This window comes from Oncorhynchus kisutch, linkage group LG14, assembly GCF_002021735.2.
Source record: "Oncorhynchus kisutch isolate 150728-3 linkage group LG14, Okis_V2, whole genome shotgun sequence".
NCBI classification, from domain to species: domain Eukaryota; kingdom Metazoa; phylum Chordata; class Actinopteri; order Salmoniformes; family Salmonidae; genus Oncorhynchus; species Oncorhynchus kisutch.
The window spans coordinates 23,285,121-23,346,068 of record NC_034187.2 but is presented as its reverse complement, the minus strand read 5'-3'; the positions used below and the strand labels follow the sequence as shown (position 1 = coordinate 23,346,068).

Sequence of the window (60,948 nt, the reverse complement as noted above, 5' to 3'; positions counted from 1 at the left end):
GGGTCATAATAGCTTATAGCCCAAACGGTTCAAATGCTAGAGCCAAATTCATAGGAAGAAAATACATTCAACATACCACATTGGCTTCAGAAACTGCCAGAAACTTGTTTACCACAGAGAGCGTTCGATTGTATCTGTATCCTCAACCTTTCCTGGCTGGAAAAGTACCAGGATGTTGTCTCTGGTTAAGAACCTCAATTTGGAGAACTGAATTTGAAAACTGAATCTGAATGCATCTGAGAAGTTGAACATTTGAAACTTGGATAAACTTGAAATTATAGTTTGTAAACTTGATTCACAGACAATTGAATGCAATATCAACCATATTAAAACTGAATATTTAAATATTGAATTTTAATATTCAATTACATTTTAATTGTATTTTAAAACCGAATGCAATATTCATTGAATTTAGTTTCAAATAATTAAATACAAGTTAAATTTATGAATTCAATGATTCAATTTGTGCATTCAATTTCAAAAGTATTACATTTATATATATAATTCAAATTCTAAATTATGTAATTCAAATACAATTTCCGTTGGCACGGAAATCACTCCATATGTGACACCCATATGTGACACTGATGGTTTATCAGATGGTTTCTACAGTTGTGGATAGATGGAAAATTGCCTTGGCAGATTAGGACAATTAACGTAGTGTGTTAGGATAATTCAAGTAGCAGGTTAGGATATTTAACATAGCTGGTTAGGAGAATTAGGTTCGGAAAAGAGTTAGGGTTAGGGCTCCTAAGTGGCGCAGCGGTCTAAGGCTGCATCTCAGTGCAAGAGGTGTCACTTCAGTCCCTGGTTTGAATCCAGGCTGTGTCACATCTGGCCGTGATTGGGAGTCCCATAGGGTGGCGCACAATTGGCCCAGCGTTGTCCGGGTTTGGCCGTCATTGTAAAAAATAATTTGTTATTGAAAAAATATCATAATAATTTAATTATTGAATATTCTAAACATACAATATACTTGCAGTGAAGCCGCTCAACAACTACATCATACCAGTCATCCAACAGATTCCCATTCAGAGCGACACACAGAAGCATCCAGTGTCAATGCTCTGTTCAAGGGCGCGTTGACCGATCTACCACCAGGCCAAAAAACGTGAACCCGAACCCTCCAAGATCCCCCCACATTTCCCTAATAGCTGTCCCTCAACCATTCAAGACCCCACAGTCCCCCACCAAGAAGAAAAATAAAAAATACAATTAATTCCATTCCCCACCCCCAAGAACCCCCCAATGCACCAACAACCAAGAGAATGAACTAAAGAGAAAAAAGGAAAAGACAGAAGAAAACAGCAAACAACAATGCAAAAATAATAATAAAACAAAATAATAAATTTACAACAAAGGACATCAAGGACAACTAAAATCATAACTGCAATGTCAACTGTATATGTTTGTGTGCATGTCTGGCACTATCACATGTATGTGTGTGTTCTTGTATGTGTTTATTTGAATGAGAGTGTGTGTATATATACAGTGCCTTGCGAAAGTATTCGGCCCCCTTGAACTTTGCGACCTTTTGCCACATTTCAGGCTTCAAACATAAAGATATAAAACTGTATTTTTTTGTGAAGAATCAACAACAAGTGGGACACAATCATGAAGTGGAACGACATTTATTGGATATTTCAAACTTTTTTAACAAATCAAAAACTGAAAAATTGGGCGTGCAAAATTATTCAGCCCCCTTAAGTTAATACTTTGTAGCGCCACCTTTTGCTGTGATTACAGCTGTAAGTCGCTTGGGGTATGTCTCTATCAGTTTTGCACATCGAGAGACTGACATTTTTTCCCATTCCTCCTTGCAAAACAGCTCGAGCTCAGTGAGGTTGGATGGAGAGCATTTGTGAACAGCAGTTTTCAGTTCTTTCCACAGATTCTCGATTGGATTCAGGTCTGGACTTTGACTTGGCCATTCTAACACCTGGATATGTTTATTTTTGAACCATTCCATTGTAGATTTTGCTTTATGTGTTGGATCATTGTCTTGTTGGAAGACAAATCTCCGTCCCAGTCTCAGGTCTTTTGCAGACTCCATCAGGTTTTCTTCCAGAATGGTCCTGTATTTGGCTCCATCCATCTTCCCATCAATTTTAACCATCTTCCCTGTCCCTGCTGAAGAAAAGCAGGGACAGGGAAGGTGCTGCCACCACCATGTTTGACAGTGGGGATGGTGTATTCAGGGTGATGAGCTGTGTTGCTTTTACGCCAAACATAACATTTTGCATTGTTGCCAAAAAGTTCAATTTTGGTTTCATCTGACCAGAGCACCTTCTTCCACATGTTTGGTGTGTCTCCCAGGTGGCTTGTGGCAAACTTTAAACAACACTTTTTATGGATATCTTTAAGAAATGGCTTTCTTCTTGCCACTCTTCCATAAAGGACAGATTTGTGCAATATACGACTGATTGTTGTCCTATGGACAGAGTCTCCCACCTCAGCTGTAGATCTCTGCAGTTCATCCAGAGTGATCATGGGCCTCTTGGCTGCATCTCTGATCAGTCTTCTCCTTGTATGAGCTGAAAGTTTAGAGGGACGGCCAGGTCTTGGTAGATTTGCAGTGGTCTGATACTCCTTCCATTTCAATATTATCGCTTGCACAGTGCTCCTTGGGATGTTTAAAGCTTGGGAAATCTTTTTGTATCCAAATCCGGCTTTAAACTTCTTCACAACAGTATCTCGGACCTGCCTGGTGTGTTCCTTGTTCTTCATGATGCTCTCTGCGCTTTTAACGGACCTCTGAGACTATCACAGTGCAGGTGCATTTATACGGAGAATTGATTACACACAGGTGGATTGTATTTATCATCATTAGTCATTTAGGTCAACATTGGATCATTCAGAGATCCTCACTGAACTTCTGGAGAGAGTTTGCTGCACAGAACGAAAAGTTTGAAATATCCAATAAATGTCATCCACTTCATGATTGTGTCCCACTTGTTGTTGATTCTTCACAAAAAAATACAGTTTTATATCTTTATGTTTGAAGCCTGAAATGTGGCAAAAGGTCGCAAAGTTCAAGGGGGTCGAATACTTTCGCAAGGCACTGTATATGCATGTGTACAAACACCTGCACGGCATCAGCCTCAGGCAAACCGGCATTAGTCGTAAAAACACTGCCCCTCAGTGTCATTCAAATTTACTTTTTATTATGTTTTATTTTGACTTAAACATTAAAAAAAAAACTTTTATCTTTGACCATTATTCTATCTCCCACACGACGAACCATCAAACAGGCAAAGCGTCAAATCAGGGCTAAGATTGAATCATACTACACCGGCTCCGACGTTCATCTTATGTTTCAGGGCTTGCAAACTATTACAGACTACAAAGGGAAGCACAGCCGCGAGCTGCCCAGTGACACGAGCCTACCAGATGAGCTCAATCACTTCTATGATCGCTTCGAGGCAAGCAACACTGAGGCATGCATGAGAGCATAGTGCTGTTCCGGACGACAGTGTGATCACGCTCTCCGTAGCCGACGTGAGTAAAACCTTTAAACAGGTCAACATACACAAGGCTGCGGGGCCAGACAGATTACCAGGACGTGTGCTGACCAACTGGCAGGTGTCTTCACTGACATTTTCAACATGTCCCTGATTGAGTCTGTAATACCAACATGTTTCAAGCAGACCACCAAAGTCCCTGTGCCCAAGAACAAAAAGGCAACCTGCCTAAATGACTACAGACCCGTAGCACTCACATCTGTAGCCATGAAGTGCTTTGAAAGGCTGGTAATGGCTCACATCAACACCATTATCCCAGAAACCCTAGACTCACTCTATTTGCATACCGCCCAAACAGATCCACAGATGATGCAATCTCTATTGCACTTTCCCACCTGGACAGAAGGAACACTTATGTGAGAATGCTATTCATTGACTACAGCTCAGCGTTCAACACCATAGAACCCTCAAAGCTCATTACTAAGCTAAGGATCCTGGGACTAAACACCTCCCTCTGTAACTGGATCCTGGACTTCCTGACGGGCCGCCCCCAGGTGGTGAGGTTAAGTAACAACACATCTGCCACGCTGATCCTCAACACTGGAGCTCCCCAGGGGTGTGTGCTCAGTCCCCTCCTGTACTCCCTGTTCACCCACGACTGCATGGCCAGGCACGACTCCAACACCATCATTAAGTTTGCAGATGACACAACAGTGTAGGCCTGATCACCAACAACGACGAGACAGCCTATAGGGAGAAGGTCAGAGACCTGGCCGGGTGGTGCCAGAATAACAACCTATCCCTCAACGTAACCAAGACTAAGGAGATGATTGTGGACTACAGGAAAAAGAGGACCGAGCACACCCCCATTCTCATCGACGGGGCTGCAGTGGAGCAGGTTGAGAGCTTCAAGTTTCTTGGTGTCCACATCAACAACTAACTAGAATGGTCCAAACACACCAAGGCAGTCGTGAAGAGGGCACGACAAAGCCTATTCCTCCTCAGGAAACTAAAAAGATTTGGTATGGGTCCTGAGATCCTCAAGAGGTTCTACAGCTGCATCATCGAGAGCATTCTGACTGGTGGCGTCACTGCCTGGTACGGCAATTGCTCGGCCTCTGACCACAAGGCACTACAGAGGGTAGTGCGTACGGCCAAGTACATCGCTGGGGCTAAGCTGCCTGCCATCCAGAACCTCTACACCAGGCGGTGTCAGAGGAAGGCCCTAAAAATTGTCAAAGACCCCAGCCACCCCAGTCATAGACTGTTCTCTCTACTACCGCATGACAAGCGGTACCGGAGTGCCAAGTCCAGGACAAAAAGGCTTCTCAACAGTTTTTCCCCCAAGCCATAAGACTCCTGAACAGGTAATCAAATGGCTACCCGGACTATTTGCATTGTGTGCCTCCCCCAACCCCCCTTTTTTACGCTGCTGCTACTCTCTATTTATCATATATGCATAGTCACTTTAACTATACATTCATGTACATTTTACCTCAATTGGGCCGACCAACCAGTGCTCCTGCACATTGGCTAACCGGGCTATCTGCATTGTGTCCCACCCACCACCCGCCAACCCCTCTTTTACTCTACTGCTACTCTCTGTTCATCATATATGCATAGTCACGTAACCATATCTACATGTATATACTACCTCAATCAGCCTGACTAACCGGTGTCTGTATGTAGCCTCGCTACTTTTATAGCCTCACTACTGTATATAGCCTGTCTTTTTACTGTTGTTTTATTTCTTTACCTACCTATTGTTCACCTAATACATTTTTTGCACTATTGGTTAGAGCCTGTAAGTAAGCATTTCACTGTAAGGTCTACACCTGTTGTATTCGGCGCACGTGACAAATAAACTTTGATTTGATGTCAATGATGCTACTTGAGAAGTACAATTCAATCCAAAATCGAAAGAAAATACAAAAATGCATCTTTTTCTTTTCATTTTTGTCATTATTTCACTATTAATGTTGAATCCTTCACAGTTAATCAAAATTAAACAATGTTTTGTCCATTTTAAATCCACAGGCAACCCAAATCTTTATAACTAATTTTATAAGATACATGCACATCTAATCTTGTTGGTGATACTAACCACAAGACAGCGTTCACTTGTAGCCTATTTGAAAACTGATTCCAAATGCTGATAAATGGGGCAGAAACATGGAAATAGAATCCATTGATTCTATTTCTATGGGTATAAGGTACTGTTGTAAACGTTTTGCGACATACCGTAGGGCGTTTCGTCAAGATGGTGGCCTCCTGTGTCAATGCTTAACTTTTTAGGTCCTGTGTTGCGGAATATTTACAATACTTTATAGGATATCTCAAAGGGAATAAGTAACAAATTAAGTAGGGTGATAACCCAGCATTATACTCAGGACATACGTGGCGCCGTAATGTAAAGTACTTAAACGAATATGACTGTCGCCAGCGAGGATGACACCCATCATAACGTTACAGGTGTTGCTAACATGATATATTGTCGATATGGATAACTAACTAGCTAGCTAGATATCTAATTTAGTAAGTTAATGTCCTGCCATCGTTTAGTTTATTTGTTTAGTCGACTTATTCTAGCTTGTGCTAAGCTTTGATCGAAAACTCAAGGGTTTGCTTTACCCTTGTTTCAAATTAAATTAGTAAAAAACATTCAGCTGTAAAGATGACAGTAATTTGGTTTCGACTCTCGTGCATCAGTTTGTTAAATCGTGGACAGAGGAACATAAGTATTTTCTCCAACGCAACGCCTTCTAATTTGAATAAAGTGGTCTCGGATGCAGAGAAAATCGTGGGTTATCCGACCTCCTTCGTGAGCCTGCGCTGCTTGCTGAGTGATGAACTTAGTAATGTAGCAATGCACGTGAGGAAACTGGTTGGAACAAAACACCCGTTACTCAGCACTGCGAGGTATGGTTGACACACAAACATGTAGTATTGCAAATGATATTACCTCATGTTTGTAATGCAAGTATTTACATACACAATTGTATCATACACAAACAATCTAACTCTATGTTGGCTATTTGTGGTTTTAGAATACTTGATTCTGTCAGTTATGACAGTGATGTCAATCACCATCTTCCCAACCATAACTTCTGATCAAGCTGATCCAACCAACTTCTGCCTCCTCAACTGACCAGGTCACCCCCACAACAACGCCCCAAAATGTAGGAACAGTAAAGGGCCTGTTTTCTTTTCACATATGCTTATAGCAGCTGGCACCATATGCCATCAGGCCAGTTCAGTTCCCTTTAAGTGACTCAAGCCATGCTGCAGTTAACCAGGGTATCAGTCTGTTTGTGCCATCATGACACTCCATGCCATGGGAGTTGACATGATGGCACAAACAGATCTGGTACCAGGCTATGCCTCAGTTTGCAATGTGAGAAGAAAATAGACCCATCCACATTGGGTGCACCTACTGTAGGTCAAATTAGGTTGTATTTTGAGTGCACAATCCTATTAATTGATTTACTGAGGAATTACCCTGGGTTTCTGGCCCCTCAGTACAGGCTACACTATAGGCTATGTGCAAGGGTTAAAGTTCTCCGTCATGGATTCTGGAGAGGTAATTTTTAAGATCAGTGTAGAGGGGGGCTGGCTTGAAGATGACAGCTTTATACAGTTACAAATACATTTATTCTCAAATATTTATTTTCTCCTTTACGCTGTGTGCACTGAACTAAGATGCATGATTGTTGATGACACCCCATTGTTCAGATGAAGGGAATGATATAGTCTATAATGCACACCACAGTAGCGCTCAACCCAGACAGTGGTGTGTAGGCTCTTGTAGCTGTTGGCAAAGTAATTCAAAGCCTATAATTTATCACTCAGGATGATACTTTCCAGTGCTACTATTTTTGCCATGGAATGTTGTTATTAAAATAGACCCATAGTAGAGTAGTTTACCTATTTACCTAGTCGGCTTGTTGTTGTGTGTTCTATGTGAAATAAACATTCAGAGTGCCATAGGAGGGAAATGTATTCTGACAAGCAGTCAATGCACAACAATTCTTAAAGCGCTACTGCCTTTAAAAAGCAACGAATCCCTTTGAAAATGGCCTATGTGGCATCGATATGAGTCAGAAACAGTTATTCTAGTGTCAAAATGTACTACGAAGTGTAAATAGGATAATGTTGGTCATAAAGTCAGTCTCGTCTAAAAGGGAGTTTGGAACATCCGTGCATCACAACGGGTAAATGAAGGTTGGGTTTTGATTTGAAGATATACATTAGCCCACTAACATGGAAGTGATTTAGAAGTGATTTAAGAAGTGATTTAGCTCATCTGGTAGGCTCGTGTCACTGGGCAGCTCGCGGCTGTGCTTCCCTTTGTAGGCTGCGGTAATTGCTCTCTATCCAATAGACCATGAGACCGACCTGCCCAGTAGACTTTGTTTACATAAGACGTCACACATTTTTTTACTTGAGAAATACTGCTCTAAACACCTTAGTTAGATGTAAAATTGCCAAACTAAACATCCTTGGCAAAAACATAACTCATGAAATCTGTAATAAATTAAGTTTTATCGTAGATTCATTCTGGAGATTTTGTGAAGTGAAATAGGATTCCGCATCAACAGTGTTTCATGGGGGACAAACATCATTAAAAATATGTGGAATCAGTCAGGAAACACACCCCCGATATTGAATTCTAGAAAAACACACGTGCCAATTGGAGTGTTCAGTGGCTCTTTAATGCAATTGCAGGAAAATACATTTCGGCAAATATATTTTGAAAGCAGTTTGGGCCTTTTGTTTAAAAAAGAGCAGGATCCTGGTTTTATGTTGTTACCATGTTTATTTCTCTACTCCTTCAATTGTGTGGAATCATTTTACAAATGCAGTTTTACAACCTGAATTTCAAGCAGGGTTTAGGAGCAGCTGCACAACAGTTTGTCATGGGATTGTTGTTGTTGTTTTGACCGCTGGTGTGTTAAAGATGCTGTTACTGAGAGCAAGTGTGATGACTGGATGGTAGTCACAGCTTAAGCCCCATAATTAACCGTCCTTATGTCTCAGACAAGTTTTAATTTGTTGTTATTTTGTAAGCTGCTTCATGATTTGTACCGCTCCCTGAGAAAGATGCTGGTGTCTTCTCTTGGGGTTTTTTAGCTGTAGAGGACGGAGCTGGGTAGAGTGTCTACCCTCTTGTGGCTTGTATTGGCAATTCAATTGTCTCCTCTCCTTGAGCAGTGCCTACTTGTATTGTCAACAAAGTTCTGTGTAGACTAGTGACCTCAGACAAATAGTCATCCAGTAAATGTAAGCAAAAGAAAAGCCTGGGAAGAAAACAGCCTACACTAAATCAAATGGAGGATTGACATAAGAAAATAAGAGTGTCTCAGATGATGCAATGGAAACCAAAATAATACAATTAGTGTGATTTTCTTTCAGAGAGTTCTAGCCTACTAAAAGGTTGAAGCAAAATAAACACACTCAAAATGTGTCTAATTTCAATGATAAGTTCCATGGAATCTGTGCTGTGTAGATTGTTAGGGCCAAGTGCTGTCAAACTTGATTTTCCTGTGTTTGATACAATGAGTGTACAAAACATTAGGAACACCTGCTCTTTCCGTGATTTCGACTGACCAGGTGAAAGCTATGATCCCTTATTGATGTCACCTGTTAAATCCACTTCAATTGGAGGAGAAGACAGGTTAAAGAAGGATTTTTAAGCCATTTCATTGAGATGTGAATTGTGTGCGTACCATTTAGAGGGTGAATGGGAAGACAAAAGGTTTAAGTGCCTTAGAATGGGGTATGGTAGTAGGTGCCAGGCGCACCGGTTTGAGTGTGTCAAGAACCTCAACGCTGCTGGGTTTTTCCACACTCAACATTTTCCTGTGTGTATTAAGAATGGTCCACCACCCAAAGGACATCCAGCCGACTTGACACATTCCCCTGTGGAATGCTTTTGACACCTTGTAGAGTCCATGCCCTGACGAATTAAGGCTGTTCTGTGGGGTAAAGGGGGTGCAGCTCAAAATTAGAAAGGTGTTTCTAAAGTTTTGTATACTCTGTGTATATATTTCCAAACTGAGGTTGGAGTAATACTGTGAAATTGTACAAATTATGATAATGCCCTTTTATTGTAAGAGCTTTTTGAAAAGACAGGTTTTAAATCACCAGGCGGTAAATTTGTTATTAGACCAATAAGAAAGACTTCCAAACCTGTCTGCCAATAACAGATCATTTTCGTTTTTTCCACTCCCCACTCAGACCACTCCCAGACAGTCCTAGCAAATTCTTGCTTGAGAAATTTCTTTATTTTTGTCCTTTTTAATTGAAGACAATCAAAGCTATTTAATTGTTACCCAGATATGATTTGATATTGAGATAAAAAAACAGCTGCTTTGTTCATTTAAATGCTCAACCCCAAATGAGTGTGTAACATGAGTAGGCAGCGTGACATGAACTCATCTAAACATTTGACTTTGGTTTTTCCTTTCATTCTAAAAAATTCAGTTCAGCTAAGTCTGGAGTTACAGAGTGTGGCAATGCAGAACAGAGGAACTTTCACTTTGTTGCAGTAAAAGACCTTGACCCAGTTGGACTTTTCTCTGCAAGTGGCTTCCATTGTTTTCAACTGAGTTTTTGTCATCACATGTAGGAGTTCAGGAAATATTTAGAGGTAGATGCCAAATCCTATTTTGTACACTAAGGAGTTTATCCAATTGCTACCCTCAAGTGATTGTGTTCTCAATTAAGAAAATGGGTATTGATGCTTTGCTCCAAAAATTGTCGTACTACATGTGATACATTTTAAGAGCTGTGCAGTACTAGGCCATGTACTAGACCAACAAATACGATTCAGAGAGCGCTGTAGTAGTGCTACCCATTAAAATGACATTGACCCATCTCTCTTTCTGTCTCCCTCTTTCCCAGCACTCATTCTGTTACATTTTTGAATAAACTTAGCACTTAGTTCAAATGGATTGATTATAAAGCCTCAAAGCTGAATTTTTCTTAATTAGCCCTTTAAGCATCTACCCTCCCACCACCACAACAAAGGTATGGCAGGTGAAGAAATCTAATTTTCTACCTCTCTAAACTATCAGCCAGATAGTTAGTTACCCTTCAGTGCCATCTCTCTTCAGCTGGGATGAATGGGTCCTCACTATAAGAAAGACAGGGATGGACAGGGAATGATAAAAAGAGTGCAGGAATCCAATCCTGCCATGCACACAATCCTGCCATGTGTTGGAAACCATATAGCCCAAGGATGTAATAACCTATACACCTACATCTGATATGACAATACATTTCAGTGTTGTAGCGCAGGGACAAAGTGGACCTCTGACAGGCTGACTCCTCACCGTCATCTTTGGTTGGCTGGTTTGTATTTCCTACTGTCTCCGTCCAAGACGCTGCACAGATCAAAATATCCTCAATAGCAGACAGGCAGACCCTTGTGGAGTTGTGTTTCGGTTTTCCCTTTCCTTTCATTCTTAAAAAAATCGGCTCAGTTAACTTTGCCCAAAGTCTGGAGTTACAGAGTGTGGCAATGCAGGACAGAGGAACTTTCACTTTGTAGCAGGGAAAGACCTTGACCCCGTTTGACTTTTCTCTTCCATTGTTTTCCACAGAGATTTTGTCGTCACATGTAGGAGTTCAGGAAATAGTTAGAGGTTGATGCCAAATCATATTTTGTACACTGAGGATTTCATCCAAATGTTAACCTTGAGTGATTGGGTTCTCACAGAAAAATGGTTATTGATGCTTTGCCCCAAAAATTGTCTAACTACATGTGATACATTTTAAGAGCTGTGCAGTACTAGGCCATGTACTAGACCAACAAATAAGATTCAGAGAGCGCTGTAGTAGTGCTACCCATTAAAATGACATTGACCCATCTCTCTTTCTCTCCCCTCTTTCCCAGCACTCATCCCAGCCCCACCCCTTTGCAGGAAGGGGGTTATGATTGATTGATGTGCCATGGTGTGGCGACTGGCATAAATATTAATCAACTGCCATCTTCAGGCTGCAGACTTGGCCAGTCTTGCCACAGGCAGAGAACATTTTTAGTGTGGTTGCTGTTCTTTCAATTGAAAGCTATAGGAATTTCAGTGTAATTTCACGCCTCATAATGTCAGTTTTTACCTCTCAATAAATATGTTTTGTTTACCTAGGGCTTGATGCAGGATACATTTTTGAAACCTGGCAAAAGTGTACTGAATTTGGTTGAGGTTAACTAGGCTAAATGCTGTTATTTTTGTTACAATTATGAAGACAGGAAAGAATCAGATGACAACTTGTTTCATGTGATGGTTTTCCTTAGGTTCCACTGAGATAGGGATTTAACAGATAAAATTAGACCTGTCAGTTTCCGAACGTATCTGTTGCACTTACCGTATCTCCCATCTTCCCTTTTTAAATCTCTCTATTCCCCTCTCCCTGCCCATCTCTCCCTCTCTCTCCCCATCCTTTTCTCTTGTTCTGTTCCTCCGCCTCTCTTTCTCCTACTCTTTCTTCCTCTGCCTCTCGCACTTTCCCTTCATTCTCTGTCTGTCTCTTTCGTCCTCTCCTTTGCCTCTTTCTCTCCCCGGTTGGTGTCTGGGCGCAGGCGGAGTGGGTGGTTCTCGGTGTCTACTCAGGGCTTTAACGAGAGTGTGATTCATGGCACAGGGGGCTCCCTGGGGACAGGATTAGATGTTCTCTGTCTAACCGCTCCCTCGGGACCACAGTTATTTTATCTTCACAGTGGCCAGCCCACCACTAGAGCCTTGCAGCTCTGCTTGAATTGTGTTTGGGGCTCCGTTCTGCTGGCAAACAATGTGTTGTGCCACAGCTGATCAATATGGTTCGGTCTTTAATTAATCATTAGTCTCTTGTCTAAGCTTGCTTGTTTAAAGCTACACTCTGAGATGTATTTATTATTCTACTATAAAAAGGTGGGTTCCACCAACAAAAATGCAAGCAATGGAGAAATATTGCAAGGTGCATTTCATGACATGAATTTTGACAAACAGAACATTTTTAGTTTTTCCCTCACCTTCCTTCATAGCTTTGCTCTCAGGTTGACACTTCCCCGAGCAATTAAAATAAGGTTGTCTGGCAATCCAGCTACTGAAAATGTTTATCAAACTCTCAACTCTTGAGTTGATGTCTTGAAGGTATGCTCATTGAATATAAAGCCCTCCACCACTTCTTTGACAATGCAGTTGAATTAATTATGATTTTGAAAGGCAGTTGTCTCCATGAGTGTGTTGACCTTTCTCTATGTGTCACCCCCATGAAGCAGCAATTAGCCATTTTCTTTGCTTAGCATTGATGCGAGGGAATAAAGGGATTTTTGGGGCGCCCCTGGAGAGAGACGTTGAAAGCTACACACAACCTCATTAATATAGTGTCGCACCACCTCTCATTTCCATACAATTACTGGGAATTTTCTTTGTCATTGTTAAGAGGCTGCTTACTTAGCCCTCAATTCCACGCCAATTCCCTGCTTGCCATAATAGATTTTGGGATGATGAAAATACGTATGTTTTGTTAGTTTTTTTACTCCTGAAGGACATTTTATTTAAATGTGTGGGAAAGATGAAATATCATACATGAAATGGAACATTTTGGCAAATTCAAGATGTGGCCCAAGGCATGCCTGATTTGTGTCGATCTCACCTACAATTCATTTTTCTGTCTTCATTCAAATGTCTTTTCTGTGTATGAAAAGAGCATATCTCCACAAATGTATAAACCCTTACCCAACAATAAATGCCTGATTGATGCCTGGCCCTCTTCTCAGGGGCCTCATCTATGACAGCAGAAACAACCTTCAGATGAGGGGTCTGGTGGTCCTGTTGATGTCCAAGGCAGCTGGTCCCAGCCAGCCCAGCCAGCACACAGCCTCAGACCACCTGCCCCAGGACATGGTCAGCGGCATCTACCCCAGGTAAACACGCCTCATGTTCCTCCATAGCTTTCTTTCCTTGTCTCCTTTCCTTCATTACCACTGACTTGATGAAAAGACAGGAACATACTTTTCATTGCTCCTGATCTGACAGCACCCACACACACACCAGCTCCAATTTGTCATTTTTTCCGATGACAACATTCACTTACTCACTCACACGCAAGCACACCGCACACATACAGAATGTTGCCCAGAACATGGAATTTTGTGTGGAGATTACTCTACAACCATGCCAAGTGGTTACCAGAAGTCGCTGTTGTGTTTGGCAGGTGGTACACTGGGTGTCTGAATGGCCTTTTTCTTGCTCCTAGCTGGCAAGCAGCACTGCCTCAACTATAGCTTCAGTGGAGAAGTCTGTCAAGCAGGACGGGAGGGGGCTAGTGTGGAGTGGCTGTAATGAATATGCTTACAGTCTGACTTATCAAGTTATCGACCATCCATACGATTAGGACTCCAGCTATTGAAATGAGCAACAATTCAAAGTAAACAAAAGCAATAAATCAGCTACTTCAGGATCCCCATACTGCAAAATGTTGCATCCAGATTCATGAGGATTGTGTCTTCTACTCAAATAACATTTTATTTGTCAAATGCGTAGACTTTACTGTGAAATGCTTACTTACGATCCCTTTCCCAACAATGCAGAGTTAAAAAAGTATGAAAAATGAGCAGAAATGGTAACACAATAAAATAACAGTAACGAAACTATATACAAGGATTCCCAGTACCGAGTCAATGTGCAGGGGTACGGGGTAGTTGAGGTAATATGTACATGTAGGTAGGGGTAAACGTGACTAGGCAATCAGGATAGATAATAAACAGAGTTTCATTAGCGTATGTGAAGAGTGTATGTGTGTTTTGCATCAAAATGCATGCATGCGTGTGTGTGTGAGCGTATGCAGTCTGTTGGAATGTCAGTGTAGTATGTGGGGGGGGGGGGGGTAGGGGGGGTAAATTCCAGTGAGTGTGCATAGAGCCGGTGCAACGGAGTCAGTGATGTGTCATGATGATTAACTATATTACATCATACTCCCTATCCTTAGTATTTCTGTCTGACTCTCTCTCTCTCTCTGACCTCCTCTCACTCTGACACTTTCTCTCACCCTTCTCCTTTCTCTCTTCCCTCTGCCCCTCTCGCTCTCACTTTGTCTCGCCCCCTCTCCTCTGTTGAAGGAATGTGGGCTCATTAGCACATGGGCCAGAGCACTGATGGGGGGATTGATTTATACCTCCAGGGGAATTTTCTCCTCCCTCCTGACAGACAGCATTTGTAAAATGTCTCCCACTCCAGTGCCCAGTACTGATGGCTCACCAGGGATCTCAGCATAGAGAGAGGGCCAGAGCTGTATGGAATCAGAGAGATGGACAGACAGAAAGGGAGACAGACTTAAACAGACACACAGAAGACAAAACAGCCAGATACCCAGAGACAAAACAGACAGATGCACAGCTGTATTGCAGGGTATTACAGACCCTGTAGAGGGAGGAAAATGGAACAGAACACTCAGGACAAGGGGCGTGTTAGGGGCGGGAACGCCTCAGCAAGATGGCATGAGTTGCTATGCAACCGGCTGCCGAAGCTATTTATACACAAGTCCCCTTCTCCCCTTTTTCCTCCCCTGGCTCCAACGCTGTTTATCATGAGTTGAAGATCTGAGGCAGAGACTGCAAGGCTTCTTTAGGGGTCCTAGTGTAGGGTGGGAAGGGTGTCTGTTGGAGGAGTGGTGGTGGGAAGTGTGTCTGTTGGAGGAGTGGTGGTGGGAAGTGTGTCTGTTGGAGGAGTGGTGGTGGGAAGTGTGTCTGTTGGAGGAGTGGTGGTGGGAAGGGTGTCTGTTGGAGGAGTGGTGGTGGGAAGGGTGTCTGTTGGAGGAGTGGTGGTGGGAAGGGTGTCTGTTGGAGGAGGAGTGGTGGTGGTGGGAAGGGTGTCTGTTGGAGGAGGAGTGGTGGTGGTGGGAAGGGTGTCTGTTGGAGGAGGAGTGGTGGTGGTGGGAAGGGTGTCTGTTGGAGGAGTGGTGGTGGTGGGAAGGGTGTCTGTTGGAGGAGTGGTGGTGGTGGGAAGGGTGTCTGTTGGAGGAGTGGTGGTGGTGGGAATGGTGTCTGTTGGAGGAGTGGTGGTGGTGGGAATGGTGTCTGTTGGAGGAGTGGTGGTGGTGGGAAGGGTGTCTGTTGGAGGAGTGGTGGTGGTGGGAAGGGTGTATGTTGGAGGAGTGGTGGTGGTGGTGGTGGGAAGGGTGTCTGTTGGAGGAGTGGTGGTGGTGGTGGTGGGAAGGGTGTCTGTTGGAGGAGTGGTGGTGGGAAGGGTGTCTGTCGGAGGAGTGGTGGTGGTGGGAAGGGTGTCTGTTGGAGGAGTGGTGGTGGTGGGAAGGGTGTCTGTTGGAGGAGTGGTGGTGGTGGGAAGGGTGTCTGTTGGAGGAGTGGTGGTGGTGGGAAGGGTGTCTGTTGGAGGAGTGGTGGTGGTGGGAAGGGTGTATGTTGGAGGAGTGGTGGTGGGAAGGGTGTCTGTTGGAGGAGTGGTGGTGGTGGGAAGGGTGTCTGTCGGAGGAGTGGTGGTGGTGGGAAGGGTGTCTGTTGGAGTGGTGGTGGTGGTGGGAAGGGTGTATGTTGGAGGAGTGGTGGTGGGAAGGGTGTCTGTTGGAGGAGTGGTGGTGGTGGGAAGGGTGTCTGTCGGAGGAGTGGTGGTGGTGGGAAGGGTGTCTGTTGGAGTGGTGGTGGTGGTGGGAAGGGTGTCTGTTGGAGGAGTGGTGGTGGTGGTGGTGGTGGTGTGTGTTGGAGGAGTGGTGGTGGTGGTGTCTGTTGGAGGAGTGGTGGTGGTGGGAAGGGTGTATGTTGGAGGAGTGGTGGTGGTGGGAAGGGTGTATGTTGGAGGAGTGGTGGTGGTGGTGGTGGGAAGGGTGTCTGTTGGAGGAGTGGTGGTGGTGGTGGGAAGGGTGTCTGTTGGAGGAGTGGTGGTGGTGGGAAGGGTGTCTGTTGGAGGAGTGGTGGTGGTGGTGGTGGTGGTGGTGGGGGGGGGGGTCTGTTGGAGGAGTGGTGGTGGTGGGAAGGGTGTCTGTTGGAGGAGGAGGTGTGGTGGTGGTGGGAAGTGTGTCTGTTGGAGGAGTGGTGGTGGGAAGGGTATCTGTTGGAGGAGTGGTGGTGGGAAGGGTGTCTGTTGGAGGAGTGGTGGTGGTGGGAAGGGTGTCTGTTGGAGGAGTGGTGGTGGTGGTGGGAAGGGTGTCTGTTGGAGGAGTGGTGGTGGTGGGAAGGGTGTCTGTTGGAGGAGTGGTGGTGGTGGTGGTGGGAAGGGTGTCTGTTGGAGGAGTGGTGGTGGTGGTGGGAAGGGTGTCTGTTGGAGGAGGAGTGGTGGTGGTGGGAAGGGTGTCTGTTGGAGGAGTGGTGGTGGGAAGGGCATCTGTTGGAGGAGTGGTGGTGGGAAGGGTGTCTGTTGGAGGAGGAGGAGTGGTGGTGGTGGTGGGAAGTGTGTCTGTTGGAGGAGTGGTGGTGGGAAGGGTATCTGTTGGAGGAGTGGTGGTGGGAAGGGTGTCTGTTGGAGGAGTGGTGGTGGTGGGAAGGGTGTCTGTCGGAATAGCTACCAGTGCCAACATTATTATTATTGTTTAGCTGCATTTGTACAGGATGTACTCAATAGCCTGCTTTATACTTTTGCTGCAGTAGCAATACGCTCGGTATTTGTCTAAGATTTGTACCCAGGTTAAGATTTGATGTAAGTAGTGGGACCAGATATATTAATCAACTGCCTTGCATGTTGAATCCATGAATCAAATGTTAAATCAGCCTAAATGTTGAGAACAATTTATCTATGTAATTTTCATCCCTAACTTGTAGTCTGTTAAAACGTCTACACCGACACATTTTAATCCTGTGTGTTAATAACATCAATGCAGTGGCAGGGATTGAAATGAAAGACATTGTCAAGGAGAGGCCAAATGTACTACTCTTCACAGAAGGGGGACAATGGGTATGATTGAGCAGCGAAATAAATGACATTATAGCATTTTACTAACAACTATCTCTGAGCAACTGTAGAACATGCAATTACCTGCTGCCAGACAAGGCATGCATGTGTACGGTGTATTATGGGCAGGAACAACTAGAATTGAAAGATGACTGGATTTGAAATGTCTTATCAGGACTGTTTCACACCATCTGAAAGATGGCCCTAAAGTGTCCATCAGCGCACCCATCCCTGGCTCCCTCCACAGACTGATCCTCCCGGTCGGTATGTCTGTCTTGCCCTGGCAGGCTCAGCCCATATGGAGGGGGGATCTAATTATCCCCCAGCAAAGACTGAATCAACGTTTGATTATAGCCTCCCTCAGACTATGTACAAAGGCTCCATTCAAAAACAATTTGCATGTCTTTTCTCTGGTAATCAAGAATAGCTGTTATTTCTAATGACTATAATGGAATTTAGTAAAGGCTTATTTATTTTTCCTCAATAATGGAGAACTTTTTATTTTTTAAATGTATTTTAAAGATGCGTTCAGGAAGATTGAACATTACCTCGTTGTTTTTTTAAACCTGCCGTTTTGGACTCGACTTGTCAATGCATGGCTCATACATGCATAATGAACCATCTGCAGTCCTATCCCAGTACATTCTTATTTCCTGGCATCATTTAGTGCACGAGATACGCGCTCGTTCATGTCCTGTAGTGAGCGCGCGCTCTGAATCGAGATTACCTGGATACGTGACTTTACCATTAGTTATTTAGAGAACAACGAAAATACATAGAATATATCGATCAAATCTTGCAACTTAAGTTTGAAAATTTGAAGTTAGATCTGTTAGACCTCGGTTGTAGTTTAATTTCTCTCTTTCAAAAGACTCCATTTCTCTGGAATAGTGTTGAGCGATTAACCGAATTGTATGTGTTTTTTCGGTTATTAAACAACTAAATGACCGATTTTGAATTCCATTTAGTTCGTTTTAGTGAGCCCAACGCACCGTTTTTCTAGAGATAAATCAAATCATTGCAGTTGATTGCCAGTGATCATCATTAATCAGGTAGACACTAGGGCTATATATTATCACAACATGACTTTGAAGTAGTAAGTCATTCGAAGCAAACATATTGTAAGTAGGTTATTAACTTTTCCAATGTATAAAGTACATTATCACAATAGATTGCTTACCATACTAGTCTGTACAGCAATGGGAATTAGCCACAACCATGCTTAAGGGCGGGTTTGGGTAGGTTACTTTCTAAATGTAATCCGTTATTAGTTACCTGTCAAATTCTAATCAGTAATGTAACTTTTACATTGCTGAGTTTGGGCAATCTAATCTGATTACATTCAGTTACTTTTAGATTACATTCCCCTTAACGGGCATTAGAATAAGACCAATGTATTTTACCAATTGAAAAACATCTATTGCAGGATAAATCAATGTAAAAGTTTACATAGCTGGCATATATGGATTTTACATTTTACTTTATGGGTTGGTTATGTAGGTGTCTTCTAACCCATCGCTTTCTACTACATATAATAATATGATTAAATTATATCTTTACATTGAAAACCAAAGTCTATTAGAATTCCAGTAATTCCAATAAATGTTATGCCCCTTGATCTTCAAGAATAGGACTTGGAAATATGGAAGTATAGATTAGCCAAATTGTTTTACCTGAGCATAACCCCAAAACTAAGGACTTATTAGCCAGCCCTACTCTGTTTGATTTTGTTGTGAGGACTGATTGGGCTCATTGATTCGAGTTGAAAAATAAATGCTGTGCTCATGGAATGGCATGCTTTGGAGCACTACTGAAAAGTGCTTTTTACATGTGAAAAATTAATGCCAAATACTGCATTTGCTATAGGCCTATTGTTTACCTTTTTGTTGGTGACACTTTGATATCTTGATAATATGCAGCTGTTTAAAGGGCAAATCCACAGCTGAGAGATGTGCCTGGAGAAATGTAACCACTCTCAGATTAATAGACAGAGCTATGGATGCAAGGACTGACCATCCACAATATCAAAATTATTGTTTTAACCATGTTATGAATCTATGAAGTGTTTATTTACAATGTTTACAAACATTGCAGAAAAACAATCGTATATTTTGGCACGTTGTGTTAGCCTTTTAAAATTATCAACTTGGATGAGCTAATTGATCGCTAGAAAACCCTTTTGCAATTATGTTAGCACAGCTGTAAACTGTTGTTCTGATTAAAGAAGCAATACAACTGTCCATCTTTAGACTAGTTGAGTATCTGGAGCATCAGCATTTGTGGGTTCGATTACAGGCTCAAAATGGCCAGAAACAAATAACTTTCTTCTGAAACTCATCAGTCTATTCTTGCTCTGAGAAATGAAGGCTATTCCATGCGAGAATTTTCCAATAAACTGAAGATCTTGTACAACGCTGTGCACACTGCCTTCAGAGAACAGAGCAAACTGGCTCTAACCAGAATAGAAAGAGGAGTGGGAGGCCCCGGTGTACAACTGAGCAAGAGGACAAGTACATTAGTGTCTAGTTTGAGAAACAGACACCTCACAAGTCCTCAACTGGCAGATTCATTAAATAATACCCGCAAAACACCAATCTCAACGTCAACAGTGAAGAGGCGATGCTGGCCTTCTAGGCAGAGTTCCTCTGTCCAGTGTCTGTGTTCTTTTGCCCATCTTAATATATATTTTTTGGCCAGTCTGAGATATGGCTTTTTCTTTGCAACACTGCCTAGAAGGCCAGCATCCTGGAGACGCCTTTTCACTGTTACCGTTGAGACTGGTGTTTTGTGGGTACTGTTTAATGACGCTGCCAGTTGAACAAATGAAAATATATTTGACATTCTTCAAAGTAGCCACCCTTTGCCTTGATGACAGCTTTGCACACTCTTGGCATTCTCTCAACCAGCTTCATGAGGTAGTCACATGGAATGCATTTCAATTATTCAATCAACAGCCTTGTTAAAAGTTAATTTGTGGAATTTCTTTCCTTCTCAATGCGTTTGAGCCAATCAGTTGTATTTTGACAAGATAGGGGTGGTAAACAGAAGATAGCCCTATTTGGTAAAAGACAAGTCCATCTTATGGCAAGAACAGCTCAAATAAGCAAAGCGAAATGACAGTCCATCATTACTTTAAGACCTGAAGGTCAGTCAATCTGGAAAATTTAAAGGACTTTTAAAGTGTCTTCAAGTGCAGTCGCAAAAACCATCAAGCGCTATGATGAAACTAGCTCTCATGAGGACATCCACAGGAAAGGAAGACCCAGAGTTACCTCTGCTGCAGAGGATAAGTTCATTAGAGTTACCATCCTCGGAAATTGCAGCCCAAATAAATGCTTCACAGAGTTCAAGTATCCGACACATCTCAAAATCAACTGTTCAGAGGAGACTGTGTGAATCAGGCCTACATGGTTGAATTGCTGCAAAGAAACAACTACTAAAGGACACCAATAAGAAGAACAGACTTGCTTGGGCCAAGAAACACGAGCAATGGACATTAGACTGGTGGAAATATGTCCTTTGATCTGATGAGTCCAAATGTGAGATTTTGGGTTCCAATCGCTATGTCTTTGTGAGACGCAGAGTAGGGGAACAGATCATCTCTGCATGTGTGGTTCCCACCGTGAAGCATGGAGGGGAGGTGTGATGGTGTTGGGAGGTGCTTTGCTGGTGACACTCTCAGTGATTTATTTAGAATTCAAGGCACACTTTACCAGGTTACCACAGCATTCTGCATCGATACGCCATCACATCTGGTTTCAACAGGACAATGACCCAACACACCTCCAGGCTGTATAAGGGCTATTTGACCAAGGAGAGTGATGGAGGGCTGCATCAGATGACCTGGCCTCCACAATCACCCGGCCTCAACCCAATTGAGATGGCTTGGGATGAGTTGGACCACAGAGTGAAGGAAAAGCAACCAACAAGTGCTCAGCATATGCGGGAACTCCTTCAAGACTTTTGGAAAAGCATTCCAGGTGAAGCTGGATGAGAGAATGCCAAGAGCTGTCATCAAGGCAAAGCATGGCTACTTTGAAGAATTTAAAATATATTTAAAATATACACTTTTTTGTTGTTGGTTACTACATGATTGCATATGTGTTATTTCATAGTTTTGATGTCTTCACTATTCTACAATGTAGAAAATAGTAAAAAGGTGTGTCCAAACCTTTGAAAAAATGGTTGTAGCAACTACAGATTGTCCCTGTAAGTCTTATCAAAAGTGTGCGAGTTTGAGCATGTGTCCATTAGGCCAAATGGATGCACTTCGCAGCATTTGCAAGAGCACATTTTTCAATGGCTGTCCACTGGTTTCAAAAACAATGATTGATAGGCAGCTTAAACTTCTTGAATTCAACCATTATTGGGTTCAAATACACATTTAGATTTGTGAACAGCCATCCAAAACAACCCATTCCGCAAAGCACAAATAGCTAAATGAGAGAGCAGCAGTGTGATTCACATCAATGCGCTGTGTAGATATCAATAATAAGTGATATTTATCCGCCGCAATCACCTCATGTTTCAGCATAATCCATAGATTTGGCCCTAATTTATTTATTTAAATTGACTGATTTCCTAATGAACTGTAACTCAATAAAATCTTTGGAATTGTTGCATTTTATATTTTTGTTCAGTGTATGCTTTACTGATGACAATGTATATATTTCCTCTGTAGTCAGAGGAACCTGGCTGAAGTCACAGAGCTCATCTACACGGCCTTCCTGGTGCATCGTGGGATCATCAACCTAAAGGAGTGGACCAACTCTGACGGTCCCCTGAAGGACATGCAGTTTGGAAACAAGATGTCCGTTCTCAGTGGGGACTTCTTGCTTGCCAATGCTTGCACTGGACTGGCCCAGCTAAACAATACTAAGGTATGAAATAGTCATCATATAACATTCTGTTGGAGATGGACACATTTCTTGCCCTGTAGCTTTTTCGTTCTGCCTTTAAATGTCTCCCAAAATGCAATCTGATTTCAGCCTTTTACCTGTGAGGTTTCAAAAGATTGTCAGTGAGATGAAGATGATACTTGACAATGTTGAGATAACTGCAATACAGATAAGGAAATTGATGAGAATACAAACTGTATAAGCAGAGGAGTTTAAACATCACTTACATCAGCTTGCTGTGTCAAGTTTTCCTGGCCGTTGTGGATTGATCGAATCAACAAATCTATTCTCTCACTTAGGCCACTGGCAGGCAGACTGATACACACACAAACAAAATATGCTTGGGTGGGAATAATGCACCCCCATTTACACAGGTTACATTCTCTTATGCTCTTCTACTCATTCTTACTAAGCACTTCTGCAGTGTGCATGTGTGGGCATGGGGGTCACAGTTCACTTCCAGTTCACTTCCAGTGCATACACTGGCAATCCTTTGCTGACAGAATGTGTCACCAACCTCAACTGTCAGAATGTGTCACCAACCTCAACTGTCAGAATGTGTCACCAACTGTCAGAATGTGTCACCAACTGTCAGAATGTGTCACCAACGGTCAGAATGTGTCACCAACGGTCAGAATGTGTCACCAACCTCTACGGTCAGAATGTGTCACCAAACTCTACGGTCAGAATGTGGCTGCACAAGAGGATCATAATAACCTATTTTCTCTCTGCTTTGCAATCTTCCAAATTCTCCCCCCGGCTCAGATTGTTCATGCTCAGACAGACAAACAGGCATTTAAAATGCCACCTAAAGACACTGTGATCATCACAATTCTGATAACAGAAGTACCCCTGTTTCTTTACATTTGGGCATTGTCAAATTGATATACATAGGCATTTTTAACACCTTACAGGAACATCATGACACTCATTTGTTTTGCAGTATAATTCGTATTGTCGTCTTTTCAATAATGTAATGACATTCTAGAGCTCCCCCTGTTGGACATACATACATGTGCCCCCCACTCTCCCCCTAACAGTAAAATGTTCACAAGAGTTGTAAAACATAGCCTACTTGAAATTAGTACTCACATGTGTCTAAACTATGATCATGACACTGTCTCTTAAATAAACGGACAGTCACAAATAGAGACCCCTATTAAATACTTGATAGAGAATAAAATGTTAACACTCACCAATTGCTTGATATATTACATTTTTCAAGGATTGTTGTGGGTTACCGAGACAGACATGACTGTAGTAGCAGTCGTAGCATAAGCGCTTAGAGGTGTATAAGCATTTCACATAAACCAGGGAATTTTTTTAGGGGAGCAATTGATCTGGATTATGTGTTCCGGCCTTGAGAGGAATCCTAGGCCGGTATAAATGGTAAAGTGATCGCGGAGCCCAGCTCCGGTTTCTCTCCCTCACAGACCTGTCGGCAAAACACGATCTGCCTGGATTTGGGAGTAGAGTAAGGGGGAGGCCGTGGCTTATCTGATACTTTCCAAAAAAAGACTCCCCCCTCCCTTCATTTTCCTCATTCACAGCCTAGCAAAGACAGCACATCTGGGAACACTGTAGGGGTATTGTCCTTTTGGGCCTTTTGTGAGGCTTGAGTTTCTTTAATATTTCCTAAAGGATCTGGTTACCCCGAGCGCACTATGAAGACTCTGATAGAGACACGCTCTCAAATCATGAAAAAACCTCTTGACTGTAAGAGAGTACAACATATGGATTGTCTTATCTACCTAGAACTGTAAATCTTTGTGCCCATACGCTGTTCTTTAGGAGCAAATGATTGTGAAAGAAGACAAACCTGATAAACATCGTGTTTGTGATTATTTAAACTCGGTCACTGATTTGGACAAGCATATAAAATAAGGTGCCTGACTGAATTTACTTTGTAGGATTAGTATCATGCGTGTGAGTGAGGGTGCAATTTAAAATGTAGTCCTGGATTCCCACTGCAAGAGGGTCTGGGCAACTGCAGACAGATGACAGAGTTTTTTTTTTACATTCATTCCACTACATGCCCACACACTTGGACCTAGTAGACTTGTGAGAATTCCTCAAAGGCGCGGGAGGGAGCTAGTGTAAAACATAACAATAAAAATGATGAATATACAATACTGCCCAGCCACACCCTGTTGAGCAGAGTGAAGTTATATCTAAGACAAGAAGGTATCAAATTGATAATCAATTCTGAGTTGGGTTGTTGATGACAAGAGCCCCAGCACCAGATGCCAGACCACTGCTCCAGAGCCTCATCAACCCCTCAGCCCTCATGACATTTCCTGATTTCTGCCTTGCCATCTGCCTTTCAGCTTCTCAGACTGGATACCTGATAAAGCCTCATAATACAGTTTAAACTGGGGGTCGCTATAAATAAGATTCAAATTGATAAAGCTCAGTCTGGGTGTGCTTAATAAAAACAGCAGGCAGTCCTCAGTCAGTCCACACTGGTCTGATAATGAGCTGGCAATGTGAGGAGTTAGAGCTGGTCAATTTACAACCCAGACACCCTCTTAGTCTAAACCCCATCCCCATCTCTCTTTAGAGCAATTTCAATACTACGTAAAGTACTTTCAATGGTGGTTAAGCAAAGCTTTTTTTCTTTTGCGTTTGACAGGTTGTGGAGTTGATATCGAGTGCCATTGGTGACTTGGTGCAGGGAATCTACCATGAGATCCACAACAGTTTGGAGGTAAGACAATTACAATACCACTACCAGGGTCCCCCTAGCCAGCTGAAGTTACAGGTAACTGCCAAAATAAAGGAAACGCCAACATAAAGTGTCTTAATAGGGAACAACCTCAATGCACCGTGGCACAGATTCTACAGGTGTCTTGAACTCCACAGGAGTGATGTGACACCCTTCTTTCCATAAAATATTCAGTTGATTTAGTGTTTTGTTGATGGTGCTAGAAAACACTGTCTCAGACGCTGCTCCAGAATCTCCCATAAGCGTTCAATTGGGTTGAGATCTGGTGACTGAGACACACACACCCTTTTAAACCACCTGTGCTCCTTTTGAGACCCCCCTTTCAAAGCCACTGAGATCTCTTCTAGCCATGGTAGCCAAAATAATGGGCAACTAGGCATGGTGGAATACATGACCCATGATGGGATGTTAATTGCTTAAATAACTCAGAAAACCATACCTGTGTGGAAGCACCTGCGTTCAATATATTTTGTATCCCTTATTTACTCGTGTTTCCTTTATTTTGGCAGTTACCTGTAGTTACATGACATCATACAAACGGAGAACAAAATCTGTCAAGGCATCCCCTAATACAGTTATGGTACTTTTTTTTTTTTTTACAAAAAACTAAAACATGCATTTGACTAAATTATTAATTTGGACAAACTATTTAGTGGGCTTAAATGAATAACACTGTTCTATCAGGTATCTGCTATTATTATGTACTGGATGCTACTGGACGTACCTGATTATTTGTGCGGGTAGAGAGATACGGTTTACACCTCACCCTTTGAAGAAGAGCTTTCCCAGCAGAACTCAGTGTTGTGTTCTACCTCAGAGGAGGTTCCAGTTTCAACCTGGGCTCGTCTCTCCTTGGAGCTTTATACTGTGTTTATAAATCACAATTTTTAACAAAATAAATAGTTTTAGTCTACAGTTTATATTTTTCCAGTGAAATGCTCTTATGTACTGTATATTGTATGGTTGGAGCTGTTATTGGAAATATAGATATTTGGATAAAATGTACTTCTACATAATGGAAACAGTCATAACTGAATACATAACATTTTATGTAAACTGCTCTTCTCAGGACAATAGCCTGACTGATGAAATCAACATGGTCACGTGGGAGGAGCAGACATTCTTGTCCCATGGTGCCTTGCTGGCAAAAAGCTGTCAGGCGGCGATGGAGCTCGCCAAACATGACAAAGATGCACAAGGACTAGCTTACAAATATGGCAAGCATCTATCATTGGGCCACAAGGCAAGTATTGCACGAAACCTGAAAGATTGGCTTTGCTGAAAAGTGTAGATTCATGCTGCTTCCCTTGTCTTTCCTAAAAATGTGAAAATGCGAGTGAAAAGGACAGCGTGTATTGGCAATATACTGAGAGATGGTGAAATGTAACATGTAAGGATCATGATTAGGCTGTCATGATTATAGACTAATGCTGTCATTCCCCCCTCTTTAGTTGAATTCTGACCTGCAGCTATTTGTAAAGAGCAGCTGCTCAGCAGACCCAGTAACCTTCAGTTTTAACTCGGCCCCTGTGGTTTTCCACCGTCAGATTGTGGGGCAGGAGAGATGGTGTCATCAGCTGCAACAGGTACTGAACCACTTATCCTGTGCTATTACTTTTTCTGACATTTTAATTGTTTATATAGCTACAAGGTAAATATGAATACTTCTTGCATTTTCTTTCCCATCATCTTTCTCTGTGAACAGGCAAAAACTATTGGAAGACAAATGGACTATACAAAGGTCAGCAGGGTGAATGTACATACAGTTAATGAATTTTAATGTGGTATGGTAGCAAGGTGGGTTGCAAGACTGTCAAAGATGCTTAGATAGTGTTGATATCCACTGTAACCAATCTCAAGTTTGACATTTCCTTCCCAAAGTCAGTTAGAGAGGAAAGGAGGGGACAGATGGGGTGCAGGAAGAGACAAGGGGGGGGGGGGATCTCTGGTCACGTCTGAAACCAGATCGTGGGGGATTAGGTACCCAAGACTATTTGTGGAGGAGACAGAGAGACCGAGACAGTTGCATTGTCAGAGAATCTCCTTCATGAGGACACGGGGGGGATATGGGGAGAATGTATCCTCCTAACTGCACCACAGTCATTGTAGCTATGATCATTTTCATATAGATTAGTATTTACAATATAATACATGTGTCCTGCTTGCCTGGGCTTTTACGCTGAAATACATATTGTGTCAAACACTAGGTGTGCGCTGCTCCTGAAGTCTTAAATATAATGCAGTCTGAACAACCATGGAAATGGTCTCGGTCAGACCATATTTTGGATATCTTGGCCACCTGTTGTTCAACATAAGAAGAGAAAGTGATGGACAGGACTTTCTGGGGACTAATGGAGTGTGGAGGAGACTTGGAGTTTGCTGTGTCCCCGTTACCAAACTGAGGAGCGTGCACCCACATTAGTGCAGTGGAGCAATGCTCCCTGCCTGCTGTTTTTTAAGCGAAAGCCCACAGGGTCTTTTCAGTCCCAGAATTCATTAGGTAGAACGCCCTAAGCAAAAAGATCTCCTGACTGAGCCAGAGCAGAAGGGGGGGAAAGACACCCAAGACTACTCAGTGTGTCTGGGGGAGGGGGAGTCTCATTTCCAATGTAGTTTTATATAGACCACTGCACATTCCCATCCTCAGTGTTCACAATAGGATGCTCATTTCAACATTTGCTTACATAAAAAAATGCTGAAGTCATGTCCTATGGTCTCTTCCTGTAACAGCTGCGGTCCACGATCAAATTGGAGAAAGGTGTCACCTCGACAATAGATCTGTGCCGTTACCACGGCAACAAAGCTCTGGAGTCCATCCAGTGTTTCCCTTCCTCTGAGGCACGGTCAGCCTTGGAGAACATCGCTCGCGCTGTCACAAAGTTCTGACCCCCCTACTCTCCTGTGGCCTCAGGACAACGTGCACAATCAATCGATGCTAGAAAAACAATCTTGGTTCCATTTAAGCCAATCAGAGAGTAGAATACTCACGACCCCCTAAGTCCGATCGGCGTTTACCGGAAATTAAACTACAGATCACACCTTTAAAACTCCATTTAACTGTTTGCTATTAAAACCATTCACATCCAGTCTTCTGTTGAGTTATTTTGTGTTTACTACTTTACTGCTATTATGACTTTGCTCAGTCACTGTGCAACAGAAAACTAAAATCTAGGATGGGAAAATGTCAACTTTCGTTGGCCGTGCCACGAGGAGCATACTTGAAGCTCCGCCAGCAGTAATTATTAATGAGTCCCATTCCCGTGACCTGCAGCAAATGGACAGGAAATGCAAGGGTATTGATTGGGGCGATGTGCGCTGTGAGTTGGCGCCAGGGTGGTGGCCTGTGGTTTCCCTGGCACTCTCGGCAGGGGATAGCCAAGGTGTGAAACTGGGTAGAGAACAATGTTCCCTCTAAGCATGAGATTGAACTTCACTCAACTTTCTAGAGTTTTCCCCGTTAGTTAACACTATCAACATTTCCCTTTACTGTGGGAATTGTGATCGAATCAACACAATATTAACCACTTTCAATGCAACTTCCCGAAACAAAACAAACTATGCAAGACTTCGTATGCAAAACAAACTTTGAAAGAGATTTTGTTGTAGGCAGAACGCATTGGAGTATGATTCTATTGCATTGACAGGCATGACTCAGGCCTGTACTCTACACAGACCGGTAAGCCTTAACCAGTCAGCTGCAGTATTGCAAAGCAGACCATTTATCATATGGATTTGTGCCATTCACTTTGAACTGGAGTTTTACAGCATGAGCGGTCAGGATTATTATGCGCTTGTTTTGAGATCAAAGCAAGAGCTGCATGTAGCCACGTGTGCACATTTGTTCATATTCTTTGCTAGTTAGTGAGTTATTGGCCCAGTTTTACTTAATTTGTAGTCAGCAATGTGGTAGTGATTGCATCGTACAAGAGCACAAAACCTGTACATTTCTAGACATCTTTGAAAAGCAAGTCGGGTAAAGAGCTTTTTTTGTCCTAAAGGGGCAGTATTGTATTTTGAGACAGACTTGAATAAGCTAAGTAACCAATAGGCAGAGGGTAGCATCATTTGTCTGATTCTCTGTAATAATGGTAGAGAGAATACAAAATAAACTGCATTATTTTTACAAAGTGGTTTTTGCATCAAACACCTAATTTTCAGTCACCTTGTCTGAAGGACAAGTGGATGAACAGGTTAATGTCAAGCCCTGCATGTTTATGTCAAAAGTCTCATGGAGTGTAAGCCTTCATTGAACACCACACATTGGCTGCTACTGTAGGCTGAATGATAGAACAGCTATTTCCATGTTAAAATGTTATGTGATGCATTTTCTCCATAGTTATTTTCATAATAGGCCACTGGTAGGCGTACATTAAATAGCCACAGTATCAAATAGCCACAGTAGCCTAAAACAGTAAATTAAAGCGGGTACAATAAACGCGCACCGGAAGTTGCACAGACATTTCACAAGATTCAAGTTTGCACTCAACAGATCTGAAATTTGCTCAGTGCCAAAAAATAGAGGGAACATTGGTGGAGAAGAGTCACCACTCCCATCAGTGTCTGTCTGTTACATGCGGCCTGGGCTGAAGGGCATGTGGTACAGAGGAAGGGGAAAAAACTATGACTGTGAGGCTGATCCAGTAATGCAGAGGGCATTTAAATAAAAATGTGCATCTCAGTCGATGGGATGTGGGTAGTAGTTTGAGTCCACTCCTATGTTTTTGGCTCTGTTAGGTTAGCTGCAGTGTTGCCTCCATTTAGTAGGAACATTGTGTACAAGAGCAAGCCTCTGGCCATTGATGTAATATTAATCCATGCCGTGAGCAGACAGGAGGAAAGAAACGGGAAGTTAAAGGGACCAAACATAAAGAGGAGACTAGGGGGAAACCGATTTGGGCCTTCAAATAACTAAAACTAAAGTTTTTCTTAACTGGGATTTTTTTTCCTGAGAACATTTACCTGTCTTTCTTGAGATCCTTGCTACAGGCCCAGAATTACAGGTGTGGATCTCTAGTTAGAATTCGGTCCTTACACTTCAAGGCAGGGAGGGAGGGAGGAAGGAAGGAAGGTTGCAGTTTAGAAGTCTCCATACAGAGTGACCGCTCCATGTACAGTATCATACATCTGCAACCCAACACTGTTATTGCTCATAGAGATGATTTTTGTGGTTTGCTATCCGTCGCACCCAGACTGCTAGGTTGACAAGATGGCTGAGTTTACACAAATAACATTGTGGAGGGGGCAGCAGGCAGCAGCTACCCCCTGTGAGTGGGTGTCTGTGTGGTGTAATTACAGATGGGGCGCAGTGGAGAGCCAGCCAGCACAGCAAAACAGATTCCATTACAGCATCCCCACATCATGCTCTTACAGACAGAGGACAATGCCACTTCAAAGTTCACAAAACAGAGTTCAGACTTCAGACTTCAACGAGTGTCTTCAAGGGGCGGCAGGGAGCCTTGTGGTTAGAGCATTGGGCCTGTAACCCAAAGGTTGCTAGATCGAATCCTCGAGCTGACAAGGTAAAAATCTGTCGTTCAGTGGCAGGCCGTCATTGTAAATAAGAATTTGTTCTTAACTGACTTGCCTAATTAAAGATTTTTTTAAGAGGGCATAATCTCTACATGACACTCGAAAGAAGACGTGAGTACTCTGTGGTCTATGGAACATTTCTGGGATATTTTATTTCATCTCATGAAACATGGAACTAACATTTTACATGTTGCGTTCATATTTTTGTTTCATGTATTTTGTGTGAATTTGAAAGATCTCTAATCAATAATAGTGCCATGATAGACTTTCAATTAGTCTTTTCACAAATGACCTTTCCGCGAACACCTGTTAATACCATCACATGGCTGACTGTGATGGATGAAACCACTCAGTGCATTAGGAACAATATGCTGTTCTCTCTTCAACAGAAACGAGCATATTGTGCAAAAATGACATTTTAACGAGAACTTCAAAGTGTTAAGTGCTGAATCCCAGCCCCTTTGGTGCAAGCCTTTGCTTCAGTGACCTCCGACTTTCCAGCACAGGTCTCGCACTTCATTGGCTGACAGATCAGACTGCCACGCCACACACTGCCACTGAGACAGCTCATTACACAAATAATGACTGTCGCACCGTCTCAGCTGCAACACATTGTCTTGTTATATCAGCCATACATGGACACATTTGTGACCAGTCAGTGCTAGAACATTGGGTACTAACTGGTGTGCGTGGATGTTAGATATGATACAGTATGTCCTCGACAGAACAAGGTCAAGTTGTGCTCCCTACATTGTGATGGCACTGAAATATCTTTGTTAATTTGCAGCATCCGTTTGTAATGCCATGGAATTTGGGTCTGGGATTTGGAACCTGTCCAATATGGTAATTTATGGACAATTATTCCTGTTTATTTAGGGGACCCTTTTTGGCAAAAGAACAACCCCAGGAGCCAAAGGTTATTATATCCTCTTTTTGTATAGCCTTTTTAAGGGCAGTTCATGGGTCTCCCACCAATTCGGTGCCTTTATGATTTCACATAATTAAACAATTCTGTCATAATGTTTTCCCATCTCATGAGGTAATTTTAGTTTTACTATAGTAAGTGTCTATTAAAGGCCCAGTGCAGTCAAATGTAATATCCTGTGTTATATTTATTTCCACAATATGAGGTTGAAATAATACTGTGACATTGTGAAAATGATGATAATGCCCTATTAGTGTAAGCTGTTTGAAAAGACAGCCGGATATTTCAACCTGTTTTAATGGTATGGAGTTTTGGCCTTCCATGTGACAATTATACTGAACAAGAATATAAACGCAACACGTTTCATGAGCTGAAATAAAAGATCCCAGAAATGTTCCATACGCACAAAAATATTTCTCTCAATTTTTGTGCACATCCCTGTTAGTGAGCATTTCTCATTTGCCAAGATAATCCATCCACCTGACAGGTGTTGCATATCAAGAAGCTGATTAAACAGCATGATCATTAATTACATAGGTGCACCTTGTGCTAGGGTCAATGAAAGGCTACTCTAAAAAGTGCAGTTTTGTGACACAACACAAAGCCACAGATGTTTCAAGTTTTGAGGGAGCGTGCAATTGAAACGCTGACTGCAGAAATGTCCACCAGAGCAGTTGCCAGAAAATTGAATGTTTTAGAGAATTTGGCATTACGTCCAACCGGACTAAAAACCGCAGACCACGTGTAACCACGCCAGCCCAGGACCTCCACATCCGGCTTCTTCACCTGTGGGGATCGTCTGAGACCAGCCACGCAGACAGCTGATGAAACTGAGGAGTATTTCTGTCTGTAATAAAGCCCTTTTGTGGGTAAAAACTCACTCTGTGTAAACTATTGGTCACTAAATCTGTCTAGAATGATCACGTAAAAACGGTTGACTGGTATGCACGCGCTCCAGCAGGTGTATCTCACTGATCATCCCTAAAGCCAACACCTCATTTGGCCGCCTTTCGTTCCAGTTCTCTGCTGCCTGTGACTGGAATGAATTGCAAAAATCGCTGAAGTTGGAGACTTTTATCTCCCTCACCAACTTCAAACATCTGCTATCTGAGCAGCTAACCGATCGCTGCAGCTGTACATAGTCTATCGGTAAATAGCCCACCCATTTTTACCTACCTCATCCCCATACTGTTTTTATTTATTTACTTTTCTGCTCTTTTGCACACCAATATCTCTACCTGTACATGACCATCTGATCATTTATCACTCCAGTGTTAATCAGCAAAATTGTAATTATTCGCCTACCTCCTCATGCCTTTTGCACACAATGTATATAGACTCCCCTTTTTTTTCTACTGTGTTATTGACTTGTTAATTGTTTACTCCATGTGTAACTCTGTGTTGTCTGTTCACACTGCTATGCTTTATCTTGGCCAGGTCGCAGTTGCAAATGAGAACTTGTTCTCAACTAGCCTACCTGGTTAAATAAAGGTGAAATAAAAAAAATATTTAAAAAATGCCTCACCCGTCTGAGCGGTCGGCTATGAATGCCCTCACCCGTTACATACTTATAACTGATTGGTTTGGTTCTGTCGTCTATAGTGCTGTGCGGTTAGAACATGATGTTGAGGCCCATACTGAACACTTGGTCACCACTACATGCACACACACACACACACACACACAGCCGTTTCCATTTGAAGATGTTTATATGATTTTGGTAATCTGAATGACTTGGAATCTTCAAATGGAAACAGCTGTGTGTGTGTTGTGGTCACCGGAGCGTCTGCTTCAACTATCAGGGGATCAATCAATCAAATGTATTTATGAAGCCCTTTTTACATCAGCCAATGTCACAAAGTGCTATACAGAAATCCAGGCTAAAACCCCAAACAGTAAGCAATGCAGATGTAGAAGCACGGATCCCCATTGGGAGGAGAGGACGACTCCACAACCAGAACAGGCCCCATGGCAGCGGCTGGCTGTGGCTCCACGACTGGAGCAAGAGTCTCCTTAACTGTGGCTGGTCAAGGAGCTGGCTGAGGAGGGTGCAGACCTCGGTGTCATGGACTGTGCACTCTGGAGTTGTCTTCATCTGCTTGGGAGCTAGGCCGGTTCCGACGATTCCATGCCTCTGGTTGGGGGTGCAAGAGGGACATCGGTCGGGACAGCAGCTGGAGGCACTCCCGACGATCTGGCAAATACGACCAATAGTCCCATGGAGGTGGAGAACACTCAGGCCGGGAGGGCCTGGAGTAGTGTCTCTCAGGGGAGTAGCCGGGCCGACTCTGGGAGGACCGGCAGTGATAGCGCTCCCGTGGCGGTGATGATGGCTCTAGCCGGGGAGGTCAAGAGCGGTGGTGGTCAGGAGAGTAGCGCTGGTGACTCAGGCCGGGAGAGCCTAGAGTATGCCCTCCTGCCTTCTTGCTGCTCGTGATGCAGGTACTCATATTCTCTCATCAGCTCCCAAATGGTGAGGGTGTGGTCACTCCCTGACCACTGAGGAGGCCTGTAGCAGGGCTGGTAGTCTCTTAGATGAGAGAGGTGTGTAGGGTCTCGCAACTCATCTTCCTTAGGAACATGGGTCTTCTCCCTTCGGATGTCGATAACCACTGACCTGAATGGGCGGGTACAGTGTCCAGATGCGCATTTCCAAGCTCTCTGATTCGTTGGGAATGGCAGAGCTATGATGGGTGAGGGATAACTTACAGTTTAAGTCGGAAGTTTACATACACTAAGGTTGGAGTCATTAAAACTCGTTTTTCAACCACTCCACAAATTTCTTGTTAACAAACTATAGTTTTGGCAAGTCGGTTAGGACATCTACTTTGTGCATGACAAAAGTAAATTTTCCAACAATTGTTTACAGACAGATTATTTCACTTATAATTCACTGTATCACATTTCCAATGGGTCAGAAGTTTACATACACTAAGTTGACTGTGCCTTTAAACAGCTTGGAAAATTCCAGAAAATGATGTCATGGCTTTAGAATCTTCTGATAGGCTAATTGACATCATTTGAGTCAATTGGATGTGTACCTGTGTATGTATTTCAAGGCCTACCTTCAAACTCAGTGCCTCTTTGCTTGACATCATGGGAAAATCAAAAGAAATCAGCCAAGACCTCAGAATTTTTTTTTAGACCTCCACAAGTCTGGTTCATCCTTGGGAGCAATTCCCAAACGCATGAAGGTACCACATTCATCTGTATAAACAATAGTACGCAAGTATAAACACCATGGGACCACGCAGCCGTCATACCGCTCAGGAAGGAGACGCGTTCTGTCTCCTAGAGATGAACGTACATTGGTGCGAAAAGGGCAAATCAATCCCAGAACAACAGCAAAGGACCTTGTGAAGATGCTGGAGGAAACGGGTACAAAAGTATCTATATCCACAGTAAAATGAGTTCTATATCGACATAACCTGAAAGGCCGCTCAGCAAGGAAGAAGCCACCTCTCCAAAACCCCCATAAAAAAAGCCAGACAACGGTTTGCAACTGCACACTTCCCAAAATAGATGGCAGCATGAGGAAGGAAAATGATGTGGATATATTGAAGTGGGAAGTTAAAGCTTGGTCGCAAATGGGTCTTCCAAATGGACAATGACTCCAAGCATACTTCCAAAGTTGGCAAAATGGCTTAAGGACAACAAATTCAAGGTATTGGAGTGGCCATCACAAAGCCCTGACCTCAATTCTATAGAAAATGTGTGGGCAGAACTGGAAAAGTGTGTGCGAGCAAAGAAGCCTACAAACGTGACTCAGTTACACCAGCTCTGTCAGGAGGAATGGGCCAAAATTCACCCAACTTATTGTGGGAAGCTTGTGGAAGGCTACCTGAAATGTTTGACCCAAAAGCTGAAATAAATCATTCTCTCTACTATTATTCTGACATTTCACATTCTTAAAATAAAGTGGTGATCCTAACTGACCTAAGACAGGGAATTTTTACTAGGATTAAATATCAGGAATTGTGAAAAACGGAGTTTAAATGTATTTGGCTAAGGTGTATGTACATTTCTGACTTCAACTGTAGTTAGCCTGAGCAGCCAAACTAACGGGACTTAAGGGGAAATGAAGGGACTGTGAGGGGAGGTTAGGTAACGAGGAGAGGAACAGGATGGCTTTTTTACACTCTGATTGGCCTGGCTCTGCAATGGGTGGGTCTGGCTCCCAAGTGGGTGGGCCGATGCCCACCCATGGCTGCGACCCTGTCCAGTCATATGAAATCCATAGATTTGAGACTAATGAAATTATTTCAATTGACTGATTTCCTTACATGAACTGTAACTCAGTCAAATCTTGAAATGGTTGCATGTTTCGTTTATATTTTTGTTCAGTTTAGTTAAAAGACCAATAAGCAAGAGAGTTCCAAACCTCTCTGCCAATAACAGCAAATTCTGAAAATGTTCCTCCCAAACTCAGACAACTCCAGGCAGTTCTAGCAAAATTCTTGCTTGAGAAATTGTCCTTCACTAAGTATAATTTTTATCATTTTAATTTAACATTTTAAAAGGTACTTAATTGTTACATAGAAATTATTTGATATTGAGATAACAGCTGATGGACCTACCCACATGTACATTGTAATATTGTTGTTTGGTGGTATTATACATTTTGTATTGTAGATATGTAGTGATGTTTTATGTGTGATGTAAGTGCCTTAATGTGTTTGGACTCCAGGAAGAGTAGCTTCTGTCTTGACAGTGGCTAATGGGGATCACTAATAAATACAAATAAAGTAACAGGGTTGATGATTTCATCTTAAATAAGCCATAAATCCTCTTGTGACTGGGTGACACTTTTACTTGTCATTTTCTATTAAGGTATTACTTTTACTCAAGTTTGACAATTGAGTACTTTTTACACCACTGATAAAATGGGATGATGTTGGATTTAAAGCGTTTTAATTGTGAGAAATACGATTTACTTATTTTTATCTGGGAATCTGACATGGACCTACAGTAGTGGAACAAAGTGTCATTTATTCACCGCCACCCTGTTGTAAATGCAATTCCATTTGAAAACACAGGAGGGAGACATATACCATAGTAATGTTACTTTTTATGTTCAAGTTGCAAGTGGAGCTAAAAAGGGTTGTCAATTGATTGAAATGTGTATTAATTAAAGGACGGGGTTAATAAATCACTTTGATCGATGTTTTCATTGTCATTGAATACATTTTTTTATAAAGTCTTCCATCACAAATGTTTAGGTAGGCTATGTAATCTCATGGAATGTAAGTGAACACTAGAATTCACTTTGTGCAGGTGGAAATGACACTGGATGCATTTTCTCCATGGTTTACTATTCGTTAGTGGCCCACTCTGCGAAAGTACTGCACATCTTCAGATAGCGCTATTAATTGCAGCTACCTGTTGAAATGCAGAGAAAATCTGCTGTTGGGCCGTATTCTGCCTGTAGGCCAGCTCACGTGAAATAGCCTGCAAGGCTATCAAGTCTCATATGGGGATTCGCAAATTAGCCACAAATAATATAGCTAATTTACCTTTCGATTCATTGCATTTTCGCGCAATTTGGGTCATCTTTTATCTCTGTTGTCATCATGCACAAGGCCCACGGCCACACAAAACACATCCACAGCTGTGCGGAAATGACACAGCAGGCGCGCGCCCAATCACGTCACGCGAGACGGCACAGAGAAGAAAAAAAAAAGAGGAGAAACACGAACAACAGTTATCCGTGTGTGAAATTCCCACGACATTCTCGGCAAATATGTTAACCCAACCTTCAATTACTGCAAAGGACTCCATGAAATCGTAAAGGTGAGCTCGAGCATCTGCGTTTTTGAGACAATTCCACGAAGACGAGTGGGAAAAACTCGTCCGAGGATATACACTGCCTCGTCACTAAAGAAGAATCCCTAAAAACAATGATTAGCTAGCTTTAATGCGAAGTAGAAATATACATTTGCTGTGTTTTCAAATAAATCTCATTGCATTTTTAATTGCCACGAAAGACTCAAGTTGACAGCGTGAAAAGTATGACACAGCTGTGTGTGTAGTCCAAAGAGTATCTATTATATTGGCAAGATAGCCGAGTGACCGCTCTAACAATGGAAAAACATGTCCTTAATGATTGAAGGCAAGGGAGATCAGGTGGGTCCATTCTAGCCAGTGTGAGGGCAGATATGCGTGTGAACGTCAGGCACAACTAAGTGCGTTTTCTCAAAGTTGTCGAATGCCACGTGCATCCACTTATATCATTGTATTTGTAACAGCCTAAACATTATATTCGATTAAATAAGCATCACGTTATTAAACACTCAAAGACCGACGTACAAAAAGGGGCTTATCTCACGTGGACAGATCTTGGGCGGAGTACATCCTCTCGTTTCGCCTCTTCCTCTCTCTGTGTACTCATGTTTTGGTTCATGGGCTTCTAGTGGAAGAATGAGGAAGTGGATGGGACAGAAACAGAAGTAAAAGGGGGCGAGTGAGAAGTCATAAAGCCTCTAGTTACAGACGTTGAGTCCTCTCTTGCATCACTACGAGAACACAACTCACCCACTGTTAGCAGTTAAACAGCAGAGCACAAGTCTATTATATTTATTTGTCAAATGAATGTAGCTTGAATGTAATCCAACATTTTCGATTAGTAAACATGCTCCCAAGCAGCTGATCAGGGTTCAGTATGACATCATATAGGCCTAATTGCCAATGAACATGTTCAAGCAGGTGAAGTAGACAAAGTGAACTTGCAAGTGAACAAGGGCCTGTTTGATTACGACAATAATAACATCATAGGCTTTACTTTCTATGGAACAACACTCACAGTTATGTTGTTGAATATAGAATGGGACTTTTAATCATTTTGAAATATCTTATGAAAGATTAAGTGTAGCACAATTTGGACAATGGAATTAATGTAATGGGTCTATTTAGTCAAGATTACTTAACAGTGCAGTGACATTTTAATTCTTAAACGAATAAACAGATGTTACAGGTTTGATTTATTTTTATCATATTTTTTCACTATAGGATATGAATTCCTCTGACCATGGGGAAAACTCGGATGGAGAAAAGCTTGAGAGAGGTAAGTCTATAAAAAATGTAATTTCACTGTGATAATGCAACTATCCACTTTGAAACGGTTTGGATTGATCAACACCTATAGTGGGAAAATCAAATTAACTTGTAAATAACATAACATTGATTTTAAATGTTTTTCTGCAGAGAGAGAACCCATTCAAGACATCAAGTTGGAGACGGATGACTGTGCTATTAGTGAGACAACTGAGGGACCACGAAGATGGTCTCTTGGAACTAGTGAGGCCAACAGCAAACGTACTGTTATGGACATGGGCTGTGACGCTCACAATTCTGAATTGGACCAGTCTACCAGCAGCAAGAGAGTCAGGGTCTCTAGTGAGGTAAATTAATGAAATGGCATAATCTATACCTCATGCCTAACTAAACTTGCTAAATAGGCCTGTCTATGTGATGACATTTGTCCATCTATTTATTTAGCATGCTTATTCTAGTTCTTATATGACTTAGAAAATACACCTGAGATAAGAAATTGATAATAATTTTGTTGTCTCTGTGTAGGCCGGGCAACGCTTACTGAGGAGATTGTCTGAAGAGTCCACGAGGCCTCAACCCCTTTGCCTGACATCTGCTGACCAGGAGAAGACTATAGCCTCTTACAGGAAGCCTCTCTACAGCATCTCTCACAGAATCACAGAGAAGAAGCTCACATCAAGCCTTGACCAGCATGCTCAGCATGAGGGAGGAGTGCGGCTAAGCTACAGCAGCCTCTTATCTCCTCAACTGGTCAATACAGGGGAGCACAGCCGAAGTGAACCCCTCTCTGCCCTGGGGGCAGCAGGGTCCATGGCTTCAACAGACTCTAATCTATACTCCCTCATTGAGAAGATGTTTTTCATCCTAAATACGCTCAACTCAAGCATGACCCAACTGCACAGCAAGGTTGATCTACTTTCCCTAGAGGTCACTCGCATCAAGAAACAGATCAAACCATCTGAGCTGGCGACTGAGTTCCATCCTCCGCCAGAATACCTGTTGACAAGTGAGGAACTGAGTCAGCTGATGGAACAGACATCAAATGCTGGCGAGTTGGGTTGTCGATTGCTGGTACACCTCTTCCCAGAACTTCTTAAAGCCAAGGAGTGCACTCGTGGTTGCATCGCCAACAAGAGAACGTTGGATTCATTACATCTGCAGCTAATACGCAACTATGTGGAGGTGTGTTATCCTCTGGTTAAGAACAACAACATTTGGCAGGATGAATGCCTATTACAGATGAATGACTTCTTTAACCGCTTCTGGGCCCAGAAGGATATGGAGAGTGGGCAACAGTCATGTGGGAAACAGATTATTACAAGCTTTGGTTTCAAAGCTGAGCAGAACCAGCCCTGCCATTTTATAAATGAGGAGGGGCAAGAAGTGTACCTTGACTTAGATTCCAATGGTGACCACACCAACAACAACAAAGTAGTGCCAGACCTTGTGTTTGACACTCAGGAGGTCCGAGAGGATCTTGATGAGTTTTCTTCCCCTGAAGACTTTATGTTTCTTGTAAACCGACTTTTCCCTGAGGTTTTTGAGGAGGGGAGATTTCCAGAAGGTAATGTGGGAAAGATGATCCTGGACTCTGACAGGATAGAAATTATCCGTAAATACATGGAAGCAAATTTTCCTGATGTCCCAGAGGATAGTTGGCTGCAGGTGTGTGTGCAGCGCATAGAAGACGCAATAGAGGGTTCTCACAGTAACGGCAATGGAAGCGATCCTGAGAACATGAACGATGAAAGCTATGACTCCACAAGCCTCCCTGACGATGTCTCTATCATCAAGATCAGTGACTTGTGTGACTACGAGAGACCAGGTCGTAGGTCAAAAAAGTCCTTGCTTGTGCCAGTCGATTTTGAACAACTTGAGATGCCCCCACCAGATTTCAGTGTGCCTCAAGAGTATCTGCTCTCCAGGGAGCAGCTGAGGAACAACTATGACTGTAGCTTGTCAATTGGGAACTTCGCCTCTCGCCTGTTGGTACTTATGTTCCCTGAGCTCTTCACCTACGACAACGCACGGAAGCATTACAACTGTAGTGGCTCACTCGGGAAGAAACAGCTTGATCCTGTGCGGGTTGACCTTATTCGCCACTACGTACAGCTCCTATATCCACGGGCCAAGAATGACAGAGTGTGGACCCTAGAATTTGTGGGTAAACTGGACGAGCGGTGCAGGCGACGAGACACGGAACAACGGCGGTCGTACCAGCAGCAACGCAAAGTCTATGCTCCTGAGTTGGAGCAAGAGCCTGTGGACTTTGTGGCTGCTTGCCAAGTGAACCAGCTCAACACAGAGCGCTTGAAGGACTTTGAGATTCCTCCACTACCGCCTGAAAAAAGTAGCAAAGACTTCTGCAAGATCCCCCTGGAGAAATTGACGGTGTCAATCCCGGACTTCCAGGTGCCTTCGGTCTACTGGCTCTCCGACGCTGAAGTACGAGAGATTGTCCAGCAGAGCCTTTCTGTTGGAAACTTTTCTGCCCGTCTACTGGTGCGCCTCTTCCCTGAGCTCTTCACTCAGGAGAACCTGCGACTTCAGTATAACCACTCAGGCGCCTGCAATAAGAAGCAGCTGGATCCTGTGCGTCTCAGGCTCATCCGCCATTATGTAGAAGCCGTGTACCCAGTTGAGAAGATGGAGGAGGTCTGGCATTACGAATGTGTGCCAAGCATAGATGAGCGATGCCGGCGGCCCAACCGTAAGAAGTGTGACATACTGAAGAAGGCCAAGAGATCAAATACTGTGTCCTAGTCAAAGCTGAAAGCAACACTTAATTTTTTAATTCTAAATATTTACACAAGTACATAAGCTGAATAGCATAGTGAAGCCTTTGCACACAGTCCTGTGTAGGATAAGGCCAACTCTTAAAGGCTTTTCATTAGTACTTAATGGATATATTTGTAATATTGAACTACAGCATTAGTCGTTTTTCATAGACGATATCATGATAGACTGTTTCCATGTACAAAAACAATACTGTCATAGCTCATCTAACTTACCCTGTAGATAAGCTGTTGTAGCCTTAAAAACAATAAACATGTATATAGTACAAAGACAGTAGATCAGTCAAATATGGATAGAAATTGTGATATTATTTTGTTCCATCGCACATGTTGTAGCAGTATGGCTCCACTGGTCTTTTATAAAATGTTATGTTATACCTTCTTATAGAAGTTTGTACTATAAATCTGTATTAAACTATAGCAACAGGTCATGTTAACCCATTTGTAATAAAAATCTGTTGAATTTAGCATTTCACTTTATTAGCATTTAGCTAATTAAATACTTATCCCACACATTTTCTTTGCATCTGATTCAAGCCATGACTATCCATTGCTTAATTATGTAGAATGACTTGGAGACTGTTCATTCAAAATAGTGTCAAGGCCATTTGAAAGCAGATAAGCCATTGATGACACGTACAGTTGAAGTCGGAAGTTTACATACACTTAGGTTCGAGCCATTAAAACTCATCATGGGAATATCAAAAGAAATCAGCCAAGACCTCAGGAAAAAAAATCTAAAAAGTCTGGTTCATCCATGGGAACAATTTCCAAATGCCTGAAGGTACCACATTCATCTGTAGAAACAATAGCACGCAAGTATAAACACCGTGGGACCATGCAGCCGTCATACCGTTCAGGAAGGAGACACATTCTGTCTCCTAGAGATGAACGTACTTTGGTGTGAAAACTACAAATCAATCCCAGAACAACAGCAAAGGACCTTGTGAAGATGCTGGAGGAAACCGGTACAAAAGTATCTATATCCACAGTAAAACGAGTCCTATATCGACATAACCTGAAAGGCCGCTCAGCAAGGAAGAAGCCACTGCTCCAAAACCACCATAAAAAAGGTCAGACTACGGTTTGCAACTGTGCATGGGGACAAAGATCATACTTTCTGGAGAAATGTCCTCTGGTCTGATGAAACAAAAATACAACTGTTTGGCCATAATGACCATTGTTATGTTTGTCGGAAAAAGGGAGGCTTGCAAGCCGAAGAACACCATCCCAACCGTGAAGCACGGGGGTGGCAGCATCATGTTGTGAGGGTGCTTTGCTGCAGGAGGGACTGGTACACTTCACAAAATAGATGGTCTCATGAAGAAGGAAATTATGTGGATATATTGAAGCAACATCTCAAGACAGCAGTCAGGAAGTTAAGCCATTTTGCCACAACTTTGGAAGTATCCTTGTGGTCATTGTCCATTTGGAAGACCCATTTGTAACCCAGCTTTAATAACAACAAAGTCAAGGTATTGGAGTGGCCATCACAAAGCCCTGATCTCAATCCTATAGAAAATGTGTGGGCAGAACTGAAAAAGCATGTGTGATTAAGGCCAACAAACCTGACTCAGTTACACCAGCTCTGGTCAGGAGGAATGGGCCAAAATTCACCAAACTTATTGTGGGAAGCTTGTGGAAGGCTAGGTTTGACCCAAGTTAAACCATTTTAAAGGCAATGCTACTAAATACTAATTGAGTGTATGTAAACTTCTGATCAAATAAATTAAAGCTGAATTAAATGTCAGGAATTGTGAAAAACTGAGTTTAAATGTATTTGGCTAAGGTGTATGTAAACTTCAAACTTCAACTGTACCAAGAGGACTACTGTAAAAACTGAACCATTCACTTTGATGTAACATCATGCAAAATGTAGATATTAAAATTCCCTTGTCAATGGCGAGAAGTATAGTCAGTATTGTCCGCTGAAAACTCATTGTTTGAAGGCATCCTGCTTGGGAAGTTTCAAGTTTTTCCAGGGCCTCAGAACAACGTTGTACTGGTCTCCACCCTTGGATTTGCCCAATTCCTTATTAATTAATGATGACTCTCAAAAGTGTGACAGTGTCCGTTTCTTTCTCTGATAATACCAGGTCCAAGGTGTCTACAACTTTAACCTGAAGAGAGAACCAAAGATCAGTACAGTGAAGGAAACTTAAGACTTGAGCAGGGTGGGGTGTTGATTGGACTGCTCTACCACTTCAGTGCACGGGGGATGGATTTGGGTCTTTACGGTCTTGTAAGATGTTGAAGGTTGGCAGAAATATGTCTATTATATAAGTCATTACTAGGCACAAAAGTAACTCCCCAATTTACTTTTGTTGATGAGTTTCTGTCCATTTAGCCGAAGCTTGTTGCCATAGAATTCATCCTCCACTTTGCAAAAATAAAGACAAAAAAAATCAGTTAGCCACTGCAGGTAGGCCTAGAGCCTTTTAAATAGTAGGGCAATTCCATTCCATATCAATCAATTCATTTGACCTCATCTCTTCATTCACCCGTGAGCGAAATTGTATAAATGTGATTTCAAGACCTGAATGACCAAGCTTTAAGGAGAGGTGCTCAATTTCGACCCATATGGATCCCCTCAAATTGTTGCAGATATTGATGCCAAATACTAATGATACCATTACCCATTTTTTTTCTCCTTGAGTGCATCCCATTGAAAATCTAAAGGCATAACTCTGTAACCACTCACTTGCGTGCTATATCAAGGTATATCAACTTTCATGATAACATAATGAAAGGACTGCATATATTTCTCCATGTCATTGTAGTCTGGGTAGTCATCCTCAGGTTCATCCTCATAGTCACTGTGCTCAGGATCCTTTTCATCATCTTCCTCCTCATCCTGTACAGCCTTGGCGCCTCCTTTTTTGCCACTTTTGAACCTCACTTGATGAAGATCTGACCAGGTCTTAGCTGAACTCCAGCGTGTAGGGAGCTTGTGTGTCCCAATGGTCATGGAGGAACACAGCTGGCGAGTGTGTAGTGTCCAGTAAGGTCCGTGTCCAGGGTTCAGCAGCTTGTGGGTACTCCACCTTAGCAACTGTCTCAGGGCAAGTGCCTATACAAACAATCCCTGCATGCTGTAGCTCCTTGAAAAAGTAGACATTTACAACACAATAAAGTTACAAAGGGCAGTCGATTGTGATTTTCTGGTAGAACAAGCCTTTGGGAAATCAAGAACTATATACATGTAATGTCATAGATGGGAAACATTGTTAACAGTTATGTTGGTGGTCCACTCTATGGTAATGCTAATGTATGCTCACATTACAGTGGGGGTGTGGTCATGAGAGCACGTTAACTGGCTAATGAATGGCCCCACCCAGCAGTCTGTCGACCAATCGTGTTGTCATGCTGCGTCACGCTGTTGCTGAACTAATCGTCACCAAAGATTATGGATGTACTGACAAGTTACATCTCTCCGCCCTAGAAATAGGAGTCATTGTCCACAAAGCGTCATGACTGGCTGTCTAGCTCCCCCCTATCCTTTTTATTTAAATTTTAGATTGGTGGATACATCTCATTATTGTAATCATTTTTGAATATTCTATGAGGGTTGTTGAAGGCAACCACCTGTATTCAATGGAGAGGGAGAGGCTATCCTACTATCATGAATATCCATAGGCATTATCGAGACAACTCCGATATTGTTTTTTTCTAAAAGTTGCCGACATTTCACATATCCTACTTATATCAGAACACTCCAGACAACTTAAGCATTACGAAACATATATTCGATTATATAAACCTCACGTAGCAAATAAGCCATAAATGTTTTGTTGTTGACCAAATTCGATACACATTGACCTCCATACAAAAACTTGGTGGGCAAAACAACGAAAAAACGCCACCTGCTGGAGGGAGACAGATTTCCCGCAGAGTTGGGCCTCGCTCTTCATCAGCCATCACGCAATCCCTTCTCAAAGTCAGGATATGGGTCGAGAAACCTGCCTATTTTCCTCGGAAGTACGTAATGTGTCTATTTCTAAGCTATACGATATTACAGTGAACAAGTGAATTATCTCACATATCTGAAGATATTCTTGTTCACGAAATCATGCTAATGTCGGTTTTTGAGCTAGCACTCAATTGTCTCCCATTCACTCCTTAAAAGAGAGTTTTCCTTGTCCAGAATAGCCCAGCCCAGAATGCACCGTGCCCATTGACCACGCATGGGCAACATTGACTATGGGCGTTTTCAGTGGAGTTTGCCAATTTCCTCAAAAGTATCTCTGACTTGACCCTTGTGAAGCTTGCAACAGTTAAATCACTTCCGCGTCAAGTTTGATGATCCTTCAAATTAAAAGTCTGACCTGTAAACGGTGAAAATTAATGTGAAGGCAAAAAATATGGAAAATGTGCACCATTATCATCATATCCTACCAATAATCAAGCACATAAGAGACATCGTAGAGGAAAATACAATCTGCACAAGCAAGAGTATCAGTATGTTGCTTTTTATTGGAAAGAGAGTGTAGCCTAGTACAGGTGTATTTACACCTCATGAAAACTACACAAATAAATCAGAGGCGTATCGGCGACATTCTTGTTTTTTCCATAACATTTAAATTAATATTTTCCAATATTTCAATCAAAAATTTTTATCAGTATTTGTTCATGCTCTTTTTTAAATATATATATATTTTTTTTTACCTAAATGTTGGTTTGTGATCAGTACCCCACTGGGCACACACTGGTTGAATCAACGTTGTTTCCAAGTCATCTCAATGAAATGACGTGTAACCAACGTGGAATAGACATTGAATTGATGTCTGTGCCCAGTGGGAGGTTTATTTTTTCAATCATTCAAAGGATACAATGTGCCTCACAAACTGGTGACAGTGTATTTATTATTTGTGATTATTTTGTTGCAATATCTTATTTGCATTGCACAAGACTATGGAATTACTTTTCCCATCACTGTCATATTTTATGTATTTTCCAGACATGTTAATATACATATTTGTCAATTTAAACACATACTTGCTACAAAGTTTGAGAAGAAATATACATTAACATTCATATACAATTCAACATTTACAGCTACAATTCATCATGTCTAGTGTGACCTTAAGTGATTATTAACAGATATTTGTGAGTTGTTGGAAAGAATTTGAGCCATGTTCTAACTCTTATATGAAAATATGTCTCATGTGCTTCATATTATTAAACCAATGGGGAAACCAAAACCCCTCTGAAAAGTGGAGTTGTATAACTTGCAGGTGCCTTTGTTAAAAAGGTGTTGGGGCACCACTTGCAGATTAAGTAAGCAATGTTACATTTCAATAGCCTATGTGACTATCATATAGTGTTCAAATAGAACTGATACAAACAAAAGGAAGTCATAGAAACTGTGCCATTGATGTTTGTTTTCATGTGGCAGTTATCTCAACATGTTGGTTCCAATTATGAGAGAATGGTGAAGTCATAGTTATTGCTGTTGATTTTTTTCCAGATTACTTTAATTTTAAAAACTTCTCTCAACTGATGTGTTGAATAAATGTGTATTGTTATTTCATAATTAAGAGGAAGACTTTATGAAAGTATTTATGAAATGAATGCAAATACAATTATACTCAATACACTTATTAACGTATATAGAACATAGACTCCAGCATCATCCCCACCGGCCTTGGCTTATGCCTAAAGTTTACCCAAAAAATGACTTGACTGCATTGAATGTGTACATTTCTTTTTTGGTAGCATCTCCATATTTTAGTGTTGTCACTGCCTAAATGTCACCCCTAGTGATCACTAGTTAAAAGGTATTGAGGGAATATGCACCTAAGATTTACATCTATCCAATCCCATTAACAATCTTATGCCATGAGGTTTTCTGTAGTTGTTAGTGTCACACGGGGCAAACATCTTTGTTCACACACAAAGTTGTGCTATCTGTGAATACATTGCATTGTCATAGAGAGGTCTCCACACAGGAGCCATTCCTATGAAAGGACCTGTGATTGTGGCAGTTCTCACTACAGTGAAAAATTAGCACGGGGAAGCAGAGAGCATCTTGGTAATCTGGGGGGTCCTCGTCGTCAGTGGTTAGGCGCCCGGAAAGGCAGCGGGTGTTCTCACTGGGACTCAATTGCTCATCCAAACTGCTTCTACTCCTCCAGAAACAGCTGCGTCGCGATCCGTAGCGCCGGCCCAAGGAGAAGCGGCTGCCACTGTAGGGCACCCGGCCGACCCGCGGGCTACTGCCGGTACATATGCTGAGGGCACTCCTGGAGAAAACAGAGGAGCTGCTCATTGCCCGGTGACAGCGCTCGCAGTTCTGTCTTAAACCACCAAAGCCACCAGAGGAGCACTGGGCCAGTTCCATGAGTCCAGCCTCAGAGTAGCTAGGCACTAACTGCTGGTTAGAACGGATGTGCCACTCCAGCTCTGTGCTGTCGATGGTGTTGACCCGGGGGATCCGGTGGCTGTAAGGGCGTTCATCGAGAGGCGTCACAGGGACGTAATCCGCACCGAAGAGTTTCTCCACACGGTAATGGACGTAGGCAGTGCGGTACTCTGTGAAAACCCTCAGGGGCCACGATAAGGTGAGGAAGGATGCTGCCCAGAACACATGATGAGACACATACCATGGGTGGTGGTCAGGTTCAGAAAACACAATCACACACTCCTTTAAGTTAATGTCCTTCAGGTGCATCCCCTCCCGTGCCTCCATATAGTCATCAAGCCCCTCGTTGTCAGTGAAGAACCTTGCTCTTTGGGTGAGGTAGGAGTTCTCAGACTCCACATTAGCAAAACTAAAGCACTTGGTGAACCTCAGTTTGGTGAGTGGGGCCTTCTCCAAACCAAGCAGTTGTTTTGAGATGTCCTTCATCCCACAGTGACCATAGTCATAATCAGCCTCAGCCACATGGGTGTTGACCCGTTCGTGGTAGACCTGTGTGCTGGTGTAGGCGTCCCCATTACGATAGCGTGTGACCTGCCGAGTCCGTCTAACATAATGGTAGCTAATGGCCTTCCACCAGATACAGGGTTTTGCTTGCTGCATCCTTTGGATACGTTCATAAATGCCCTCTACATCCATTTTATGCTGCAGCTCACTCTTGGCATTGCAGTGCCAGCACTCCACCAAGTAGACCAGGTAGAGCATGAGCAGGAAGGCCAGAGGGATGTAGATGTATCCGTCAGAACAGGGGCTGTCATGGTACATCATGGACTTCCCTTTGAAGGCACTGTCAAAGGTGAGGCGAGTCACCTTGGTGACATGACACCACACCATGGCTCCCATGCAGCCGTACATGAGCATGGAGAGCAGCAGGCATTTCCAGAAGCTCTCTCTACACAGGGACTTGCTCAGGGATTGCTTCAAGGGCCTCTGCTGTTAATTCAAAGCATGCAAAAAAGAGTGGATACAGTGTTGGTAAATGTAAACGGACACACCATTACAACATTCTAACCATTCAAGATTTGATTCCTTTGGGGGCTTCTGACGTTTTGTTAACAATATGTTTCCCCCCCTTCTTCTATGAAGCTCCTATTTGATGCACAGCAAGGTAGCTCAGCTCTTACATGAATCAGTCTAAACCTATAGTCAATTGAAACATATAGCCTACCAACTCTTAATAGGAAAATACTTGGTAAATAGCTATTTATCTTGCAAATACTTTTAACCAACATCAAATGATCAAAATAATTGTCATACCCCCTGATCGATTGTCATGAATATCAAATAATGTAGGCTATGCAACATCTGTGACATTCAGCCAAAAACATGGAAGGGGTTGGGTGCTTTATGCCTGAGGTTATGAACATGTTTTATTATAGCAAGGCTTCTGGCAATTTTAAGGCAGCATAATATGATATGAGAGTGGTACCTCTTCTCTGGTGTCTTCCTCGAAAACGGTGGTTGTACTGCTCTCACTCGCTGCCGCAGCGGAGGCTGGAGGGGACATTGTGGTACCGATTAGCAGTAGGGCGTGGAGTTGCGAATTGCGCTTAAATTGCTTGCTCCGACGTTGAGATAGTCGCTTGTATCTATCCAGTGTCCTTTGTTAATTTGCACACAAATATCTTGATTTATTTGCTAATCATAGCCTTTATACCCCATCAAGGCAGCAGCCGAGAGATCTGCTGGCAAACATTTCATCGAATAAAACATGCAGGTAACAGACCAATAAATGACTGAGCTGTGATAAAAATGTCGCAAACAAGAAAACATTTATGCCAGCGGCAACTTGCAAGAGAATCAGTCTATTTAGAATAGTGTTTGAATTCTCCCTCAGTCAGATTGAGGAATATGACCTTGCCGGTATGCTGAAGTCACACTGTCCACTGAGCATTTTGTAGTCAACCTGAACATATAAGGTCGGCTCATACACCTGTTATAATGCCTTTGTATAATATGAATAACAACCTAACAATAATACCCAATAGTAATAATAATATTAGCATGACTAATACAAGCCTATAACAATACTACTAATTCTAATTACACCTATTAATACTAGCCTACTAATAATACTATGTAGGCCTACTATAGCCTAAGTTAATGTATACTCAATACATAACATACATAAACACAACAAAACACACAAAAAAATGGTAAGAAAACCAAAAGGCAAAAGCATATAGCTACGTATATGGGCAAGACATGGTGAAATTGTTATGTTACCTATGTTTAAAAAGAGATGTCTTGAGTGCAAGTTAAAATAATGTTCTGAAATGCAAACCCTAAATGAAACAGCAGATGGCATCGTATGCACATTTTCCACATTTTGATATGTTGCAGCCTTATTCTAAAACGGATTAAATTGTTTTCCCCCCTCATCAATCTACACGCAATACCCCCATAATGACAGGGAGGGCAAAAACAGGTTTATAGATTTTTTTGCAAGTGTATTAAAAATAAAAAACGGAAATATCACATTTACATAAGTATTCAGACCCTTTACTCAGTACTTTGTTGAAGCACTGTCAAGTCCGGGCTCTGGCTGGACCACTCAAGGACATTCAGAGACTTTCGTTGCCTTGGCTATGTGCTTAGGGTCATTGTCCTGTTGGAAGGGGAACATTCGCCCCAGTCTGAGGTCCTGAGCGCTCCGGAGCAGGTTCTCATCAAGGATCTCTCTGTACTTTGCTCTGTTCATCTTTCCCTCAATCCTTTTTATTATATATATTTTTTATTTCACCTTTATTTAACCAGGTAGGCCAGTTGAGAACACCTTTATTTAACCAGGTAGGCCAGTTGAGAACACCTTTATTTAACCAGGTAGGCCAGTTGAGAACACCTTTATTTAACCAGGTAGGCCAGTTGAGAACACCTTTATTTAACCAGGTAGGCCAGTTGAGAACACCTTTATTTAACCAGGTAGGCCAGTTGAGAACACCTTTATTTAACCAGGTAGGCCAGTTGAGAACACCTTTATTTAACCAGGTAGGCCAGTTGAGAACACCTTTATTTAACCAGGTAGGCCAGTTGAGAACACCTTTATTTAACCAGGTAGGCCAGTTGAGAACACCTTTATTTAACCAGGTAGGCCAGTTGAGAACACCTTTATTTAACCAGGTAGGCCAGTTGAGAACACCTTTATTTAACCAGGTAGGCCAGTTGAGAACACCTTTATTTAACCAGGTAGGCCAGTTGAGAACACCTTTATTTAACCAGGTAGGCCAGTTGAGAACACCTTTATTTAACCAGGTAGGCCAGTTGAGAACACCTTTATTTAACCAGGTAGGCCAGTTGAGAACAAGTTCTCATTTACAACTGCGACCTGGCCAAGATAAAGCAAAGCAGTGCGACAAAAACAACAACATAGAGTTACACATGGGACAAACAAACCTACAGTCAATAACACAATAGAAAAATCTGTATACAGTGGGTGCAAATGAAGTAAGGAGGTAAGGCAATAAATCGGCCAATAGTGGCAAAGTAATGACAATTTAGCAATTTACACTGGAGTGATATATGTGCAGATCAGGATGTGCAAGTAGAAATGCTGGAGTGCAAAAGAGCAGAAAAACAAAAACAAATATGGGGATGAGGTAGGTAGTTGGCTGGTTGGATGGGCTATTTACAGATGGGCTGTGTACAGCTGCAGTGATTGGTAAGATGCTGTGACAGCTGATGCTTAAAGTTAGTGAGGGAGATATAAGTCTCACTGAAGTCCCAACTTCAGGGATTTTTGCAATTCGTTCCAGTCATTAGCAGCAGAGAACTGGAAGGAAAGGTAGCCAAAGTAGGTGTTGGCTTTGGGGATGACCAGTGAAATATACCTGCTGGAGCGTGTGCTACGGGTCGGTGACCAGTGAGCTGATACCTAGCACAGACTTTGCTATACCTAGCAAAGACTTATAGATGAATCCTGACTAGTCTCCCAATCTCTGCCGCTGAAAAACATCCCCACAGCATGATGCTGCCACCACCATGCTTCTCTGTAGGGATGGTGTCAGGTTTCCTCCAAACTTGACGCTTGGCATTCAGGCCAAAGAGTTCAATCTTGGTTTCATCAGACCAGAGAATCTTGTTTCTCATGGTCTGAGAGTCCTTTAGGGGTCTTTTGCCAAACTTCAAGTCATGTCATGTGCCTTTTACTGAGGAGTGGCTTTCGTCTGGCCACTCTACCATTAAGGCCTGAATGGTGGAGTGCTGCAGAGATGGTTGTCCTTCTGGAAGGTTCTCCCATCTCCACAGAGGAACTCTAGAGCTCTGTCAGAGTGACCATTGGATTCTTGGTCACCTCCCCGACCAAGGCCCTTCTCCCCCAATTGCTCAGTTTCAAAAATGGTGAAATTCACGCATGTTTCTGAGCAATCGGGGGAGAAGGGCCTTGGTCAGGGAGGTGACCAAGAACCTGATGGTCACTCTGTGGAGATGGGAGAACCTTCCAGAAAGACAACCATCTCTGCAGCACTCTACCAATCAGGCCTTTATGGTAGAGTGGCCAGATGGAAGCCACTCCTCAGCTCTAGGAAGAGTCTTGGTGGTTCCACACTTCTTTCATTTAAGAATGATGGAGGTCACTGTGTTCTTGGGGACCGCCAAAGCTGCAGAAATGTTTTGGTACCCTTCTCCAGATCTGTACCTCGACACAATCCTGTCTCAGAGCTCTATGGACAATTCCTTCGACCTCCTGGCTTGGTTTTTGCTCTGACATGCACTGTCGACTGTGGGACCTTATATAGACAGGTGTATTCCTTTCCAAATCATGTCCAATCAATTGAATTTACCACAGGTGGACTGCAATCAAGTTGTAGAAACAGCTCAAGGATGATCAATGGCAACAGGATGCACCAGAGCTCAATTTCGAATCTCATAGCAAAGGGTCTGAATATTTATGTAAATAAGGTATTTCTGTTTTTATTTTTAATACATTTGCAAACATTTCTTAAACCTGTTTCCGGGGTATTGTGTGTAGATTAATGAAGAACAAAATAAATATAATACATGTTTTAATAAGGCTGTAATATAACAAAATATGGAAACGGGAAGGGGTCTGAATACTTTCCAGAATGCACTGTATGTGGAAAAACTAAGGCAGTAACAAGGCCTACAAAGTTGTAATTGGTTGTGTATGTCAACTGCAGCTATTTCTATTAACAGGCCTACTTAATTTTGCGCAAAATATATCAGAATATTTATGGCTAATTTTCCAATCCAATACATATGGCAGCATTTATAAATAACTGAAAATGTATAACTATTTACATTGAAATTAGGCTAATGTAAAATTGTTTCAGTATAGGCCCATAGACCTAATGGTGAATTATTAGTTAAGTCCATATATTTATACATCTATAAATAAACTAATACATGTTCATTAGCTGTGTGCACTGGAAATAATAACAGGTTATTAATCAATAGGCTACAGTGCATTCATAAGCTCACTATTTGAAAGTGGAGGAAAAAGTACACAATTGTCATACTTGAGTAAAAGTAAAGATACCTTAATAGAAAACGACTCAAGTAAAAGTGAAAGTCACCAATGAAAATACTAAGTAAAAGTCTAAAAGTATTTGGTTTTAAATATACTTAAGTATCAAAAGTAAATGTAATTGCTCAAATTTACTTATGTATCAAAAGTATAAATCGTTTCAAATTCCTTATATTAAGCAAATCTATTTAATTTAGGGATAGCCAGAGGCACACTCAAACACTCAGACATAATTTACAAATGAAACATTTGTGTTGCATGAGTCCGTGAGTCCGCCAGATCAGAGTCAGTAGGGATGACCAGGTATGTTCTCTTGATTAGTGCGTGAATTTCAGTCCTGCTATGCATAAAAAATGTAACGAGGACTTTGGGGTGTCAGGGAAAATGTATGGAGTAAGAAGTACATGATTGTCTTCAGGCATGTAGTGAAGTAAAAGTACTCGAAAATATAAATAGTTTTAAAAAATACCCCCCCCCAAATACTTAAGCAGTACATTAAAGTATTTTTACTGAAGTACTTAACACTAGCCTACTGCTATTTGGCAACAACAACACAAATCTACCAATGTATTTTAACTGTTTATTACAGGTTCATAAACTATTAATAAACCCTATATACACGATGTATTAAGAGTTTATAGATTCAATAAATCCTAGACCTACCTACCTTATTAATATAAAGTGTTACCAAATATGTGTAGCTCATCACTTTGTCTGTGGAAAGGACGGGGGAGACACAAGCGTCTTGATTTAAAAGGTAGCTTACAATTGCTGATCCTCGCTAGGGGCGCTGTTTGAACACAGTGCAATAGAGAAGACAATGTAGCCACTCAGTGTCAGCCAAATCCATGATATTAACACAATCTAAAGAGCAAAGGGGAGTTTCCAAAGTAATCAAACCCGTCCAACTTTCTCATTTACAGCTATAGACCACTGAAAATGGATCCTATTAGGGCTGCTGCTCCTTTGCTATGGTTTTCCCTGTGCTTTGGGAATATTCTGGAGGCAGCGGTACTTGGATCATTGCAGTACCCCTCTAGCGCAGATGATAACGGGCTTGTTTCACATCTGGATGAGCAGAGTCGGAGAAAGCCGATCGCGGTGTCCAGGAAAGACCCTCCGATAAATGATACTATCGTCCCCCATGACTATATGGTATCGCTATACAGGACACTCTCTGAAATAGAGAGAAGAGGTCTTAACAGCAGTGTTCCTCGCTCCGCAAGACATGCGAACACGGTGACCAGTTTCGTGGATCAAGGAAAAGGTGGGTGAAAGTGATATCAGTAGCCTAGGCTTACTAGTATTACGCGAGGTAGACTGTTAACCATGATAGTTGTCATTTATTCTGGGTATGAAGGCTATTCATGTAGCTGTTTATACTGCATTTAATAAGTTATGTGATTAATTGGTTAGCCTATAATCAATCAGTTATCCAAATATCTACAGTGCCATTTGCTGTATTATAGCTCAGCCTGTGGACTAGCCCACGTTGGAAAAGGATATGCTAAATACGAGACTGCAAAGGCAACAAGCAACAAGTGCTTTGGGTATATTTGCAAAAATGTCTGTCATAGGATTCACTTTTTTTCTCCATATTAATTCATTAAAATCGCAACTCATCATTCAAAAAACATAAATTGCAATATCTTTAAAAAACCCTAACAGCGAATTGCTTGACAATTTCCTTCTTCAGCATCCATTATTTATGAATGCATTAATTTAAAATGCGCCCCTATAGGCCTACACATTCCGACAACAATGACTTATTGAAAAGTCGAAAGTAATGTAGGCTACGAATGAAACATTATTTGGGAAGGTATAGTACATTTGTTTCACATTTATTTGGGAAATACTCGAAATACTTCGAACTAAATATGTAGGCAAATGTCTCCGATTTCCAACATCTGCGATGTATAAACCTCACGGGCACCTTGAGCTAAACACTTCGAAAAGGCCTGCTTTCCCCCAGTCCAACGGGCACCTTGAGCTAAACACTTCGAAAAGGCCTGCTTTCCCCCAGTCCAGGTGTTGCTGATAAAAAAAGATACTTGTAATTTAAAACTGGTGTTCAAAGATTGTCACAGAATATTCGTTTTAATAAATATACTCTTTCAGTAGGCCTATTCCATAACATTTTATTGCAAGAACAAGTCACTAAACTAGCTATGTCCAAAACACACATATCCCTTAACTACAGTATATCCAAAACTATTGTTTTCTATTGGGCTATTGTGAATTTTTGCATTGTGCAATTTGTTAGTCAGGACTCGGAATACATTTGTATGTAATATAAATAACAATGTTTTAGGATAATTTAAACCTATAAATGATAACAACAACAACAAAAATGAAAAATATAATACTAACAACAACGATTATTAGAATTTTTGTTTGTAGGGACCTGTGGCAAATCATTATTTCTCTACTCCCTCTCAAAACATGTTATACTGTGTGTTAAGTAATGTGTTATTTTTTTCAAAGGAGTTCAGTCATTTACATTGTCTTTTTGGGGATTCCAAACTTGTTTTAATTTCCAAACAAAATTAGGAGGTAAAAGTGCAGGTAGATTCCATAAAAGGCATGAATATATTTTCTGTCTTGATGCAATATAATTGAAATTAATCAATTATACAATAACTATAATTTTATATCCCTGAAGAGTTATTTCTAGCATTTTGGTTTCAGAGTCAGCGGCTAGTATTACAACAATGTTATAGTTTTTTATTGATGTCATTTAGTTCCATCTATTTATTTATTTAAATTGGGGGGGGGGGGGGGGGGGCAATGTGCACCTGCATGTGATTTTGAATGTATTGCAATGATTTTCTTATTCATTTGACCCAATAAAACTCTGAGGGCAAGTTCACCTCAGGTACATGTAAACACAGAAGGGATGAAAAGAATCCAGGTAATCTTTTAGCATCTTTTATAAACTGAGACTACAGCATTGTCTGGGTTATGTCATTGTTTTGTCTAGCAAGCGGATATTTGCTAGGATAGTGCTGCGCCCTTCACCTTTCATTGTCTGGGTATTCCACTTAAGCCTGCCTGGCTGGTCTTTCTCACAGGGGGACAACTGTTACAGACCCTCTGCATTCACCAAAGCCTTGTGTGTTCTTTTCCAGCAGGAGCCTCACTGTGCACAATTATGTTTTATTTTGAGGTCCCTTCAATAATGCATCAATGACATGATGCCACAATCTGGCCTTGGATTCTTATGGTACTCATCTGTATTGGAGAAGAAAGTCCCTTCATGTTTTACCATGGAACTGTGGTTTTGTCCTCAGGTTGCACTGCATCCCAGGACCTCATGCTTGGGCTGGATGTCAACATCAAAACTTTTGAAACAGTCTGTTCCCTCTTATAAAGCTTTCCCCTCTGCCACATGGTTGCAACTGTGGTATGGTTGACATACGGTGAATAGCTGTTACGTGCCTATTTAAATTATCAGTGGAGAGGAGGACGTGGACTTGACTAACACATTAGAGATGCATAGAAATTATTTAAAGATTCTACTGTCTTTCCTTTTCATGTATGTGATACCTCATCAGGAGGTGAGTGCCAGGTTGCTATCGGTTTGTGGATTACAGCTGTATGTGCACCCAGAACGTTATGAAATCCAAACATTACACTAAACTTACATTACATTCCCATCACTTTGGTGTGTTAAAATCTCGAAAGCCACCACTCCTCTGAAATGTATAACTATGGACAGAGGAAGAGAGGGAGTTGAGGCCACTTCAGTTTAAATTTCTCCAGTGTCTCGCCAAGCCCTCCGCTCACTCAATCAGTGTAATTAGTGCATTCTGCCAAGGGCTTGGGCCTGACTAGAGGTCAGCCAAGTGCTTTCCTCCTGGCCTGCTCCTGCGGCTTTCGTCAGCTCTGTTGCTTGCATGTGGACTCAGGCGATTCAGGCCCAAACAGTATTCCTACCGAGGGGGACACACACAGACAGCGCTTCATGGCCGCATGTCCACCTTAGAAAGCCACTGCAATTGACCAAAGGGGCGTTTCTGCCAAACGTTGAATACTTGTTTACATATGGTCACAGACACTCAAAGAGATTTAAGTCGGCTGACGTCCAGTGCTTGATTTCGTTTACCACCCTCTTTTTGAGTAACTGTGTTTTAATAACTGTGTATGTGTTGGTGTGAGATTCAAATGACGAGCCTGTGTTTTCTTCCCCTACAGATCCCTCCTCCTGGGGAAGTGGCCAGCGCTATCTCTTCGACCTCTCCAGCCTGTCCAGGACAGATGAGATCGTGGAGGCAGAACTGAGGATCCTGAGAAAGCCACCGCTGGATCGCCTCCCTATGCTGACGTGGGGCAGGAACCTTTATCGCCTCCTCCTCTACACATGTTCCTCTAAGGGGAACTCTGGGAGACGGCTGCTGGACTCCAGGACAGTCGATGTTCTGGACCGCGAGCCTCCCAAATGGGATGTATTTGACGTGTGGGCCAGCGTGAAGGCTCAGCGGAGGAGCCACAGGACAGCAACGGGCAATGACCTCCTTGTGGCCTGCTTTGACCTGCTGGTTGTTTCGGAGTTGACCAAAGAGGCAGCCAACCCTCTTACAGTAGGGCTGGGACGCCGGTCTCGGCAGCCCCAGGAGAGGGCCTTGCTGGTGGCTTTTTCTCGCACCCGCAGGAAAGAGAACCTGTTCAAGGAGATCAGGGATCAGATGAAGGCAGTGCGAAGAGACTTGGGTTTTCTGGACCCTTCGGACCTCTCTGGTGATGTGATTGGTCACCTACCCAGGCGACGCCAACGCCGGACTGCCCTCACCGGCCGATCTATAGGCGGAGCTGGTGGGGGAGGAGGGGGAGGTGGTGGTGGAGGAGGAGGAGGAAGGGGAGGTGGAGGGCGCAGGAAGACTCGCTGCAGCCGTAGGCCGCTCCATGTCAACTTCAAGGAGTTGGGCTGGGACGACTGGATCATCGCACCGCTGGATTACGAGGCGCACCACTGTGAGGGCGTGTGCGACTTTCCGCTGCGCTCACACCTGGAGCCAACAAATCACGCCATCATTCAGACACTTATGAACTCTATGGACCCTGAATCCAGCCCGCCCAGCTGCTGTGTCCCCTCCAAACTCAGTCCCATCAGCATCCTCTACATTGACTCTGGCAACAATGTGGTCTACAAGCAGTATGAGGACATGGTGGTGGAGAGCTGTGGCTGCAGGTAGCATAGCAACAGAGAGGGGTGGTGGTGCTAGTCTTGCGTGGCGCTAGTCTCGTCATTCTGGAATTTTGGACTGGGGCTTGCAAAGAGCGGAGTTTGAATGTTTTGTGGGAAAATACGTTGGTGGTTTAAAGCGCTTCTTAACACTCGCCTCCCCCTATCTCTTCCCCCTAAACCAGCTGTATTTTGTGATTTGTTGAAAAAAGTACAGACAAGTATGCTCATTACTGATCTGCCTCTGCTTAAGGGGAACATAATCTTATTTGCTGCTTAATTTATTAAAAGATGTCATTGAGCTGCCACTTTATTTCTTGAGCTCTTTAGCATTTTTTTTACTCACAACATGCTCTGGCTCTCTCTAGTCTCTCTCTCTCTGTCCCCATGGCTCTGCATGTTGTTCGATGCTGTCAACTTCAGTAAATGTCTGCTATGCTTCTGACTTTGGTTCTAGAACACTGCTTTAGTAGTGTATAAAACATCAGCCCTAGCTTTGAATTTACTGAGCAGCAGACAGAATTTGCTGGGATGAATAAAACAAGCCCAGATTTATAGTGTTATGATAACAGTGTTAGAGTACATTTGTGTGCCTATATGGAAAACTCAAAATAGCATTAAGTCAATTATTACATCTCACAAGACATCTGTCCAATAAACTGCTCCCATTGTGCTTGCTCTTACCAAAAAACAAAATTTCAAATGTATGGGAGGACACAATCAAAAAGGACTTTTGTATATTGCAGTTTGCAATTGCAGCACATAGCCTACACACGTCTTACTTAAGACACTACCGTCATCTCTTGGACATGGTTAAAATAGAGGTTTTTAGATAAATGCTGCGTGTTGTGAGCAATCTGGATATTATTATTAATCTTTTGAGCAAGACAGAGAACATCACCCATTTTCTGGAGTTATCAAATCAAATGTATTTATATAGCCCTTCTTACATCAGCTGATATCTCAAAGTGCTGTACAGAAACCCTGTCTAAAACCCCAAACAGCAAGCAATGCAGGTGATTGCAGGTGAAATAAAATTTGATTTGATTTGCTGTAGAAGCACGGTGGCTAGGAAAAACCTAGAGAGGAACCAGGCTATGAGGGGTGGCCAGTCCTCTTCTGGCTGTGCCGGGTGGAGATTATAACAGAACATGGCCAAGATGTTCAAATGTTCATAAATGACCAGCATGGTCAAATAATAATGATCACAGTGGTTGTAGAGGGTTCAACAGGTCAGCACCTCAGGAGTAAATGTCAGTTGGCTTTTCATAGCCGGTCATTGAGAGTCTCTCTACCGCTCCTGCTGTCTCTAGAGAGTTGAAACAGCTAACAGATAAGCTAACAGTTATCACCTGTAGAAAACCTCTGTCTATGAGCCGAAGGAACAGTGATCTTTAGTTAGGGGTATGGTAAGGGTCCCATTTACACAGCTAACTTCCATCAGTAGCTGTGTCACCATGCATTTGCTTATATGCACTCTATGTCATTACATAGATCATTACTATGCAAAGATCCGGGGTATATGATATGGAATATTTAACAGGCGACATGGAGAATTTGAAATATATTTTTATGGCACGAAGACTGATTTATTATTTCTTGCAACTGAGAAAAGTTAGATTTTTTTCAGGGTAGGCTATGTACTACAGCTGGTAATGTATATGACTAAAACAAGCAGATCACATGATCACTTGAGATTGAAATGGCGATTCAACTCCCTGTAAACAGCACAGAAAAAATAGGCTATAATGTCCATAGAAATTCCTTGTTAGTCAGTGAAATGGAATATTGAAATTCACTATTTAGCACTCCAGGTACTGAATTATAAGAGCACATGATTTTGCAAAATAATATTGATCAAACAAACGTGTGTTGGTCTTTGGATGTCATTTTCACTTATTGCGTTTTATTTTACAGTTCACTCTACTTGCATATTAGCCTGGTGGTCCAGATATGTTTGTGCTTTAGCCAACTCTTCCCTGCGGTGTTTGTTCATTGTCATTCCAAACGTAGTTATCACGGCAAGACGTAAATTAACACCTGCTTTTCCAACGTGGTAATTACGAGTAAACCCCCCCCTGTATATTATTTCACAAATCCCAGATGAATCACATTAACACAAGGTAAATAAATATGCACATTCAAGACAAAGGAAACAAAACTACTTGCAATGAGTAAACTAGGCACAGGTCATATGTGATGTCCCCAAGAGAGAACTCTTGCGCAGATGTTTCATAGTATTGGTAAAAGCCTTTTGCTCTAAACTCTCGTGAACACTTTGGTTGCAACGCTATTTGTGGTAACGTCATATCACCGAGTCTCAGTTTAAATTGAATTATATTTCCTGTCATTCCAAATTAAACTCAATTTCTTGAATTGAATTTGAGATTAGCGAACCCAACTGCATGACCCTAGCCTGGTGTATTGAGATCTATAGATTATTTTCTTGAAGTAGATATATTTCCATCTTTTTGCACAAACGGCAAATAGGTGATACTTTGTACTAATATCGTATTTGAGCGTTTGCTGCTTTTGTTTGAAATGATGTTTGTTAAAATATTTAATTTACTTTCTAACCAAAATCCAAAGCAGCTTTCTTG

The 60,948-nt window shown here is 42.3% G+C and overlaps 4 protein-coding genes across 5 annotated transcripts; 3 read left to right on the top strand and 1 right to left on the bottom strand.

Moving 5' to 3' along the window:
- Nucleotides 1-5,689: 5,689 nt before the first annotated feature.
- On the top strand, nt 5,690-28,053 carry LOC109904165 (decaprenyl-diphosphate synthase subunit 2). 2 transcript variants are annotated; one of them, XM_020501356.2, is made up of 8 exons: nt 5,690-6,380; nt 13,222-13,368; nt 22,023-22,221; nt 24,872-24,946; nt 26,034-26,207; nt 26,416-26,550; nt 26,670-26,705; nt 27,695-28,053. In XM_020501356.2, exons 1-8 carry the CDS (start codon nt 6,136-6,138, stop codon nt 27,848-27,850), a joined length of 1,167 nt encoding a protein of 388 aa, XP_020356945.1. In that variant the 5' UTR covers nt 5,690-6,135; the 3' UTR covers nt 27,851-28,053. The 2 variants fall into 2 exon arrangements, with proteins under 2 accessions (XP_020356945.1, XP_031643892.1); XM_031788032.1 differs by lacking the exon at nt 13,222-13,368.
- Nucleotides 28,054-37,043: 8,990 nt separating this feature from the next.
- On the top strand, nt 37,044-41,776 carry LOC109904166 (BEN domain-containing protein 3-like). The gene is made up of 4 exons (XM_020501357.2): nt 37,044-37,208; nt 38,424-38,478; nt 38,619-38,815; nt 38,994-41,776. The coding sequence occupies exons 2-4, from the start codon at nt 38,427-38,429 to the stop codon at nt 41,229-41,231; spliced, it is 2,487 nt and encodes an 828-aa protein (XP_020356946.1). The 5' UTR covers nt 37,044-37,208; nt 38,424-38,426; the 3' UTR covers nt 41,232-41,776.
- A 3,940-nt stretch (nt 41,777-45,716) lies between these two features.
- Nucleotides 45,717-49,588, bottom strand: LOC109904562 (transmembrane protein 151B-like). Its single transcript, XM_020501763.2, has 2 exons — nt 49,111-49,588; nt 45,717-48,614 (listed from the first exon to the last, which is right to left on the bottom strand). The coding sequence occupies exons 1-2, from the start codon at nt 49,186-49,188 to the stop codon at nt 47,190-47,192; spliced, it is 1,503 nt and encodes a 500-aa protein (XP_020357352.1). The 5' UTR covers nt 49,189-49,588; the 3' UTR covers nt 45,717-47,189.
- A 4,407-nt stretch (nt 49,589-53,995) lies between these two features.
- Nucleotides 53,996-58,661, top strand: LOC109903205 (growth/differentiation factor 6-A). Its single transcript, XM_020499852.2, has 2 exons — nt 53,996-54,433; nt 57,361-58,661. The coding sequence occupies exons 1-2, from the start codon at nt 54,106-54,108 to the stop codon at nt 58,356-58,358; spliced, it is 1,326 nt and encodes a 441-aa protein (XP_020355441.1). The 5' UTR covers nt 53,996-54,105; the 3' UTR covers nt 58,359-58,661.
- Nucleotides 58,662-60,948: the final 2,287 nt, after the last annotated feature.

What these genes read in the sequence shown, in the direction of transcription:
- LOC109904165 (XM_020501356.2), top strand. Translation starts at nt 6,136, where the DNA reads ATGACAGTAATTTGGTTTCGACTCTCGTGCATCAGTTTGTTAAATCGT. An exon ending in ATCTATCATTGGGCCACAAG is followed by an intron (nt 26,208 to 26,415) that starts GCAAGTATTGCA and finishes CCCCCTCTTTAG; the next exon opens with TTGAATTCTGACCTGCAGCT. An exon ending in GACAAATGGACTATACAAAG is followed by an intron (nt 26,706 to 27,694) that starts GTCAGCAGGGTG and finishes TTCCTGTAACAG; the next exon opens with CTGCGGTCCACGATCAAATT.
- LOC109904166 (XM_020501357.2), top strand. Translation starts at nt 38,427, where the DNA reads ATGAATTCCTCTGACCATGGGGAAAACTCGGATGGAGAAAAGCTTGAG. An exon ending in TGGAGAAAAGCTTGAGAGAG is followed by an intron (nt 38,479 to 38,618) that starts GTAAGTCTATAA and finishes GTTTTTCTGCAG; the next exon opens with AGAGAGAACCCATTCAAGAC. An exon ending in GAGTCAGGGTCTCTAGTGAG is followed by an intron (nt 38,816 to 38,993) that starts GTAAATTAATGA and finishes GTCTCTGTGTAG; the next exon opens with GCCGGGCAACGCTTACTGAG.
- LOC109904562 (XM_020501763.2), bottom strand. Translation starts at nt 49,188, where the DNA reads ATGTCCCCTCCAGCCTCCGCTGCGGCAGCGAGTGAGAGCAGTACAACC. An exon ending in AGGAAGACACCAGAGAAGAG is followed by an intron (nt 48,615 to 49,110) that starts GTACCACTCTCA and finishes TTGAATTAACAG; the next exon opens with CAGAGGCCCTTGAAGCAATC.
- LOC109903205 (XM_020499852.2), top strand. Translation starts at nt 54,106, where the DNA reads ATGGATCCTATTAGGGCTGCTGCTCCTTTGCTATGGTTTTCCCTGTGC. An exon ending in TTTCGTGGATCAAGGAAAAG is followed by an intron (nt 54,434 to 57,360) that starts GTGGGTGAAAGT and finishes CTTCCCCTACAG; the next exon opens with ATCCCTCCTCCTGGGGAAGT.